This window comes from Chrysemys picta, chromosome 2 (assembly GCF_011386835.1).
Source record: "Chrysemys picta bellii isolate R12L10 chromosome 2, ASM1138683v2, whole genome shotgun sequence".
In the NCBI taxonomy this organism is placed as follows: domain Eukaryota; kingdom Metazoa; phylum Chordata; order Testudines; family Emydidae; genus Chrysemys; species Chrysemys picta.
The window spans coordinates 252973687-253025535 of record NC_088792.1 but is presented as its reverse complement, the minus strand read 5'-3'; the positions used below and the strand labels follow the sequence as shown (position 1 = coordinate 253025535).

General features: G+C 45.6%; 1 long non-coding RNA gene across 1 annotated transcript; it reads left to right on the top strand.

The window, feature by feature from the left end:
* The first annotated feature begins 8230 nt into the window (after window positions 1–8230).
* On the top strand, window positions 8231–40358 carry LOC135981775 (uncharacterized). The gene is made up of 3 exons (XR_010598940.1): window positions 8231–8674; window positions 10982–11160; window positions 37740–40358. It is a non-coding gene; the product is annotated as an uncharacterized LOC135981775 (long non-coding RNA).
* Window positions 40359–51849: the final 11491 nt, after the last annotated feature.

The window sequence follows — 51849 nt, the reverse complement described above, 5'->3', positions numbered from 1 at the left end:
ATTATAACAACTGACATTCTCCTCACTGCCAACCCTCCCGCCCCACCACCGAAGTGCTACTCTTATTTCTATAGCCAGCTCCCACCTCCGTAGGAATTTAGGAGTTAATATTTACCTAAATTATCTCTTGATCCATATTTTGATCAGCTGACTAAGAAAGCCTTTTATGACTAGTGAATTATTATACTATGGAAAGCTCTGTGCTCCTTTATGATTTTACCTCGTTATAAACAATTAATTCGTATAGACTGGTCATCGAGAATATACCTTGTGAAAACTCCTAAGTGATCGATAATGCTACACAGAGGTTAAACATTGGTACAAATTATCACACTTCTGTCACCATACTGGCTTCCTAGAAAAAACGTGACCATCTTGCACTGTGTTGTATCCTGCACTCCCCTGTGAACTGATTAACAGAGTTTAAATACAGATTTGAGACTGATGGTGCAAGAGCCTTTGCTGGTTGAACCCTAATGTTATGAAACTCCTTGCCTAATGACATTAGAGCTAATTCAGTATCCCTGCTTACAGTTAAATCCCAGAGATTTTTGTCTTCAGCCTTTCCAGTGCTTGAACTGAATTTGTGTTTTGTGTCTGTCTTTGTACAGTGCCTAGAGATACTCATATAAAAATATACTTAGAAATGTATGACGAAAGGGAACAAATGCAATTAATTGTAAGATCAGTATTATCTATAGCTAGGAAATGGGGCACTCCCAGGTTTTTTAAATCAAAGTGTAGCAAAAATCTGAGATTAAACTGAGATGTCCCATAGTCTTGATAGTGATTTTCTGTGGTATCAGTGGTACTGAACCACTGCTGATGTCTTATCAAAATAATTTTGTGTATCTGTAGTAGCCATTTAAAAATGTGTGTCTAGCTGAGATATTAATAGAGCGTCCATCACCATAGTAACTAAGAATTCAGCAACTAAGGAATTTTAGGAAGACAGTTGGGATTTGGTTCCTCTCAGAAAGAAACAGGAGGCTAAAAGACACTTCTGCCTTCAAAGACAGCAAATCCCCTAATAAGTATGGTGAAATGGCAGTATTACAGTCCATTAGCTTGGAAGGAGGATTGGGAATCTCTGAGATACCATAATTAAGGGGCAACAAGCTATAATTCCTGGAGAAATGAAAATGAAGTGGCCAATGTGTTTTAGAGAGGAATTTCTTGAAGATCTGAAATTTAAAAATACCCTGTACAAGAAAAGGGAAAATAATGTGGACTGTAAAAAATAATCCACAGTTCTACTCTGAAGGTCAGGGTGGCCTCACCATGGGTAGTAGCAGTTAGGGTTGGAGGGACCACAGTTAAGGGTCTTGTAGACTCAGGTTGTGGGTGCACCTTGGTCTGGGAAAACCAGGTGAGGTTAAATAGCCTGGACCAACACCTCCCAGTATGTATCTCCTATATATACATGGCGAGACCCGTGTCTACGCCACTGCAGAAATTGAGCTGGAAGTGCAGGGCTGGGGAGCTTGACTGTGTGCTGGGGTGATCATGGGCCTGCCTTGGACCATAGTTCTAGGCAGGGGTGCGGGAACAAATTTTGTAGAGAGGGTGCTGCGAGCCATTGAACCAAACTGTAAACCCTGTATATAATGGAAACCATTTCAAGCCAAGGAGGTGCAGAAGCACCCCTAGTTCCAGCACCTATGGTTTTGGGGAGAGACTGGGTGGGTTTCTCAGCCCTCATGCAGGAGGGACTAGGTCAGTAGCCCAGGACCAGAGGGGTTCGGGACCAACTGGAAAAGGAAGTAAAGGGGCTGGGAGCCAGAGTAAAGATGGCAAAGGGGACTGAGAACATGGTTTTCCCCAGGGTTTGAGGGACCAGCTTAGGAAGTGCCAACAGGAGTTGGACGAAGTAAGCACCTCATGGGGGAAAATCAGCGAACTTGTCAGGATAGAACAAGAGTTAACCCGGGTTCAGATAGAAGCAAAGGGGCAGAGGAAACAATGCTGGGCCCTGCAGGAAGAATAGGCCCAGAGAGGTCAGCGGGGTACAGCAGAGACCCAGGCAGAACCTGGGGTGCAGCAGGATACTGTGGGAACCCAGGCTGAACTAGCCATTGAACAACCTAGCGTGGGGACTCAGCCAAGATTTCTCCAACAAAGACAGGCTCAAGAAGAGGGCTGGGTAGGCAACAGAACCCTAGGGCGGGGAAAGAGGTAGTGTGGGCCTGTTTTATTGCCCCCCTCCTAAAGGCCAATGAGCTGATAGAGCTACTGGAGTCAACAAAAACGCTGTCCAGGCAGAGAGGCCAGAGAGAGAAGATCCTGAGCAAAGCAGGGCAGAAACTGGAAAAACTCTCCAGACAGGTCTGGGAGAGAGAATCCGGACTCAAGGGGGCAAAGATTGTGAAAGCTTTCCAGGTACAGGTAGAAAGACCTTGACTAACCAGGGCAGAGACTGCAAACAGAGAGAAGACCCGGACAACCCAGGTGAAGTTAAAAAATCTTTCCAGGTAAAGAGGCCTGGGAAAGTAGACCCCGTGAAATCAGGGCAAGATTGAATAGGAGGGGACGTTATCCTCCATAGTACCTCCACCCCAATCCTTTCTGTTGGGAGAGGTATGTGATGGGGGTGTATCAGTCCCTTTGAGGCCCCCCACTGAAGGCCTCGTGGTTCTACCACACCCCACCTCAGAAAAGGAGCAGTGAAGGTGGATCCTCTAAGCCTGCCTAGAAAGGCTACAGGAAAGCAGCCAATCAGAGCACAGCAGGCTCAGATAAAAGGTGTCGCAGGGCGAGAGGGGTAAGCACTGGAGGTGCTTCTTGTTGCTGGAGCTCAAAGGAGAACCCAGAAGGCAGGTTCTGGTGGCACTGGCATTCTGTGAGGAAGAACTTCAGCCCTGAGGTCAGGGTGAAGAGTAGGGTTGCCAACTTTCTAATCTCACAAAACCGAACACCCTCGCCCTGCCCCTTCCCTGAGGCCCCGCCCCTGTCCTGCCCTGCCCCTTCTCTGAGGTCCCAGCCCCACTCACTACATCCCCCCCTCCCTCTGTCACTCTCCGCCACCCTCACTTTCAGGAGACTGGGGCAGGGGGTGCAGGCTCCAGGGTGGGGCCAAGGATGAGGGGTTTGGGGACAGGAATGGGCTCAGGGCTTGGGCAGGAGGTTGGGGTGTGGGAAGGGGTGTGGGCTCCGACTGAGAGTGTGGGCTCGGGTGGGGCTGAGGATGAGGGGTTTGGAGGCATCAGGGGGTCAGGGCTGGGGCAGGAGGTTGAGGTGTGGGAGGGGGTGCGGGTTCTGGGAGGGAGTTTGGGTGCAGAAAGGGCTTAGGGTTGGGGTGCAGGAGGAAACATGTTAGCAACAAGAGTAAAGTCAGGGAAAGTGTGGGCCCCTTACTGAATGAGGGAGGCAACCTAGTGACAGAGGATGTGGAAAAAGCTAATGTACTTGATGCTTTTTTTGCTTGTGTCTTCATGAACAAGGTCAGCTTCCAGACTGCTGCACTGGGCAGCACAGTATGGGGAGGAGGTGACCAGCCCTCTGTGGAGAAAGAAGTGATTCGGGACTAGTTAGAAAAACTGGATGAGCACAAATCCATGGGACCGGATGCACTGCATCCGAGGGTGCTAAAGGAGTTGGCGGATGTGATTGCAGAGCCATTGGCCATTATCTTTGAAAACTCATGGTGATCGGGGGAGGTCCCAGATGACTGGAAAAAGGCTAATGTAGTGCCCATCTTTAAAAAAGGGAAGGAGGAGGATCCGGGGAACTACAGGCCAGTCAGCCTCACCTCAGTCCCTGGGAAAATCAGGGATCAGGTCCTCAAGGAATCAATTATGAAGCACTTAGAGGAGAGGAAAGTGATCAGGAACAGTCAGCATGGATTCACCAAGGGCAAGTCATGCCTGACTAACCTAATTGCCTTCTATGAAGAGATAACTGGGTCTGTGGATGAGTGGAAAGCAGTGGATGTGTTATTCCTTGACTTTCGCAAAGTTTTTGATACAATCTCCCACAGTATTCTTGCCGGCAAGTTAAAGAAGTATGGGCTGGATGAATGGACTATAAGGTGGATAGAAAGCTGGCTAGATTGTTGGGCTCAACAGGTAGCGATCAGTGGCTCCATATCTAGTTGGCAGCCGGTATCAAGCAGAGTGCCCCAAGGATCAGTCCTGGGGCCGGTTTTGTTTAATATCTTCATTAATGATCTGGAGGATGGCATGGACTGCACCCTCAGCAAGTTTGCAGATGACATTAAACTGGGAGGAGTGATAGATACGCTGGAGGGTAGGGATAGGATACAGAGGGACCTAGACAAATTAGAGGATTGGGCCAAAAGAAACCTGATGAGGTTCAACAAGGAAAAGTGCAGAGTCCTGCACTTAGGATGGAAGAATCCCATGCACTGCTACAGACTAGGGACCGAATGCCTAGGCAGCAGTGCTGCAGAGAAGGACCTAGGGGTTACAGTGGACGAGAAGCTGGATCTGAGTCAACAGTGTGCCCTTGTTGCCAAGAAGGCTAACGGCATTTTGGGCTGTATAAGTAGGGGCATTGCCAGCAGATCGAGGAACGTGATCATTCCCCTCTATTCGACATTGGTGAGGCCTCATCTGGAGTACTGTGTCCAGTTTTGGGCCCCACATTATAAGAAGGATGTGGAAAAATTGGAAAGAGTCCAGCGGAGGGCAACAAAAATTATTAGGAGGCTGGAACACATGACTTATTAGGAGAGGCTAAGGGAACTGGGATTGTTTAGTCTGCAGAAGAGAAGAACGAGAGGGGATTTGATAGCTGCTTTCAACTACCTGGGGGTTCCAAAGAGGATGGATCTAGACTGTTCTCAGTGGTACCAGATGACAGAACAAGGAGTAATGGTCTCAAGTTGCAGTGTGGGAGGTTTAGGCTGGATATTAGGAAATATTTTTTCACTAGGAGAGTGGTGAAGCTCTGGAATGGGTTACCTAGGGAGGTGGTGGAATCTCCTTCCTTAGAGGTTTTTAAGGTCAAGCTTGACAAAGCCCTGGCTGGGATGATTTAGTTGGGAATTAGTCCTGCTTTGAGCAGGGGGTTGGACTCGATGATCTCCTGGGTCCCGTCCAACCCTGATATTCTATAATTCTGAGGGGGTGTGTGGTGCGGGCTGTGGGAGGGGGCTCAGGGCTGGAGCTGAGGCGTTCGGAGTGTGGGAGGGGGTTCAGGACTGGGGCAGGGGGTTGGGGTGTGGGCTGTGGGAGAGAGCATGCGGGAGGGGGTTCCAACCTGGGGCAGTGGGTTGGGGTGTGGGAAGGGGTTCAGGGTGCAGGCTCTGGCTGGGCGGTGCTTACCTCAGGTGACTCCTGGGGCCTGAGCTCCCGCCACTCGGGCCGAAGCTTGCAGCCCCGCTCTAGCCTTACCATGCGGCTCTGAGCGGGGGAAGCGGCATGGTAAGAGGCCAGGGCCAGGGGGATTGGATAAGGGGCAGGGAGTCCCGGGGACGGGGAGGGGGGGTTGGATGGGGCAGAGGTTCTGGAGGGCGGTCAGGGGGCTGGGTAGAGGGGAAGGTGGAGGGGGGTTGGGGGGGAGCCTCAGATTCTCGTGGGGGCTCCTGTGGGGCCTGGGGCAAATTGCCCCCCCCCCCCACCTTGCTGGCGGCGGCTCGGCACGCTGCGGCTCTGCGGGAGAGGGGGGAAGCGAGAGAGGGGCCGGGGGAGGTCCTAGCCGGGACTCCTGAGAGCTCAGTTGGGGGACAGGACTGTCCCGCAGGCCAGATGTGGCCCTCGGGCCAGAGTTGTTTGCCCACCCGCCTGGCCCTTTAACAGCCGGTTGTCCACCGGCGTCTAATTTTAGCAACCGGTTCTTGCAAACCGGTGCAAACCGGCTCCAGCTCACCACTGGTGGCCCCCATTGCAGGGATGCATGTGGCATAGAGCCATTCCAGCAGCTCTATTTCACCTGAGAAATCCCCCTCCTCTGCAGTGATTCCTGGTGGATGATTCAGCAGCCTTTACAGCCATTTTTCTGCTAGCAGAGATAGTAGGGTTGGCAACTTTCAAATCACAGAAACTGAACACCCCTGCTCCACCCTGTGCCCTGTCCCTTCTCTGAGGCCCCACCCATGCCCCGCCCCTTCTCTGAGGCCCTACCGCCCTGCTCGCTCCATCCCCACCTCCCTCCGTCGCTCACTCTTCCCCACCCTCACTCACTTTCACCAGGCTGGGTCAGGGGGTTGGAGTATGGGAGGGGCTTTGAGGTGGGGCTGGGGATGAGGGGTTTGGGGTGCAGGAAGGGGCTGGGGCAGGGGTTGGGGTGAGGGAGGGGCTCTGGGCTGGGGGTGTGGCTCTGGGGTGAGGGCTCCAGCTGCGGGGGGATGAGGGGTTCAGAGTACAGGAGGGGGCTCCAGGCTGGGCCAGGGGCTTGGAGTGCGGGGTGTGTGTGTTTGAGGGCTCTGGCTGGAGGTGGTGCCAGGATGAAAGATTTGGGGTGTGTGAGGGGACTTTTGGCTGGGCCAGGGGGTTAGAGTGCTGGGGGATGGGGTGGGTCCCAGTGGCGCTTACCGCGGTTCCAAGGAAGCGGCTGCCTGGTCCCTATGGCGGCTCTGCACAGTGCGTGCTGCCTTCGCACCCGCAGGAGCCACCCCCTGCAGCTCCCGTTGGTCGCAGTTCTCGGCCAATGGGAGCTGCGGAGCCGTTACTCGGAGTGGGAGCAGCACGCAGAGCCTCCCAGTCCTTGGCCACCACCTATGGGCCGCAGGGACCTGGAGGCCACTTCCAGGAGCAGCGCGGAGCCAGAGCAGGTAGGTAGCCTGCCTTAGTCCTAGGCCCCCGCTGTGCTGGTGACTGACTTTTAATGGCCTGGTTCCGACCAGAGCCGCCAGGGTTCCTTTTCGACCAGACATTTGGGTCCAAAACTGAACACCTGGCAACCCTAAGACACAGCATAAAGGAACCACAGCAGAAGCCAGATTTGGAGCCAGTACGTTTACTAGTGTATTGTCCAGTGTAGTTTTAAATGCCCCGAGCAATGGATTAGTAAAACCTGTCTGCCCTTATTTTAGTTTCTGAACATACGTCTGTACCATTTGCTGAAATGTTGCTTTAGAACTTTTTACAGCAATGCTCTGTGAATCACAGCAGAGGATCTCATGCCTTGTGTAGCAGCAGCACACAGTATATATAGTAAAAACAACAAGGAGTCCGGTGGCACTTTAAAGACTAACAGATTTATCTGAAGAAGTGAGGTTTTTTACCCATGAAAGCTTATGCCCAAATAAATCTGTTAGTCCTTAAGGTGCCACTGGACTCCTTGTTGGTTTTGTGGATACAGACTAACACGGCTACCTTCTGATACTTGAGTATATATAGTGTCCTCTAGCAGTGAAATAACAATATTGATACAGAAAGCTGAAGCACTGATCCCTTCTACATAATTTTGAAAGGCCCTTTAAATGGCTTTGCTATGTAACTTTCCCCCCATCAACGTGGAGGTTTGCTGATGGAGGCCCTACCCTTCTATTCTCACTGCTATGGGCCACTTCCTCTCTCAGTCACATTCATACAACATTCCTGTGGCTGCTTCTACAGGCAGCCAGGTTCTTCCTCGTAACGATGAGTGTTGACACATGTAGAAAAAGCTGGAAAGAAAGGAGGTGCAGTCCGCATCATATAGCCTGCCATCTCTGTGTGGACCCTCAGCAAGTGGTCCGTGGACCACTGGCCACTGTTTAGTATCACTTATGCACAAAATAGAGCATGTTTTTTGCCTGAAAAATGTTATATATAAATTAATTTACTCTGGTTTCCAGTGATAAAAACAGTAATAGAATCTGAGCTCCAGTGTGTCTCTTTGGCACATGAAAGAAGAATGCTAAAGAGTAAGATCAAAAAGTGGTGAGCATAAAGCTGAAGAAAGATTAGCCAATGTCCTTAAAAAACTACAGACATTCCAAAGAAGCAAGCTGGACAGACTCAGACCTGTTGCTGGCAGAAAAGAATATATTTCTTGGGAAATCTTTCCATTTTCATTCTTCCAGATGCAGGCCTTTAAGTGTCACTTTACTGGAGCTATTACTGCTGCAATGAGCAAAACATGCTCAGTTTTCTAACAGGAAACCTAAACAGAATCAGATTTTTTTTTGCCAAGATTTATAAGATTTTATTGTGCACTCTTTTTGTAACAGTATTCCAGCTGTTTAAACAGAATGGACTGAAACCTTGAACGTAACACTACTGAGATGGAAAGTCGGGGTGGAAAGTCTTCTGGGTCTGAACTGCTATGTACAGAATGAGTTTAAGATGTCAGGTTCTATAAATAAGTATTCCAATACATAATTTCCACTTCCTTTTTTTAACATTAATATATTGGATCAGAAGCTCTCTTTCAGCTGTTTAACTTGAACCTAAGCCAAGTTCAAATGGGACCACTCAGCTCTTCATTCTCCACTTGTGTTTTGTTTTCCTCCTTATTCAGTTCTTGAACTTTGTCCCCTCAGTGTTTGTATTCTAGCTGGCAGGGCAGATGAGAGGATGCCTTAAAGGCAAGCATCTATGTTGCTCCTCAAATCCAGCAGCAGGGGTGGATTAACCCCAAGGCACAGCGGGGCTGTGCCAAGGATGCCCAGCTCTGGGGTTACCTGGTCACATCATGACATGCAGCTGGAGGAGAGAGCATGTGGAGCAGATTGCCAGCAGCACGAGGCTCTGCTCCACAAAAGGTCCCTACAGATCCAGGGGCTCAAGTAAGTACCTGCAGCCAGGGACCCTACTGCTGCTGATCTTTGGGCAGGGAGGAAGGTAGCCCTGGCTACTGCTGATCCCAATCTTCAAGGCAGCCAAGGGAGGATAGCCTGCCACTGTTGCTTCTGCTCGTGAGGCCCTTCATTCCCCAGCCGTTGCTAGTGGCATGGCCTTTAGGGCACATGCACATGCTGGAGCAGTAGGCCCTGTGAGGGAGGCTCCTGTCACCCCTGAGTCTCATGGAGCAGAGGAAAGGAGTGCTCTATGATGGATGTGAGTAGACAGGGCTCCCCCCATCTCACAACACCATACGTGTGTATGAACCTTTGCAGACAGAAGCCTACTGATCATGCATTAGAACCCCCTATATTAGACCCCCATGCACCCATGTGGAGTCCCATTGACTTCAGTGGGACTTGACACAGGTGCCAGATCCACACTAATGGACCCCGATACAGGATTGGGGCCAAAAGCAGACAGGCAAACTCCCTGTCCAGGAGACCTTATGTTGAAATGAGACACTGTGAACAGGAATTGGGAACAAAATTAAGTGAATGTGCATTGTGGAGGCTGCGTATGTGTCTTGTAATTCCAGATTTATTTATTGAGAGGGCAGCCCTTCATGGGGTCAGTGCTCCTGGCTTTGCCTGAGCCTAGGAAGTGAGAGGTGTGCACTCTCCTGGTTCTTTGTGGTGGGGTGCTGTGCAGAGCCAGAAGAGAGCTTTCATGCTGGAGATAAATACTGCACCCCCAGAATGTACACAGCATGGAATACAGCTTTGAAACATCTCACTGGGCATTTCTCCATTCGTAGGCCTGGTGGACACCTCAAAATCAGATTGACCTCTGAAAAATTTCAAGCCCTGTTAGATATTAGGTTAGCCTAATCCCTGCTATAGTTTGAGGTAGGTTGATAGAAGAATTCTGAGAGAGGTGGATTAACTACATCAACAGAAAAATGCCTTCCGTTGTTGTAGGAAGCATCTACGCTACTTCCTGCAGCCCCCTAACTGTGCCACTATAGCCCCTGTAATGTAGACATACCCTTAGCAAGTCACTGTCTTCTTAATGACAATGCTTGAAGGGCCAAATTGTAAGCCCAGCACCCATCCTGAGTAATTAGGGTAAGTGCTGAGTATGCATGTGACAGAAGCCAAGAGCCAGAGCAGCTGAGAGCTACTCTACACAGGTTATTCCAATCCAATAAATGGAGTAACCTCCAAGGGCCTTTATGCCCATCCCCCAGGGTGAGGATTAGCTTAGTTATGGACCTTATTGCCTCCACTAATTCTTTTCCCCATCCCACCCATATCTCACCCCCTTTGCCAGCCTGGGAGTTTACACAGAGTAGGGCTCTGTTGTGCAGAACCTGTTCTTCCATTATGCAGTCCCTGTGCAGCAGAAGTATACCAGTTCCATTGCCAAGGCCCCATCACAGCTGTGGAGGAGGGACCTACATTCTCTCTAAAAAGGCAGGAGCAAGTGGCTCTCAGCATCTATTGAAGCACTTCTCCAGGTATTAGAAAAGGAAGGTAAAGAAAAGCTTTATGTAAGCAAAATGCAACAGAAATCAGAAAAAATTAGAACTATCGAAGGAAATAAGAAATGAAAGAGAGAGAGAGAAGAAATAAAGTGAACTAGAGGTGCTGGTGGCAGTAATGGGTCAATTGCGCTCACTGGTATTTTACTATGTGCTATGGCTCCAGGAGGCTTCTTTGCCCTAATGTTTTCTATCACTGCCACCACCAGTGCAGCTCTACCCAGTGACCACAGTGGTGGAAGCTCTAGGGTAGACAGGGTGCCAGCATTTTGACGACTATGTCTTGTCTACATTAGAGCTCCCACTTTCACTAGCCCCAGTGGAGCTGCCAATCTGGAAACGGCTGGGTTCAGATGCACTCTGAGGCATTCCTTGGGGAATTCTAGTTTTTTCTTGCTTTGTTAAGTGGAAAACCCCTACCCAAACCATGTCCCAGTGGGGCTTAGAGGAGGTGAAGGGTGAGCATGGCTTGAATTAAGGCTTTCTCTTGAGATGTGTGTTTACATCTTAATTGTCAGCTGGGCAAATATGAACATTACAGACTGTTTGCAGTGTTGCCGTAGCTGTGTTGGGCATAGGATATGAGAGAGACCAGGTGTGTGAGGTAATATCTTTTATTGGACCAACTCCTGTTGGGATCAAAAGCTTGTCCCTTCGACTGCCAGAAGTTGGTCCATAATAAATATTACCTCACCCACCTTATCTCTATTTTGTAGATTGTTATATTTTTAAAAAATTCTTACTCCAGAAAATATTTTTGCTCTTTCAGCTAAGTTAACTGTTTAAAGGAGTGACTCCCTGATGTTTGTAGCAGATGAGCCTGTCAGAATTCTCTCGCTTGTGGCTGTGCACACGCTTTTCATGAAGACGGACGTGGTGTTGGTGCAAGGGGATTTCCAAGCTGGAAATTCCCTGTTCTTGTGAAGAACAGGGTGCGCGGTGTTAACTGTGAGTAAGAATCCACTCAGTTTTGCTTTGGTTTTGAGACTTTCGTTACTCAAATAATTTTCTTTCACAAAATGAAAAATAAGCGATCATCAATATGCCAGGTTCTAACCTCAGTGTAAATATAGATTAACTCCACCAAGGTCAATGGTGTTAACTCCAGCTTTACACTGATGTGACTGAGATCAGAACCCACAATGCTCCCACGCTATTGAATATACTGCTATCCGGTAAATATATAGCAAAATTGTATGCTAAAGGCACTTGCACTCTTGTCTCTTGCCAGATGTAAGATGTGCAGGGTACTGCTTCACAGACTAAGGCAATATTTTTGGAGCAGTCACCAAGATGAGCTCCTTGTCAATTTACCGCAAACATTTGTGTGCATTAGCGGAGCAAATAACTTATGAGTAATTTTTTTGTCTTGGCCTTGAATATAAATATATAGTTACAATATATGAAAAAAGGTCTGAAAGGCCAGAGGTCTCAATTAGAGCATCCTGTGAATTCTTGGGTGGGAGGGGGGCGTTGTTTGTTTGTTTGTTTTTAATGTGGATAATACAGTTCAAACCCTGTAACGGTTAAAGAGCATTTTGAAAATCTTATGAATTCTTGGGATCCCCATTTAAAGGCAAGGTTTTCTGTTCTTAATCACCATAAACTATTCCTAGTCTTGTAACAATTTATAAATTGGCAAACTTTTTACTGGTTGCAAATCATCAGCCCAGCAGCTTTTCATTCAGGGACAGGGTAGTTTCTCGTCACCTGCCTGCAAAGCCCAATTTGGAGACGCACTTTTTATTTTCTCAGAACTGTATTTTATAACCGGCCTTTTAAGATCAGATGCTGGGCCTGTTTTTGCTGCTCTGTGATGTTGAACAATGCTGATTTCCCAAAATGAAACATCCTAATAGCTCCTTTAGGTTAGATCTGTTTTGTTTATTTTGATGTCACTGAGAATTGCACTAACTGGTATTTTTTGAAAGGGATTTAACAGTTGAGTGATTTTGATTATTTCTCAAGCAATTTTTAGAAAAACTTCTATGGTAGATGGAAATTGTAGGTCCAGAGCCTGCTCTTGCAGCCCTTATTCTGCATATAATCCTTATCCAAGTGACTAGTCCAGACTGAATTCAGCAGTATTGCTTGTGTAATGAATAAAATCCCCAGTTACACATTTATTTCCTTCTAGACAATAAACAGCTCTGCTTATATGTTAGGAATGATTTACACAAAACTGAATGCATGACTGACTAGCCATAGGTTTCGGGCAAGGAAACATTGACTTAGTGGGAATAGAGAAGTCAAATTCATTTTAAAAACGAAATTATAATACTGACATTTTTAACGGCTTCTTAACCCTATTTTAATGTCATCCTGGTAAACATTTGCAGTGGCTTCATTTTTATTTTCTATATTTAATGGCAATTTATACGGCAAACAGTAAACTGAAGGCCCTTTTTTGGGACAGAAATATTACCCTGCACTGATAACTTCATGGATGCTAAAACAGGAAATACATTACATCAGGTGCCTTCCCGCCTATGGTAACAATGAAAGACCAAGTCCATCACAAACTCCTCAAAGTAATCAGCCATCTCTGGTGCCATTAACAAATGTCCAGAGAATAGTTGTAGTTAGGAATTATCATCACATGGGTCTTCCAGATGCAGGACAAGTACTTTGCCACTGAGAGGTTTCAGAGTGGTAGCAGTGTTAGTCTGTATCAACAAAAAGAAAGAGGAGTACTTGTGGCACCTTAGAGACTAACAAATTTATTTGAGTATAAGCTTTCGTGGGCTAAAACCCACTTCATCAGATGCATGCAGTGGAAAATACAGTAGAAAGATATATATACACAGAGAACATGAAAAAATGGGTGTTGCCATACCAACTCTAACGAGACTAATCAATTAAGATGGGCTATTATCAACAGGAGAAAAAAAACTTTTGTAGTGATAATCAGGATGGCCCATTTCCAACAGTTGACAAGAAGGTGTGAGTAACAGTAGGGATAAAATTAGAATGGGGAAATAGTTTTACTTTGTGTAATGACCCATCCACTCCCAGGAGGTAGTGACTTCTTTAGCGGGAGGCAACAGAGCTTTTTGTGTGTTTACCCAAAATTCCATAAAGTCATCAGTCACTGATTTATGCAGCACAGCTAGATACTGTATCACCAGAAAAGATGTGGTCAACATATTTATATTTGAAATTCATGACTATGAATATTCTAGTGGAAATTCCAGTAAACTCTTAGAATCCTTCAGCTGGTCTCTGCTGGTTTCTACGGGCCTCTGCTAGTTTCAGTGGGTTGGTCAGTAACACTAGGGACCAGTGGGTCTGCTGCCTGGTTCCAAAACTTAATTAGATCCATAAGGGACCAGCTGAAAATTTTCATTTGAAGTTTCTCTAGCCAAGTGAGTGCAGAGATGCAATTCAAAGTTACCACCATGTGGCTAGCATGATCACATTACTCTTAAGGACCCTGATCCAATGTCCATTAAAGTTAACAGAAAAATCCCCATTGGCTTCAGTGGACATTGGATCGTGCCCAAAAGTTTTTCCTGAGTAAGTGCTGAGCACTTTCTAGCTCCTCTAACACCAGCTCATAGTTTGTTTATGCTACTTCTTTGAGGTTTGACCTTTTTTTTAATCTCCCTCTGGTTTTTCCTTTTTGAAGTATAGTAGTTACTATGGAAACAATGTTGTGATTGGTGTGTGGGGAGCTTTAGTAGTGATATTCATAAGTGCATTAGGAAGCCAGTTTAAAATGCATACTATGGTGTGTGAAATACAGGAGTTTGTGAGAGTTATCATGACCATTTATGTAAACATGTTTATTTTGCATAACTGTACTAGTTACAAGAGAAGTATAAGGCCAAATACAGAGAGGATGTAAATAGACAGCTAAATTACACAATGGTAAATCAGTGTAAACTGGGGTAACTTACATTCAGAGAGGGTGGAAGGAGAGGGTCTGGTAGGAAGAGCTAAGCAGTCAGTTCTACTCAGAGCTAAATCCAGGTAAATCTGGAGTAACTCAGATTTACTAAACATATGTAACTGGAAGCAGAATTTGGCCTTAGGGCAATTAACTTACACTTTTTATATCCTCCTGTCAGTTGTTTTCCTGCTACAACATACCCTTCTATCCCTATAGCATTTGATGCACCAATTTACGCTGAATTATAGTTGTTGTTCTTTCACATGTGTATTGCAGTAGTTCCCAGTTGAGATCAGAGCTCCATTGTGGTAGGAACCCCACAAGCAGGTAAAGTAGGCATACTACTCCACATGAGATCTCTGAAATATAAATTTCTTGCTAATGCTTTTGGCAAATTCATTAGAAAATTGAAATTACTGCAAGCATTAGTCACTACAGTAGCCTAGAATTTGGACTTGCTGATAGCAAGAATCAGTAATAATACAGATCATTTTATATCTGCAAAGTGAAGTACAACACAGGAAACAGATGCACTTTTACTAAAGACGTGCTGAATGACATCTGAATGACGTGCTGAAAGCGGTGCCTGATCCATAGCCCAGTGGTCTCAATGGGAATCTTCCTCCTGCTTTAGAGGGTTTGGATCAGGCCCTAATAGACCATGGAGCTTTTTTAGAGACTATGCAAGGAGGAAAAAGCATATTGTGTTTCAGCTGGCTTTGGTATTCTTCACTTCCTGTCTCAAACTGCTGCGAAGTGCTGCTGTGCACAGTTGGACAGCTGTCACTTTCCATTCCAAAGGTGGCTGTGTTTCATTGACAAGGAGAGTGATTCCTGTCCACGGAACTCATTTGTAAAGCACCTTTGGAATTCTTCTCAATCAGGCTGTTTATTAATACTATTATTTTTCATTTTTTTAACACCCTACATGAGCAATTACATGCGTGTTAAATAACTACCACCCCCCATATTTTATGGCTTTTAAATACAGTTTGTCACGATCATGCCATTAATTGAAAGGTAAAACCCCTCCATGACATGTCTTACCTACATGCCTCAGCTGAAGCATGTAGTAAAACCTAAGTCAAATCTGAACCAGAGTAAGAAATTGTTTCCCGTCCTGAAATGCACCAGTCGGAATGTAAACTTTTGCTGAATTTTTAAAGGCATTCTGTCCTGCGTAGGTTATTAAACTGGCCTCATCCCCACAGCATCTGAGCACCCTCCTGTCTTGCATTAAGCAACATGGCTAACATCTGTCATCGTCTCTCTGTCTGTTCTCTCTGTCATCGTCTCCTCACTGCAATATAGTGTGCCTGCTAGCTGAGTTGTCCCATAGAAAACTGTGCCAGCCAGTCAGGATTGTATTGTCTCTATTTTAGACTAGAATTTATTTGTGTGTAACACCCTTCCTTCTCCAGGTATCCAAAGCTGCTTTGCAGTGTACTGAGTGATGCTGATAGTGCAGTTACTCTGTGGGCAAATGCGATGGTCATTGTTGGCTCAAAATAGTTCTCAAACAGCTCCATTGACATCTCTTCTTCCAACAACAGCCTCTGCTAAGTTAATCAGTAATTCCCTCCATTTGCTGAAAAATTGTCACATGATGTATAATCTTTGCCTACTGGATCCATATGTCTGTGAGGAAGATTAAGGGATAGAAATGGATCAGTTCACCCACAACTGAAACGGTTCCACCTCTGGCATGGAACTCAGCAGCTGTTTAATGTTGCTCAGCAGAACCACACAGCAGTCGAGACAGAAAGTAAAGAACACAGCTGAAAATGCATTCCACTGAAACTGCAGGAGGAAGTTGAAAAAGCAACATCCAATTACTGGACCTGTAATTTGGCAGCACGTTGGGATTAACACCCCCACCACTGCATAGTGTGCCCTAAAGCATTTAATGACCATAAATGGTCAGACCCTTGGTTTTGTGTCTCATGTAGTAGTGACATATTTGATCTCGCCAGAGTTTTGCTGAATTCAAGAGCGAGACTAAGGCTTCTGGCCCTCAGAGCATAAATGACCATGTGTCTTGTGAAGGTGACACTATAGCTCTTGTGGGAAGGGGCATTTTAACCACACAGTTTTGCAGTGGCCTTTACCAGCTGATTATTAGATTAAAATGAATACAGTGGGCTGGATCCTGGCTCATGCTAAGTCACCTTTACTCCATTCCAGCAGAGCCAGGGACCTAAAGCTACCAGGAATGTTGAGCTGAAGAATCATTGACTGCTCTAGAGCTGGTTCTACACCATTTGATGTCTGTTCAGCATGCAGGGGGATGGGGAGGAGATGTGAGGGGGTGGCGCATGGGTGGGTCAGGAAGGTGGTTATGGCTCCCTGAGCTTGAAGGCTGGTCTGCTCTTGTCCTAATGAGAGTTGGAGGAGCTGCGGAGCTGCAGTCATTTACACCAGTGGTATTGAGTCTCCTAGAGGATGGATGTAGCAAAGCACCACTCCAGCATGCTCCCTCCCTTCTTCTAAAACATTCCTTTGCTGGTGATGGGCTTGGAGAGTAGCTGGCATAGGGTTCCCACCAGCTTTATGCTAGTGCGGAGTTCTTCTATGCCAGGAGAATTTCCTGCTGGCAATTTAGAGCCAGATTCAATCTCCTTTGTTCTGCCTGAGCCTTGCAAAGGGGCCTATTTCAGTAGAGAATCTGGCCCATTGTATCATGGTGAGGGGAACAGAATGTCAAAGAAGACTGACCTTGGACTCGCAAGACACTTGCTTGAAACACAAAGCAATTTACAAGTGTCTTGATGCACAGGACTTTACATGCATAAATCCCTGGATAGCAAGATGAGAACAGATCCCTTAGGTCCTTAGTAGAACTGTATTACATGATCTAATTTACTTCCACTAATTAATATTTACACTTTGTTGGGAAGATTCCATGATGCCAGTCGTGAGTGTCCATTTTTTAATGTGTCCTTCATGTACCTTGGTGCCTTCTCCCATGCTACCCCCTTATGCCTGGGAGGAGCTCCCTGTAGATAGCTGCAAAACCACCCCCATGCCTTCCTTCAGAGTACTCCTTAAAACCCTTCTTTGCTGTGAGGACCACAAAAAAATCAACAATGGCAAGGCAGGTGGTTTGCTGTGACTACTCTTTTTCATTCTGATCAGTATCATCTCATTGTTTCCCTGGTCTCTCCCATCTGTCTATTTGATCCATCTATTGTCTATAGTCTTACACGGAGGTGGTAAGCTCTTCAGGGCAGGCATTGTCTCTGTTATATGTTTGTACAGCATGTATGTTAGCACAGTGGGCTTCTGGTCTCTAGGCACTACTGAAGTACAATTATTTTCAATAAACATCCAGACATGTGTCCGTTTGTGTTATGGTGAATGATGGCTAATACAGAATGGATGCCAATGGAAATAGTAATTTTGGGGAAAGGATCTTTGTGCTGAAGGCAGGTTCATGGCACCAAGGGCTGTGAAAATGGCAAGAACCACATTACATTGCTGTGTGTAAATGTTTTTATTGGAACGTTATCAAGACTTTTTGCCCAGTTCCCAGACTGTTTGGTAAATATGGAGACTTCATGCTAGAGAGTGTTTTAATGGTCAACACCATTTATTTCTAAGGACAAAATCCAAAGACATCTTTTTCTAAAAGACATGCTTTACTCCAGCTTCTGTGGACAATTCAATGGCTTGTGTATATAGGAGGGCAAAGCAGATGATCATAGTGGTCCCTTCTGATCTTGAATCTATAAAAAAATATCTGCTTTTAGGTGAGAGGAGGCTTAAAGGATTTCCTTAACTCTTTAAAATGCATTCTGAGCTGCAGATTAAAACAGTGGCAGCCACTCCAACTTTTGTATGAGTCTTTAGTAAAGTTAAGATTTTGTCACGGTTATTTTTAGTAAAAGTCATGGACAGGTCGTGGGCAATAAACAAAAATTCACGGAAGCCCGCGACCTATCTGTTAATGTGCGGGTGGGGCCTGACTGCTGGGTGGGATGGGCTGACAGCCTAGAGCCCTGCCACGGCGGCTGAAACTGAAGAAGTCAGGGAGGTCCATTAAAATCATGGAATCTGTGACGAAATCATATCCTTAGTCATTAGGGTTAAAGCAATCAATAAACTCTTTGGCAAAGCAGCTAAAATCTGGTGTAGCCAACTATAGGAGGATCTCTCCACTATACTGGGGTCCTCCAGTGGCACAGAGCTAGCATAGCAGCTCTTGTGACACCCCTCCTTCCCATAGCAGTATGGGGCCACGACTGGAGTAAAAGGGGCATTGACTGGATAATTGGATGGGCACATAGTTGGCCCAGGTTTGTGGGAGCACAAAAGTGGTGTAAAGCCTCTTACCTAGTCACAAGGACTTAGAGACATTTTCAAGGAGCCCATGGGAGCTTGGCCTTCCACATTTCTGCTGGGCAGAGCCGGCTCCAGGCACCAGCAAACCAAGCAGGTGCGTGGGGCGGCCAATGGAAAGGGGAGTGGCACGTCCGGGTCTTCGGTGGCAATTCGGCGGTGGGTCCCTCAGTCCCTCTCCTCCTCTTTGAGCTGCCGCCGAACTGCCGCCGAAGAGGAAGAGAGGGATCGAAGGACCTGCCACCGAATTGCCGCAAAAGAATGAAGCGGCGTGATCGAGCTGCCACCGAAGTACCACCGATCGGCGCTTTTTTTTTTCTCCGCTTGGGGGTGGCAAAAAAGCTGGAGCCGGCCCTGCTGCTGGGTTCCCAGAAAGCCTTTTGAAATCTCCCACAAGCCACTGCATCACACCCTGTAGTTGTGCTGGAAACTGTGGAATAGATACCCAGTGCAACCGCAGCAGTGTAGTGTAGAGCAGTACAGCACAAATGAGGATATATGGCAAAACTACAACCTAAGCAGCATGGTTACTGTAGATACACTGTCCTATTGAGACTGTCCCACCGTTTCAGTTCTCTAGTTTATTAGGGTGCTCTGACACTAATCAAGATTACAAACTGTTCAGTATCCAGACTAGAAGCAGAGGAATCAGTTTGACTTTACTTGCCTTGATACTTGCTTGGAGCTGTGGGCTCTGTCTGGGGTTCCTTCCTGGATGTCCCCTTCTGGATCCCTTGTTTTGACCCTTTAACCCCGTTCCGGGGTCTATTTTCTCAATATTTGTCCCGTCAGTTAGTTGAGCCCCCTGTTTTTGTGCTCCTTTCCCCACGTTGTGAGGGAGTTGCTTTTGGAGCTCCACTGCTTTCATGAGCTTCACATAGGCCAGCACCTTTTACCAGAGCTAAGTTCACACACCAAAAATATGGAAAAAAGTTCCCAGAATGTCATCATTCAATCCAGACTATGGAGAAGCAGATTGTGGTGTACTAAAAACTGTGCTAAAATTGTAATCTGTCACTTTAAATTTCAGTGGGGGTTTCCTGGTCCTACTTGCAGGCTAGGTGCTCTGTAAGAGTATGTCTATGCTACGCCCTGGATCAGCGGGCAGTGATCGATCCAGCGGGGGTTGATTTATCGCGTCTAGTCTAGATGTGATAAATTGACCCCCGAGTGCTCTCCCGTTGACTCCTGTACTCCACCGCCGTGGGAGGCGCAGGCAGAGTCGACAGGGGAGCGGCAGCAGTCGACTCACCGCAGTGAAGACACCGTGGTGAATAGATCTAAGTACGTTGACTTCAGCTACATTATTCACGTAGCTGAAGTTGCGTAACTTAGATTGATTTCCCCCTCCCCGCCCCCAGTGTAGACCAGGCCTAAGGAAACATGCAATTTGGGCCTAGCAGCAGTCAGTTTGCAGAGACAGAGTCTAGAGTAAAGTGGGCTGAGTTGTGCCTCTCTGTTTTAGGGAGCAGCCTGCTTTGTGTATCTCTGCTTTGGGGTTTTTGTGCATTATTGTTCTGAATTCTAAGAAATAAAGTAGTGTTACATTACAGCCTTCTGGCAAGAGTATTTATGGTTTTAGCTAACTTCTGTGTGTGTGCTGTGAACAGAACACAGATTTTCATCTTATTTTGATTAATACCTTCATCCAAGCCTGTTTGTGAAGTCTTTGAGCTCTAGGGCTTATTATAGGTCTTATTTAAAAGGAAGTTTTGCAATCATGACAAGCTCATCGTGGGGCCAGAGTCATGACTGTATAGTTATGGTTGCAAGCAGGCTTCCATTGTATGCCATCTGAATTTGCTCTTTACGTGTGTATGTTTAGCCAAAAAGATTCTGGCGGAACAAAGGCGAAATAATCATCCTGCAATGGAGTAGAGCTTATCTAATGTTTATATTCAAATGGTAGAGTGAATAGTCTCAAAAGAAAACGATTCCAGTTCTGCTTGCCTTTAGCACTGACAGAGACTCAAGTGCCTGACGTATTCAAATAAAACCCTTTGACTCAGTCACTTATTTGTTTAGTAATCATTTTTCCTTTCCTGCTGTATTGCTGCTGCTTCTTTCACTTTTAATACATCTTTATATTGAGAAAGTAATCATTTGTGACAGGTCATGGCAAAGTATGTGAAACAGGGTGATTGCTCATTAGGATCTCAATCTTAATAAATAGTTTTTATTCCACTGTAAACAAGTCCAGCTGGCCTGTGGCTATAGAAAAGCCCGTATGCTCTCACGATTCAGCTACGCATACCAACTTGTTTAAACCATGGTAGACCCAATTTAAGATGTCTGCAGCTACAGGACAAGGGCTTCTCACTCTCCATGGCCAATGTGAAAAGGTGTGTCTCCAAATTTTCATGGTATATTATTGTTAGCTAGTGGTTGCTGTGCTGAGCTATTTATACATTAGCATCTACCTTACACAGAGCATTTTGCTCTCATCTGCATGAGCTTTATGACTGTGTAACTCTACTGACTTCATTGGACTGCCTCCTGAATTGCATTGGGGTTACTGAGAGAAGAATTGGTCTTAGGACATAGTGAGGAAGGGGCAGACATAAGGCTACGTTCACTTGTATTTCCATATTACCAAATGTTTAGCTTTTAGGTGAAGAGGGTTTAAGAGTATCTTTAACTTTGAATTTCCTGGCTTTCTGATTTCTTAACGATACTCTTTTAAGTTTTCCTCCGAAGTTGTTGATACATATTTACAAATTTAATTCCAGTTTCTCAGATTTTTTTGATCTGGAAATCTCTTTGGGCTCTTTAAACCCCATTTTATGAATGGTTCTATAACTGTTTTGTGTGTTAGCATTTCTGGAAGCTGGGATTGGAATGTATTTCTCTTTACATTTGTGAACTATTATTGTAGTGCACACCCCCTCATGGGTCCTTGCAGGTTTATAATCTCGTCAGGAGTCCATCTAGGGTTTATAACTACCACAGGGATTCCAAGTAGCAAGTTCCACAACAGTAGCAGGATCCCCACATCAGTTTTGTGGTGCTTTCATCTACAAACATGTCAAATTCCAAAATACCTGGCCAGCTCTGTTAGAGCTCTGACATAGGCAATCTGTGGCTGCAATTTTTCTGAAGCACATCCAATACTATTTGCAGACTTTTACAAACTGCCTGGACTTCTCATTGGATTGGATCAAATGTAGCAAATAAATCCAAAATTTATCCCAGCAAACTTGCACAAAATACTATTGTTGTACTAATCTTATTCCTCAGGCAGGACAATACAAAACCCACATCTGGAGATTTTGGTGAAACTGGTAGAAAAGTGGTAGGAAAAAATTCCAAAATATATAATTTTTATGAACTTTCATATCTGATAAACACGTTGTCTAACTACCCTCAAACCTTTAAAAAAAATCTCCTCTGGTAAAGAAAAACAGATTAGAAATTTCAGGCCGGTTAGTTTATCTTTGGCAAAAGTGTGTGTGTGTGTGTGTGTGTGTGTGTGTGTGTGTGTGTGTGTGTGTGTGTGTGTGTGTGTGTGTGTGAAATCAAACTATAACAGAAAACTAGTTAAACCTTAACTCTTGCTGCCATCTCTCCACAATAGCTGTTGAAGAAAAATTTTCGAGTGCATATTTCCAGCACTAGAAGTGAAATCAGATCCTGATTCTGCACTTGCTGTGTTGGGAATGTTGCCAAAAACTCCTTTTAAAAAAAGACATTCCAGTTGGAATATGTCACAGATTATTCTTGCTCACAGCTTTGAAACTAAAGAACAAAATGCAGCCGTCCCTCCCACACAAAGGAATGGATGGATTAACTGGACTCATGTTACAAACTGGAGAAAATAAACGCATGTGTGAGGACCGCATCACATAAATATGAGAAACAGAAGTGAATGAAACAGTTCATGCAAGTAGGGAGCTCTACAAATTCTCACTTAACTTGGGTTGAAGTCACTGCAGTGCAAATATTAGTTTATTAATTGTATTTACTTTTATTGAAAAGTTCATGTTGTTGCTGGGAAACAGTGGAGAATTTCAGGAACAGAGTTGAGAGTGAGGAAGATGGGCAAAGAGAGACATGAATGATAGAGCAAGGTCAGAGTCCAACCAGACAATTCAAGGAAGAGCATTAATAATAAATAATGAAGGGCCCATTCTCTCCTCTCCTAATTAACGCATCTTCTCTCAAAGGGGATTTCCAGAAAACAACAGAATAAATATAGTCTGAAGCTGTGTTAACTTGTGCAGATTCTCTGTAGGTTTGGATGGGAGAATCCAGAGGAACTCAGTACTTTCCCTCCTGAAGTCCCAATCCTGCCATAAAGGGGTTTCCATGGGGACTGGAGAAAGGAGGTGAATGCCACATAGGTAGAACTCATCCATTTTGCAAGCTTAGGCTCTTTCCACTTGTGGATTCAGAGAGGAGCATGGGTTCTTGAGAGAAAGTTGTGATGTATGAAGTAAGAGGTGAGTGGGCAGCACACTTACTGGTAGTTTTGCATTGATAACAGCTGTCCCATGGAACATCCCTGCTCATACTTCCATTGTCCTCTCTAGACTACATAAGAATGGCCATATGGAGTCAGACCAATGGTCCATCTAGCCCAGTATCCTGTCTTCCACCAGTGGCCAATGCCAGGTACTCCAGAGGGAATTAACCGTAAAAGACAAAACTAACAGCAACAAAATGTTTAAGCAGGAAGCCTTCCAATCAATCAGATTGAGGTGCCAGTAGAGGAGGTTTTGTAATAAATTGATAAACAGTAATAAGTCCCCAAGACCAGATGGCATTCACCCAACAGCTCTGAAGGAACTCAAATATGAAATTGAAGAACTAACTGGTATGTAACTCTCACTTAAATCAGCCTCTGTACCAAATGACTGGAGGGTAGCTAATGTAATGTCGATTTTTAAAAAAAGGCTCCAGAGGCAACCCTGGCAATTACAGGCCGGTAAGCCTAACTTCAGTACCAAGCAAATTGTTTGAAACTATAGTAAAGAACAGAATTATCAGACATGGAGATAAACACGATTTGTTGGGGAAGAGTCAGCACGGCTTTTGTAAAGGGAAATCATGCCTCACTAATCTATTAGAATTCTTTGAGAGGATCAACAAACATGTGGACAAGGGCAATCTGGTGGATATAGTGTACTTGAACTTTCAGAAAGCCTTTGACAAGGTCCCTCACCAAAGGTTCTTAAGCAAAGTAAGCAGTCATGGGATAAGAGAGAAGGTCCTGTCATGGATCAGTAACTGGTTAAAAGACAGGAAACAAAGGGTAGGAATAAATGGTCAGTTTTCAGAAAGAAGAGAGGTAAATAGTGGAGTTCCCCAGGAATCCGTATGGGGATAAGTGCTGTTCAACATATTCATAAATGATCTGGAAAAAGGGATAAACAGGTGGCAAAATTTGCAGATAGTATAAAATTACTCAAGATAGTTAAGTCCAAAGCAGACTGTGAAGAGTTTCAAAGGGATGTCATAAAACTGGGTGACTGGGCAAAAAATGGCAGATGAAACTCAATGTTGATAAATGCAAAGTAATGCACATTGTAACACATAATCCCAACTATACATACAAACTAATGGGGTCTAAATTTGCTTTTAACTTTTCAAGGAAGGTCTTGTGGTTATCATGGATAGTTCTCTGAAAACATCTGTTCAATGTGCAATGGCAGTCAAAAAAGCTAACAGAATGTTAGGAACCATTAGGAAAGGGATAGATAAGCACACAGAAAATATCGCTATATAAATCCATGCTACACTCACACTTTGAATATTGTATGCAATTCTGGTCACCTCATTTAAAAAAAGTTATTTTAGAATTAGAAAAGGTACAGAGAAGGGCAACAGAAAACATTAGGGCAGCGATTCTCAAACTGTGGGTCAGGACCCAGAAATGGGTCATGACTCAGTTTTAATTGGGCTCCAGCCCTGGCGACCCTATCCTACTGCCTGGGGCCAAAGCCCGAGCCCAAGGGCTTCAACCCTGGGTGACAGGGCTCAGGTTACAGGCCCCCCCTGCCTGGGGCTGAAGTCCTCTGGCTTTGGATTTGGCCCCCCTGCCCGGGGCAGCGGGGCTTGGGCGGGCTCAGGCTTTGGTGCCCCCTCCTGGGGTCCTGTAGTAATTTTTGCTGTCAGAAGGGGGTTACAGTGCAGTGAAGTTTGAGAACCCCATGTCTATAAAGTAACTCCTTGCTTAATGTTGTGGTTATATTCCTGAAAAATGCTACTTTAAGCAAAATGATGTTAAACAAATCCAATTTCACCATAAGAATTAATATAAATGTGGGGGGTTAGGTTCCAGGGAATTTTTTTTCGCCAGACAAAAGACATATATATATATATATATATATATATATATATATATATATACACACACACATATACACAGTATAAATTTTAAACAAACAATTTAATACTGTACACAGTGATGATGACTGTGAAGCTTGGTTGAGGTGGTGGAGTCAGAGGGTGGGATATTTCCCAGGGAATGCCTTACTGCTAAATGATGAACTAGCACTTGGCTGAACCCTCAAGGGTTAACACATTGTTATTAATGTAGCCTCACATTGTACAAGGCAGCATGAATGGAGGGAGGAGACACATGGCAGAGAGACAGAGACACACATCCTGTGTATGAGAAAGACAGAGACACACACCGTCTGTGTGTGTGTGTGGGGAGGGGAGAGACAGAGACAGACACATGGTGTGTGAGAGAGAGAGACGCGCATTGCCCCTTTAAGTACGCTAACCCCATTCTAAGTACACTGCCTTTTTAGTAGATCAGCAAGTTGAGACAGCAGCTGCTGCCAGCAAGCTCCCTCCATCCTGAGCCCTGTCGACTCTCCGCCCCCCCCCCCGCTCTGTAGATATGAGGTGCAGGAGCGGGGGGCGGGGGACACCCTGACATGACCACCCCTCTTCTCCCCTGCACAGCAATCAGGAGGCTCCCGGGAGCAGCTCCAAGACAGAGGGCAGGAGCAGCAAATGGCAGTGTGGGGAGGGACAGCTGAACTGCCTGGCAATTGATAGTCTGCTAGGCAGCTGCTGCACAGTGAACTTAGGGGAACTGATAGGGGGGCTGCAGGTCCACCCTGGTTCCAAGGCCCCACCAGCTAGCTCCAACAGGCTGCTCTTCCTGCAAGCAGTGGACAAAGCAGGCGGTTGCCAAACAATGTTATAAGGGAGCATTGTGCAACTTTAAACGAGCATGTTCCCTAATTGATCAGCAATGTAACAACGAAACAACATTAACTGGGATGACATTAAGTGAGGAGTTACTGTACTATCCTTTATGTCGGTATAACTTGGTCACTCAGAGCTGTGAATTAGCCTCCCCCGAGTGACATAAGTGACACAAACCTACATGCTGGTGTGGACAGTACTGTGTCAGTGAGCGAGCTCTCTCCCGGCTAAGAGTGGTTCCACTAGAGAGCTTGTAGCAGCCCAGCCTGTAAGCTCTCTAATGTAGCCATAGCCTCAGTTTCAGTGTCTGTACAATGAGGATGATGCTTTCCAACCTCATAGGTAAGAACTGCAAGGCTTAACTCAAGGGTGTCCGTAAAGCATACTGAGATCCTTGGATGGAAGTACAAAGTGATGGATGAGTTGTGGGTTTCCTGGTGACCTTGGCAAACAGTACAGCAGTGGTTTCTCTACAGCTAATCACAGCCATATTTGACACTTGATAGACAGGTCTCAGAATTACACATGGGAAATATTTCTCCTAAATATGTGCTTTAAAAAATATTTTTTTTAACAATTGTCATTGTTAAAACAAAGAATGAGCCATCCCCTGTCGTCCAGTCCCAACTTCTGGCAGTCAGAGGCTTAGGGACACCCAGACCATAGGTTTGCATCCCTGACCATAGTGGCTAATAGCCATTGATGTACCTATGCTCCATGAAATTATCTAGTTCTTTTTTGAACCCACTTATATTTTTGGCTTTCACAACATCCCCTGGCAATGAGTTCCACAGGTTGACTGTGCATTGTGTAAAGAAGTACTTCCTTTGGTTTGTTTTAAACCTGCTGCATATTACTTTCATTGGGTGACCTCTGGTTCTTGTGTTATATGAAGGGGTAAATAACACTTCCTTATTCATTTTCTCCACACTAGTCATGATTTTATAGACTTCTATCATATCCCCCCTTAGTTCTCTTTTCCAATCTGAACAGTCCCAGTCTTTTTAATCTCTCCTCCTATGGAAGCTGTTCCATACCCCTAATCCAGGAGTTCTCAAACTTCATTGCACTGCAATCCCCTTCTGACAACAAAAATTACTACACAACCCCAGGATGGGGGAATCGAAGCCTGAGTCTGCCCAAGCCCAGCTGCCCCAAGGGGCGGAAAGAGGCCAAAGCTGAAGCCTTAGGTGGGAGGCCTGTAACCCTGGGCCCTGTCACCCAGGTCTGAAGCTCTCAGGCTTCGGCTTTGGGCCTGGGCCTCAGCAAGTCTAACACCAGCCCTGGCAATCCCATTAAAATGGGGTTGCAATCCATTTAGGGGTCCTGACCCATAGTTTGAGAACCGCTGCTCTATACTATAGAGATTTCCTGGGGGAGCCCAGCGTTTCTCAAACTGGTGGCCCCGACCCAAAATGCAGTATTGCCATCCTTACTTCTGCACTGCCTTCAGAGCTGGGTGGGTGAAGAGCGGCAGCTGCTGGCCAAGGGCCCAGCTCTGAAAGCAGCAGCACAGTATTAAGAGTGGCAATACCATACCATGCCATTCCTACTTCTGCGCTGCTGCTGGTGGCAGTGCTGCCTTCAGAGCTGGGCTCCCAGCCAGCAGCTGCCACTCTCTGGCCACCCAGCTATGAAGGCAGCACTGTCACCAGCAGCGGCGCAGCAGTAAAGGTGGCAATACCGTGACCCCCCTACAATAACCTTGTAATACCCCCCCACACTCCCTTTTGGGTCAGGACCCCTACAGTTACAACACTAAAATTTCAGATTTAAATATCTGAAATTATGAAATTTATTATTTTTAAAATCCTATGACTGTGAAATTAACCAAAATGGACCATGAATTTGGTAGGGCCCTATTTATTTGTATCCAAAGTACTGAAACATATTTAATAGCCGACTCTCACCATCCTTAATAGCCAACTGTCACCATCCTCCTCCTGACTCTAAATTCATTAAACCCATCCTATATGGTTGGGGATGACCTTCTGCTGTAGTTACTGTTTTTCATTACTTCAATGTACTGTAAGGATAACTGACTTTCCTGATTGACTCCTAGCTGGGTTAAATTTTAACATGAGTTAGAGAGAAGCATACTGAAGACATTTGGATTTTGCCATATCCCCCTTGTTTTGCCATTAACCAGCATAGTTATGAATACTTTAGTCTAGTGATACCCTCGTTATACCCATGCAACCTAAGCTAAGCCAATGGGGTTTCATAAGTGTAACTGAGGGTCTTTTGTCTATAATTTTCCTAACATTAAAATAAATAGGGTAATTGATCTCACCTTTCTATTCCTAGAGCACCCCCAACAGCAACTAGAGCATTATTCCTATGCTTGAACAGCTGCACAAAACATTTTCCCCATGACCCAGCAGGAGCAACAGAATGAAACTGGCCAGTATTTGTCAGTTTCACTCTGCTTCTCTTACTCTTGACAGCACTGCTAAACAGGTAGTGAAAGCAAAAGCAACAATGTGTTGGCTTTTGACCTAGAGGAAAAAGGCTTTTCATCCCTACCACCACTAAGGTCATATGCCACTCAACCATCCCACACACATTATCTTAATATTAATCATTGTGTCCTTTTTTTCCCCATTCTGGGTCATAGTTAATGACAAACACTGATACTAGATGACCTGTTTATGTCATGTGGCCCTCTCTGTTTATGTATCTAGGGTTTGATTTTGACTAATGGATATGTTTATGTTCTTTTTTTTCCTACTTACTTCAACGTCATAGTAAGTTAAACCTTGAATATGTTTTAAAGCTCATGTTAAAATGATTCTATTGTTGCTCGGTAACTGTAGTGAGTATTAACGTGTTAAGTAGAACAGAATGTGATCATAATATTGTTGACCTATGCGCTTGCTCTCTGAGAGCTATACTAAATTAATCTCACCAATACTTAATTGGCAGACTAAAATGTTCAGAACTTAAAAAAAATCTGGTTAAGCTGAAATCAATGAGAAATTCTACATTAAAAACAAAACCCTTGGCAATAATTTAAAACACACAATTCTGAGGGGTTAGGTTCAGCATTTTCTCACTAACCCATAACCAGTATCAGGTGTAGGGAATAAGAAATTATACACAAAACAGCCATTCCCTATGTTGCACCCATCTTGTCAGTTACACATGCCACCCCTGCTTAGCCACCTTGTGTGGTGGGAGGGTTTACATGGGATGAAAGGATCTAAAATTCAGGGCTATTTAGCTTACAGAGAAGAAGAGCAAGATGAGCATGACTGAGCTCTGTGAAATAATGATTAAATCCTTATGTGGATCTCCTACTGTGGGGAGACCAGGGTGTGGTGATCTTGTGATCTGGGGCCGAATCCAATTCCAAATTATTTCAAAGAGAGCCAGAGTGGGCATCTTAGGAGGTGCTGATGTACGCAGTTGGGGAAATGTACTCAAATTTACATTTCAAAACAAAAAGCTGAGTCACTATGTGATGCCAGCCCTGTTCTACAGCCCAGCAGGGAGATGCACAATTAACATGTTCTGTGTACTGACAAAGTGATGATCAATAGATCACCTTAAACTCAGACATCACGGGATCTTGAAGGCACATAGCTGAGAGAGGACACTGTTATGTTGCCACTTGTTGTACGTGGATCTGTGAGATATTTCGTAAGTAAACAGGGTGAAGAGAAGAAATGCACAGATCACCCTATCTTGTCAGCACATAGCTGTGAATTTAAAAAGCTGACCTGCCTGTGCATGGCAGTTTGAAGAGTCCATCAGTGCTATTAGCATGTTAACTGCACTCCAGATCCTGCCTCTTGCCTGTCTGCTTTCTAATTATGCTCAGGAGGGAGGATGATTGCTGTAATGTTCGTTTTCAGCCTTTAAGGACTAGAGAGATCGAAATGTTACAGCATTGCTTTTACTTTTTATGTTTCTAAGTGTTCTCCTTATGCATTTTTCTACCAATTATATATTTGTATATAGCTGTACATACTAAATAGTAATTCTCTAGCTGCTGAGCCAAATTTCAAACCTGGCTGTAATTCACCTGAAAAGAAATACTGACCCAGATCCTTAGCAATGGTGAAGTACACAGCACAGCTCCAGATAGGAGTTGATAGGTAACCTTTACATCCCCCTGATCCTGTGCTAACTGTGTGCCAGATTGGGCTCCTTGTGTAGCTTAGAGCAGCCTAAAAGGACCAGTGCAGTAGTCAGAGCCCCTGCCATGCCTCCTTTCTCTTAGCCACACCCCTTAGGCTGGCAACAAGAGGGATGATGTAGGATCTGCTAGTGCAGCTCTCTCTACACTGTGGTGATCCTTCTGTGGCCAGTTATGCTGACTCTAGGGCCAAAATCTGCTAGTGGTGCGGCATAAGGGGCCTGAGCCATTTCATATATTGCAGGTACCAGATCTAGGAGCCAGCGTGCCACTTCTGCCTGAACAGAAGAGAGTGTTTGCAAATCCAAAGTGTGCACATTGAGCATCTGAAAGTACTAACTACCTCCAACCAATGTATTTGGGGTGGGTAAACTGGTAGCCTGGTGCCGCGGGGCAGCTTGATGGAAGTGAAAGCAGTCATTAACAGCAACCAAAAAATCTTATTTACATCCTGTATAGTCAACCTGAGGAATTTGCTGCCTCAGGCATCCAGATTGCTGCTGTGATCCTGTCACAGCTCACAAGGCAAAGAGGATCAGTGCCAGGGTGAGTGACCTCCAAAGGACACCTGCATTTTGCAGGAAAATGTGTTTTCCCTCTGCAACGTTACTGGGCCAAAGTCTAGTGGGGTTCTGCACAGTACTGTGCTGCTGGAGGCTTTCAGATGAGATATAAAGGAAGGTCCTGATCGCATATGGCCAGGAAAGATACCCAGGCACTTTCCATAACAGGAAGGTGTTAGTTCCAGTTTCCTGGCCAAATGTCACTTGAGGTATATTAAAGAACTGCCTTTGTAGTGATGTGGTGTTAAGAGATCAGCTGGCAAGGGAAAAGAAATTACATTTGTGCCCTTTTTTGCGCTTCATGATGTATAAAGAAGGCAGATTCATTTCTGGTTGCTTTCATGGCCTATTTTCTCTGATTTTGCTGTAGGAGATTTTGGATGACTCTCAGATGTGCATAGGAAACTTTCTGAGCTCTTACCTAAGAGGTAGGCTATAGAATGTTTACCTAAAAAAACCTAACTTTTTTCATAGACTCATAGAAAAGTAGAGTGTGAAGGAACTACAAGAAGTCATTGAGTCCAGAGCCCTGTGCTGGGGCAGGACCAAGTAAACCTAGACCATCCCCGACGTGTGTTTGCTCAGCCTGTTTTTAAAAATCTCCAATGACAGGGATTCCACAACCTCCCTTGGAAGCATGTTCCAGAGCTAAACTATCCTTATAGTTAGAAAGTTTTTCCCAATATCTAACCTAAATCTCCCTTGCTGCAGATTAAGCTCATTACTTGTTGTCCTACCTTCAGCAGCCATGGAGAACAATTGATCTCAGTCCTTTATGTAACAGCCCTTAATGTATTTGAAGACTGCTAACAGGTCGTCTCTCCGTTTTCATTTCTCAAGACTAAATAGGTAGAGCCCTGCGTGGATACAAAAATGTGGATGTGCATCTGATCCGCATCAGACAGAATTAACATGCATCAAACCCACGATCCGCTAACTGTCTTTTATGTGTATCCGCATCTCCACCAGCAGCAGCAAGCCGTCTCACAAGGGCTAGCAATGGGGGGCAGGGCAGGGAACAGAGATGAGCGAGTGGCGGGGGGGTCTTGCAGGGAAAATGCAGTGTGAGGGCGGAGACTGGGGGATAAGGGGTGGTGTGGGGGTGGGGTCTTGAGGACAAGGGGCAGGGGAAGAGTCGGTGCATCGTGTGCTGCTCCCGGGGGCTTGTGAGCAACCAGAGCAGCAGTGCGTGATACATCACAGAGGGGTGGGGAGCCGGGGCCCCACCCGCTCCAATCCTCACAGCCGGAGGAGGGCCCCGCTGCCCAGGAGCTGTGTAGAGTGGGACTATTACCTCCCATGTCTTACATACAACACTTGTGTTAATACACCTCAGAATGAGATTAGCCTTTTTTGCAACTGCATCATATTGTTGACTCATATTCAATTTGTGATCCATTATAACCCCCAGATCCTTTTCAGCAGTACTACCACCTAGCCAGTTATTCCCCACTTTGTAGGTGCGCATTTGATTTTTTACTCCCTAAGTGAAGTACGTTGCACTGGACTTTATTTAATTTCATCTTGTTGAATTCAGACCAATTCTCCAACTTGTCATGGTCCTTTTGAATTCTAATCCTATCCTCTGAAGTGCTTCCAACCCCTCCCCATTTGGTGCCAGTCACAAATTTTATAAGCATACTCTCCACTCCATTATCCAAGTCATTAATAAAAATATTGAATAATGCCAGACCCAGGACTGGATCCCTTCAGGACCCATTGGATATGCCCTCCCAGTTTGTAGCAAACCATTGATAACTACTCTTTGAGTATGAGCTTTCAACCAGTTATGTAGCTACCTTATAGTAATTTCACCTAGATCACATTTCTCTAGTTTGCTTATGAGAATGTCATGTGGGAATGTGTCAAAAGTCTTACTAAAATCAAGATATATCACATCTATTGCTTCTCCCCTATCCACTAGGCTAGGAACCCTGTCAAAGAAGGAAATTAGGTTGGTTTGGCATGATTTGTTCTTGACAAATCCATGTTCTATATTCCTTATAACCCTATTGTCCTCTAGGTGCTTACAAATTGATTCTTAAATAATTTGTTCCAGTATCTTTCCAGGTATCCAAATTAGGCTGCCTGGTCTATAAGGCCCCAGTCATCTTTGTTCCCCCTTTTAAAGATAGGTACTGTACTACAGTTGCCCTTCTCTGGGCCTCTGGGACCAGACCTATCCTCCAGGAGTTCTCAAAGATAATTGCTAATGGTTCTGTGATTGCTCCAGCTAGTTCCTTAAGTACCCTAGGATAGATTTCATCAGGCCCTGAATTTATCTAAATATTCCTTAACCTTTTCTTTCCCTGTGTCATGTATCTGGTCACCACTAATCTTTTTAGTGAAGACAAAGCAAAATTGGCATTAAACACCTCAGACTTCTTGATGTCATCTGTTATTAGCTCTCCTTCACCACTACGTAGATGACCCATGCTTTCTATTATCATTATCTTGCTCCTAATGTATTTAAAGAACCTCTTCTTATTGCCTTTTATGTTCCTGCTTAGGTGTAACTCATTTTGTGCCTTACCCTTGATGATTTTGTCCCTACGTGGTTGTGCTCTTCTTTTGTACTCGCCCTTAGCAATTTGACCATGTTTCTACTTTTTGTAGGATTCTTGTTTGGTTTTCAGATCTTTAAAGAGTTCCTGATAGAGTCATACTGGCCTCTTCCTATCCTTTGCATTGGGATAGTTTTCAGTTGTGCCTTTAATATTGTCTCCTTGAGAAACTGGCAGCTCTCCTGGATGCTTATTTCCTTTTAGATTTTGTTCTCGTACCTACCAGTTCTCTGAGTTTGTTATAGTCGGCTTTTTTTAAATTCATTGTTCTTATTCTGCTGCTGTCGCTCCTTCCTTTCCTAGAATCATGACATCTATCATTTCACCCAAATTGCCTTCCACTTTCAGATTCGCAACCAACTTCTCCCTGTTGGTCAGAATCGAGTCTTTGTTAAATAGGTTTTAACAAAAGCAAAATGTAACAGGGTCTTACCAGATCTGGCATTGGACCTTGCTGCTGCCTCAGTTTCCCCTTTTTTGAGTTCTCAAAAACTGCCCCCAACACTTGGGCATGTAAAATAGCACCTCTTCTTGGGGTCTGGTTTATTAGAACAACATCGCAGTTAAATATCGACTTAAACCATAACACATCTTTCCCCCACTCCATACTTTCTTGAGCCCTTTGCAGGGCTCAACGCTTCTTTCCAAACCTTGGATCCTGTTGCCTGGTGTTTCTCAAGCTTCTTCCCTCTTCAGGTTGTTGCTCCTCTTAAGGCTTCCACTCTTGCCCCTCAGTGCAGGCTACTCCAACCAGGCCTTTGCATCTGGCTGGTGTGAAGAGCTGCTTCCCTGGTCCTCTCTGACCCTGGAAGGGAAGCTTCCCTGCAGCTCTTTCCTCCATTACCCTCATATCAGGGCTGCTGGCTACAGCTCTCGCTCAGCTTGCGGAGCAGAGGCGTTCTGCCACACCCATTCCAGACTCTGGGCTTCTCTGGAGAAACATCCCCTAAGTGTTTCCTGGCCCTTGTTCTGCCTCTTGTTGACAGAGCTGCATCCCTCTGTTAGGAAGTCAGCCCTCTTGGCCACAGGACACTATGTGGGCCAATATCCCTAGTGGGTGTTCCCGTCTGTTACCTCTTATGGATAATATATGTAAGCAGGGTCTGAATGAGCTCTCCCCTGACAGCTAGCTGGGGAGGGGAAAGGCTTCAGGACCAGACTGCATTTACATGAATACACCCACTCTGCCTGGGTATCCAGCAGACAGAGCTGTGTTGCCAAAAGATCAACTTTGGCTGGTGTTGGGTTACAAATCACTTTAGTACTTAATACAAGGGTAGTGAAAGGCTGTTATCTTTATTGTATGAGTAAAGGGCGGCCAGCTGAGCGGAGTGGCGAGCAGAGCAGTGAGTGGCTGGCGGGGCGGCCAGCAGAGCAGCAAGCGGCTGGCAGAGCTGCCAGTGGAGTGGAACAGTAGCTGTCTGGCAGGGCGGTGATGCCAGAGCAAGTACTCAGATGGCAGAGCAAGCTCCCTCCTCCCCCCGCAGGTGGAAGGTGAACTCACACTGACGCAGCTCTGAACCCTGGGTCCTCACTGACCAAGGACAACCACTGTGAGTAGGGTGGGTGGTGAGGGAGCAGAGAGGGACACTATAAAATACCTTTTGTCTGTAGAACTCAAGAACCTGAGGCAGAAGACCCTGCCCAATGGGGTGGGTGGGTGTTTAACATTTGTAAAGGGGTCTGAGCAGTTTTATGTTCATGAATCCTGATTGTGGCATTTTCCCTAATGTCAGGTGACTTCCCTCCTTTCATTAAAAGTTTCTTTTCTACACTCCGACCCTGTGCTTGTGAGTGGGGAAGTATTGCCTCTTAGAGGTGCCTAGGGGTGGTGTGTAATTGTCCCAGATCACTGGGTGGGGGCTCAAGCCTGTTCTGTGTTGTATTGTTAGATATTGAACCCGGCCCTGGTTGCTGCCGACTCCACCTGGCAGAAGGATTACATTTGGGGGGCTTGTCTGGGATCCTGGATCAGTACCCCTCGCAAGCACAACTTGAGTGATCCACTAAGTTGGGAAAACTATTTTGTTTATATTTTGGGGTAATCACAGTTTGTATAATGTATAATATGCTGGGTTTTTTGGGCCTTGACTCAGCACCTCCAAACCTGGGTGCTGCAGCCTCAGTCAATAAGTGGGGAAAGGCACTGGGGCAAGTATTGGAAAAAGTGGTGCTGTTCCATTTGTCAAGCTCCTATCGTAGGTTAAGGTTATTTGCTGGGGGTCCCATCCCAATACCTGGGGAAGAGCAGTTTGAACCCTGGTTGGAACACACCACTGAAATGCTGCAGGAGTGGGCTGTACCAGATGCAGAAAATCGAAGCTGTCTAGTAGAGAGCCCCAGCATTAGACGTGCTTCACACCCTGAAGCTCACTAACCCTGGGGTCAGTGTGAAGGACTGCCTAGAGGCCCTCGAGCACACCTTTGGGAGCTCTGAGGACATTTATTGTAAGTTCCTTAATTCCTGTCCGCAAAGGGGCAAGAAGGTTTCCGCTTCTATACAGAGGCTAGATAGACTGCTTCAGAGAGCTGTCAAGAGGGGAGCAGTGACTGCTGAGCAGATGGATCAGACCAGACTGGCTCAAATTTTAAGAGAAACTCAATATCAGAACCCGATTCTACTTCATCTCTGGTTAAGAGAACGACAGGAAAATCCCCCAAGTTACTCCCAACTGATAAAAGAGGTCAGAGAGGAGGAAGAAAGGCAGTCTGCCAGTGAGTTTTGGGAAGTCCAACCCTCTGAGTCAGCCAGCACAGCACCCCTACAAACAGCCAGTGTACTGATAGTAAGCACCAGAGAGGAACTTGTCCAACAAGTGCAGGTCTTGACAGAATAGATAGCTGAGCTGCAAAGCACCATTGACCAAGCTAAGACTTCCAGGAATAAGGAGCCTCTGGCTGTGGCGAGGGAGAAGTCAGCATTTAGAGCTACCATCCCACCTGAGTGAAAAGGTAAAGGACCATTCTTCTGCTACTGGTGTGGTCAGGATGGACACTGTGCTGCCAAGAGTCGTAATGAAGAATATTCCTCCTTAGTGTATGGAAAGCTGAAGGCCAGTTGGGAGGGGTCAAAGAACTGCCAAAGGGGTGTGCAAAGGGGACCATCCAGGCCCACAGTACTTGAAGGCTCCCTGGAAAAGACTGTCCAGCCGGGATCCCCTCAGGACTGATAAGGCCTCGAGCAGAAGTCACAGTGAGGATCGAAGGGGCAGAATGTAAAGCAGTGCTTGACACTGGATCTCAAGTGACTATTATATTTCAGTCATTCTACCAACAGATGCTTAGCCACCTGTCTATACAGCCACTGACTGACCTTGGCCTGTGTGGCCTCAGCATGGGATGAATACCCCTACCAAGGTTATGTCATAGTGCACCTGGAATTTCCAGAGGAGGTTGCTGGGGTAAGAGAAGAGGAAGACACCACTGCCTTAACATGCCCCAGCCCTAAAGGAATCTCTGATGTGTCTGTGCTGACAGGGACCAACTCCGGTCTCTTCAAGGTACTCGCGGATTACTGCAGACAATGAGCTGGGGACCAATACCTTAACACCCTGATGATCCATACACTTTGTGCTGAAGCCTAAAGAAAAATCAAGAGCACTAACAAGGAGATGCCTGAGCTACCAATGGGAGCACTGAGGTATGCTGGCACGACCCCCTTAGTAGTGCCTGCAAGGATGGAGCGAGAAGTGCTTGTCATGAGTACCTGGCTGAAAGGCAGTAAAGGGGCATTAGCAATGGTAGAGCAGCCGGCTGACAGAGGGCTCCCTGAAGGAGTGCTGGTCCCCAGTGTACGGATTCCTGGCTCAGATACACTCTAACAAGGGCCAGATTCAATATCTAGGGGTTCCTTTTCAACAATACAACACAGAACTGGTTTGAAACCCCAGTCAATACCCTGGGAAAATTACACTCCACTCCAGAGTGTCTCTAAGAGACTACCACTCTCGCAAGCACTGAGTCTGAGTGTAGAAAAGAAACTTTTAATGAAAGGAAGGAAGTCACCTGACATTAATTAAGGAAAATGCCAGAAGCAGGATTCATAAACATAAACTGTGAGCAGGACACCCACCCCAGAGTGCATGGGGCAGAGTCTTCTGCCTCAGGTTCTTGAGTTCTACAACCAAAAGTTCCTTTGCTGTGCCCCACTCCCAGCAGTTGAACTTGGTCAGTGAGAACCCAGGGTTCAGAGGTGCATCAGTGTGAGTTCACCTCCCACCCAGGAGTGGGGGGTGGGGGCGGGAGAAGGCACCTTGCTTGCTCCACCATCTGAGCACTTGCTCTGGCGTCACCACCCTGCCAGCCAACAACTGCCCTGCTCTGCTGGCCGCCCTGCCAGCCACTCGCTGCTCTGCTGGCCGCTCTCGCTGGCCACTCGCTGCTCCACTCCGATGGCTCATACAATAAAGATAAGAGCATTGATAACAACATTTCACTACCCCTGCATTCAGTACTAAAGTGATTTGTAACCCAACACAAGTTAATCCATTGGCAACACAGCTCTGTCTGTCTGATACCCAGGCAGAGTGGGTGTGTTCACGTAAATGCAGTCTGGTTCTGAAGCCTTTCCACTCCCCAGCTAGCTGTCAGGGGAGAGCTCATTCAGACCCTGTTTACATCTATGTCAAGATTTCTTCATCATTTGTGTGTTAAAGTACATGTGAACAGAACGTGAATCCATAGGAAACTGTGGAAGTAACCCCTCCTATATGTTCTGGTATGATTGCAGAGAGCTAACAATATTCCCGTGGAGAATGTGCTTTTGAATGCCAGCATAGAGGTTCTGCAGATCAGGATGAATTAATATCAGGCATCTCTGGCAATCACATCATGGTAATTTCATTTGTTTCTGATTTTCATAATTCTAGATTCACTGGCTATGCTGAGGGAGTTCAAAACAAGAACACGTGACTCACAGCAAACTTGCTTCAGAAACCAAAGGCAACTGCAAGCAGGAATTTGTGTAACTGAGTTAATTTAAAAGAAAGAGGCCAAAGAAGAGGGTGGATGCAGTTTGTATTAAAATACACAGCTCTTCTGGGAGTCATATTTTCTCATCAAGAGGCCAGACTTTGCTGTATTACCACTGGTATAAAACTTCAGTGAAGTTGCTCTGGATTAAAATCAATTTAACTGAGAACTAGGTTGGACCCAAGCTCTTATATTTCTGCTGCTATTGAGCCAGACTGTCCCTAGCTCTAGTGCAGATGCACAGATGTGGGGAGTGGTCAAGGAAAGTCCCTTTGCACTTACCCTACATGGAAGGACTAGGTGGCTCAAGGACTGTTCCCACCATGTACCTCGGGGTCCAAAATTGCCACGAAAGAGTCATCAAGGGACCGACACCGTCCACAGTGCCCCCCAGAGATTGTCGGTGTTGGAGAAGAGAAAATGCTCCTCCCACCAACCAGGGGTGATCAGGGAAGTATTTTGCCTCCTGTGGCACAGTCCTTTTGTGAGAACACCCTAGGCAGTGGGTGGCTTTGTGCTACCCCCATTGTTTACTCCTTTAGACTTCTGTAATATGCTTCCTTTAGTACAAGGGCTTCCTGCTGCTTTCCCCCAGAGTACTGAGACTACTGTTCTTAGCAGCCCTTGTGCAGGTTCCCTGTGCCCGGGTGCAGCCGTGCAGGGGCTGCTCGTCATCCAGCCTTAATACTTCTGAGCATGCTCTCACTTTTTTCCTGCTGCTGAGTACTGGGCTCATGGTTTCTATGACTCTTCTTCAGTGACCCCAGACCCTTTCTCTTATCAGTCCGCTAGATGGTGGTTCTGGTTAGCACATTAATAATAAGATGTCCCACTTCTACAGCACCCCCCCATGAGGACATCAATGCTCTTTACAAACATAGATGAATTAAGTCTCATAATAGCTCTGTAGACTAGATAAGTAATATTAGCCTCATCTTATAGACAGGAGAATCGGCATCGATCTCCCGGTGACTATTGAAAGCAATCCGGGAGATTTTAGTAGGCTATTTTAAGCAAATGACATTACGTCATGTTGGGGGGAGGAAATCTCCCGGAATAGCTTCAGTCAGAGTTAGCAACCCTAAGGGGAATGGAGACCCAGATGTTGTGCGCCCAAAGCTGCAGGCTGCTGAGTACCTCCTGCTAAGTGATTGCCCCTCAATTGACACCCTCAATTGCTGCTGAATTCAGTCAAAGCTGACGGCGCTTACGGCCATGCAGGACTGAGTTCAGTATCACACAGGAAGTCTCTAACACAGCCAAGAATAGACCCCGCGTCCTCTGACTCTCACGCCTGTGCTTTACCCACCAGACCATCCTTCCTATCCATTGTGCTGGATTCTACCCTTATTCAGGGCCGGTGCAAGGATATTTTGCGCCCTAGGCGAAACTTCCACCTTGTGCCCCACTCCCCTCCCCCCGGAGCATCGCTTATTATAAACTTTCAAAAATGAATATCGCATAATGTGGCATTGTTCATTAGAATTAATACACGTTCGGCTTGAAAATTTATTAATTTCATTATTTAGTCTACATATTTAATAAAAATAAATGAATAACCTGACAGTGTTGACATTGTTATTGTTTTCACTTTGCACAACATAGCATGGATCTTAAAATAAATCACATACATTATACACAATACACTGTCACTTCCTTCCTTCATTCTTTCATATCAAAGTCTACTACATTTTATTCTACCTTTATAATATCCAATTATTGTTATTAATAAAATTTATAAAATTAGAGCCTTGCATGGTGTCAGGTATCAGGGGGTAGCCATGTTAGTCTGTATCCACAAAAACAACAAGCAGACCGCCAGCAACTACACACCGCACCACAGAAACACTAACCCAGGAACCAATCTCTGTAGCAAACCTCGTTGCCTTCTCTCTGTCCCCATATCTACTCTGACGACACCATCAGAGGACCCAACCACATCAGCCATACCATCAAGGGCTCATTCACCTGCACGTCTACTAATGTTATATATGCCATCATGTGCCAGCAATGCCTCTCTGCCATGTACATTGGCCAAACCGGACAGTCCCTACGTAAAAGAATAAATAGACACAAATCGGACATCAGGAATGGTAACATACAAAAGCCAGTAGGTGAACACTTCAATCTCCCTGGACATTCTATAACAGCTTTAAAAGTCACTGTTCTTGAACAAAAAAGCTTCAGAAACAGACTTCCAAGAGAAACAGCAGAACTAAAATTCATTTGCAAATTTAACACCATTAATTTGGGCTTGAATAGGGACTGGGAGTGGCTGGCTCGTTGCAGAAACAGCTTTGCCTCTCTTGGAATTGACACCTACTCATTTATTATTGGGAGTGGACTACATCCACCCTGATCGAATTGGCCCTGCCAACACTGATTCTCCACTTGTGAGGTAACTCTCTTCTCTTCATGTATGATTATATAATACTTGCATCTGTAACTTTGACTCCATGCTTCGGAAGAAGTGGGGTTTTTACCACAAAAGCTTATGCCCAAATAAATCTGTTAGTCTTTAAGGTGCCACCGGACTCCTTGTTGTTTTTATAAAATTAGAATGGCGGATACTCTGTCATACTGGGGGATTGGGTTTAGTGGGGAAGGGAAGCAGACTGGGTTCAATCAGAGAGGGAATCAGGTTGATAGGGAAGGGAAGGGAAGCAGACTGGGTTTGGTCAGTGGGGGTTCAGGTTTGGCTGGGGAGTGCAAGGGGAGCAGACAGTGTTCAGTCACTGGGAGGATCAGGTTTGGCTGAGGAGGGGAAGGGAAGCAGACCGGATTCGGTCAGTGACAGTGACGGTTTGAGTTTGGCCGGGAGGAGAAGGAAGCAGACTGGGTTCAGGTCAGTGGGGGATTGGGTTTGGCTGGGGAGTGCAAGGGGAGCAGACCGGGTTTGGTCACTGGGAGGATCAGGTTTGGCTGGGGACCCAGATTCAATTCCCTGCTCTGCTTCCTGTGTGACCTTAGGCAAGTCTCTTAGCCTCTCTGTGGCTCAGTTTCCCCCCTGTAAGATAGAGAAAGTGGTACTGACCTCCTTTGTAAAGCACTTTGGCAGCTACAGGTGAAAAGTGCTGTATAAGAGCTAAGGACATTATTATATCTTACATTTGTTGTTTTGCTAGTTTTTTGTACTTTTTTACATTTATAGAAACAGGAGCAATTTCCCCATAAACGCTAAATTCAATCCAGGCAAGATTCCATTGATTTGTATGGGATGAATTTGACCTGGAAGGTCTAAAAATTAGATGTTCCAATTTCAGTGACTGAAGCCATCATGTTGGCACCTTCTTTGCATGGTTAAGCACTAATGATGTTGATTTGAGCTGGAGCTGAGTCTTGTTTTGAGGCAGAAAACCACAGTCACACAGATACTGTATCCTAGCAACAATTCTACCTTCTACTGCAGCGTGTTAACTAGACAAAACTGGATGGACCTGCTGAGGTGATGCAGAGGCATATTCCTATTCACACCTCATCCCAGTGTTTCTGAAATCTGATGTGCAATAAGAGGTGACGTCTGGATGGCTGAGCACTTAATGGAATGTTAATACCATGGAAAAGGAGTAAGTGCGGGAGGTGGGGGGGTCAGAATGTTGGGGATCTGATGGGATGTTGCCTGTAGAAAGCTCTCTCCATGAAAATACACGAACTAAAATAAATCCAGCTAAAATAAAAATAAATAAATGGAGATATCCTATCTCCTAGAACTGGAAGGGACCTTGAAAGGTCATTAAGTCCAGCCCCCTGCCTTCACTAGCAAGACCAAGTACTGATTTTGCCCTAGATCCCTAAGTGGCCCCCTCAAGGATTGAACTCACAGCCCTGAGTTTAGCAGGCCAATGCTCAAACCACTGAACTATCCCTCCCTGCACAGGTACTGCCCACATCTGACCACTGGTCTAACTGGATGTTTCCATCAATCTTCAATAATGGCAAAATGTTTTCTGGAAACATACCTTATCTCTCACCTCTCCAGAGTCTGGTGTGAAATTTTAGTTTCTGAGAGAGAGGCAGGGGAAAGCACACTTTTTTTCCTTTTAATTCTTCTTCATCAGTTTTTTTGTTAGATAGCGCTAGTTAAGTCCATGATGTCTCTGATCTTAGGGTACGTAATGACACAGGACTGACGTAGGAGGTTATGATCCACATTGTCACATATGGGCATCTTTGTGCAGTGGCATTTGAACTTGCAAAAAGGGTATTCGAGCACATAAACACTTGTTTGGTGCAGTGGTCCAGTATGTATGTGCAAATATGAGGTTTTCACATGCAAATATGGTGACTGCAAGTGCAAAGGGTAGCTAGGAAGGGGTTTCAGCAAGGGATCAAGCAGCATATATAAATTAACTCTAAACCACTAACTGCTTTCCTGATAGCTTAGTGGTTTGCACATTGGCCTGCTAAACCCAGCGTTATGAGTTCAGTCCCTTGCAGGGGCCATTTAAGGATTGGGGCAAAAATCTGTCTGGGGATTGGTCCTGCCTTGAGCAGGGGGGGGTTGGACTAGATGATCTCCTGAGGTCCCTTCCAACGCTGTGATTCTATCCACGGTTTAGTGTTGCTCACCCTGAGTCAGGCCCCCAAAATCATGAGACTGGCTTAAAAATGATGTGATTTTTAAAATATAATGAATTTTGAGTTGTTTTTCTGTACCTTATGGATTTTAAACCTTCGGGGTACATACAGGCCATGTTTGAAAGCATTTCTCTACAGCCAGAAGGGCCGGAGGCGCACTTAAAAATAGATAAAGCTTCTCATAATCATTTGACTCCACGATCTGGAGCTTGAACAATGTATCAAATATTGCTAGTCATGATAAAATTGAGATAACTGGCAGCAGTGATAGTGTTACAATTAAGAATCATATTTTCCATGTAGGATGAAACACATTTGTCACCTCATGAGCATTTAATACTTGACAGCAGAAACAGAATTATTTCCTCTTTTCTCTCATAGAAGTATATGAGTTTGCCTTATTTTCTGAGGGTGAGGTTATTAATAGATTGTAAAGGGGCATCAAATTAACTATCAGTTTTGAATAACCAGCACAACATTTTTTCCTGAACTCTGCCAAGTCACCCTGGTATCGAGCAGCTCAATTGCTCAGGCCCAAAGTGTAATACAATGCAGAATGAAGATTCAAAAAGAGAGACCTATCACAGATGAAGCTATAAGAGGATGGTGAGGTAGTGCTTTACTTAACAAAGTTTTCCATAACCTCATTTGAATGATTTCACATTTGTTATAGCAATAATTTCATAATAGGTCTGGGATCTGCAGGACAAAAAAATGAATTTGCATCTGAGTTTTATGAATGAAAATACACAAGGTTATGATGCTTGCTATTTATAGAGAAACAGCAATAAAGCTATTGGTTCAATATGATTATAAATGAGATAGTTGAGTTATAGATTTCCCCACAACCTGTTAACAGCTGAAATGATTGTTTCACTTGAAACTGGCCTACAAACAGCTAAATCAATAGTTTGCAATGTTTGTTTATTCTGAGTGTGTCTTTCTCTATGGATGTTTTAATCCCAACCTCTCAAATCACTCTGCAAACATTCCATAATCAAACCTCACAACCCTGCTGTGCGGTAGGTCATGAATGAGGGGATAGTGTCACTCACCAGTGAAACATGGTCATCTCTGTGGATACACACACAAACTCTAACAGAGCCCAGCATTCCTACACTGCTCAGATTACAGCGCCAGCTGGCATGGTTTAAATTTTATCTGCCCATGTGAATTCCAGGTGACTGCCCAGCGTTTCTGTATGCTCCCTCCCAATGTGTACACCCTGCCCTTTCTAGTTTATAATCTGTCGGGTTGGTTTGTTTTTTTTTAAGATGAATTTCTTCTCTCAAGCAGCTCATTGCAAAAAGGGTCTGATAAGCAGCTTGGGTCTGGTGGATGCTGTGAGTTGAGTACTCTCACTCTGGCAAAGATTAAGTAGAAGGTGTACTGCCTTGTGAGGTGTATCCTCTGCATCCATTGAGAATCCTTGAGGATCCACTCCTTGTCCTTCTCTCCACTTTCAGGAATGCACATCTCAGCTGCAAAGGACTGGGAAACTCAGTAGTACTTAACTGGCTGTACGAGTCACTGGTGAGCTGCTTCCTTCCTGCCCCCAACCAGGCCTGGGTTATACTGCCTGCACTCTGGATATGTTGACACTTCGAGCTGGAGGTGTGGATTGTAGCTTGAGGAGACATACCCATGCTAGCTTTGATCGAGCTAGCATGCTAGAAACAGGGGTGAGGGACTAGCCACCCTGATATGTATCCATCCAAGACCTAGGCACATACTAGGGGTGGCTAGCCCGTCCCACTGCTTGTGGCTACACTCAATGTGTAATATGCCAGCTTGATTAGAACTAGCACATGGCTGTCTCCTTGAGCTGGAAACTATACCTCCAGCTTGCAGCATAGATGTACACTCTGTCTCTAGTCACTACCAATGTGGGAGGGAGAGACCTGCACTTGAACCCAAGTCACCTACATGGCAATGCAGAGCACTAGCGCAAGGTTACCAGGTCAGCCTTAAATGAAAACTCCAGTGATTAGTACCTTTGAGAGCTGAGCTAACTAATTGTTTACTTAAGGAGAGAGAAAATATTCCACATTAAAAAAAAGAAAAAAAAAGAAAAGAAAAAATGTTTAAGGTTGCAAAGTGAAGCACTAAGAATTCAGGAAATGTGGAAGTGAACACTGAACCATGCAACTTAACTCTACCCCTGGTGCATTACAAGAGTCTTCAATTACATCATCACATACTACTCTTTCCTTCAGTGCACAGTGAGTGAGATGTGAATGAAGCAGTTGTTCAAAACTTTTTTGTCTGCCTTGTTCAATGTCTGGTGCTCTGCCTTGTTCACTGTTTGCCATCCAGCCCCTGCATCTACTGGGGTCTAGAGGACCTCGGCTTCATTCACAACATACCTTCCAAAGTCTGAGGAGAATGAGCAATGAACCAAAAGAAGGGCAGGCCTTTCAGGGCTGGTGGCCTTTTCCTGTTCCTAAAATATCTTGTGGTTCTACTTATAGTCATAGAACCGTTCTGGGAACTTGACAAATTCACTTTGATCATCTGCCAGGTCTCGGACACTTTTACTCTTTGATTGCTTTAGTTACTATGAAGGATAAAAATTTCACACCAGTGCACTCACTCCTAAACTCCTGTTATATATGCTTGCATTCAGGCTGAGTCCTCCCTGGTTAGTCAATTTGAAAGGCAAGTCAGTTTCAATGTGAGCTTATTGTCTTTCAATAATAATGCTGGGCCATGTTGTCTGTGCCCTGTGGACTGTGAATAGAGCACTTGAACTCATAATTTTATTCAAGCTCATAACCAACAAGAGCTTTTCAGACATGGGTGTCAAGTGCACTAGAAAGGGGTCAACATAGTGCTGACAGATGGGAGGTGTGGTGTAGGTACTGAAGTGTCTTTATCTGAGGCGAGCGAGCGAGCACTGAAAGCCATTTGATTCATCCTCAGTGAAGGAGCTGTGACAGTAGCACAGGAGGCAAGGGAAAGAAAGAGGCCTGGCATAGTTTAATGCAGAAGGGCCCGAACTTCGTAACCCCAGGGCCCTGCTGACAATTAGTTAGGAGCTTGAGTGTTGCACCTAACTTGCATATAAATTAACATCATTTGAAAAATCGCAGATAAATGCACACAGTCAAGATCTGTGCTTTTGCTTGCACATTCCTTCATAGACAAATGGCTGCTTGAGTTGAGCAGCAGTAAAAACCTGCAGCTGATGAGCTCTCTCCTCAACTTGCAGTAAAAAGCACGAGGATGCTTGTAGGCCTCATGCCAGGAGCTTGTGGGGCACCCCTGGGCCAATGGAAAGACAAAGGGAATGAAAAAATCCTGCCCATACCGTTGAAAACTCTTAGTTTGTTCTTCTGGCCACCTTTGGTGAGAAATCTCCTTAGCCATTCTCACCAGTGTTCTGGGGCTCACACGGTAAGCCTACCTCAAGAAGTCTGGGAGGGCTTCAGTTGTTTAAGCAACAAAATCTGGTAAAGCAGAGATTGAAAAGTAAAACTGTGTCTAATTACAATGCTGTCTTGTGAGTAAATTCAGATAAATGTAGTGCTGCGAATATGCTACAAAACTCCTAAGTGGTTGTAAAGTGGCTCTTTTCACAAAACTCCAGATACAGTACCATATAATAGCACCTCTATGTGCACATTGTAGCTTTGTCCTGCATGGACTCATGTTATTTACATTCTTATTGCCAGCTGTGGCAAGGGGCAGAAATGACAGTTTTCTCTTATCTGCTATCTGAAAGGAAACTAAGGCCTTGTCTACACTGCCACTTTCAGCGTTGCAATTTTCTCACTAAGGGGTGTGAAAAAACACCCCCTTGAGCGCTGCAAGTTTCAGCGCTGTAAAGTGTCAGTGTAGACAGTGCTACGAGCTGCACTCCCAGCGCTGGGAGCTACTCCCCTCGTGGGGGTGGTTTTTCTATAGCTCTGGGAGAGCTCTCTCCCACCACTGGCGCGGCAACTACACAGCCACGTTAAAGTGCTGCTACACTACACTACAGCTTATGTCAGCGTAACTTATGTCGCTCAGGGAGGTGATTTATTCATGTAACACCCACATAAGCGCCGGCGTGGACAGCTCTATGTCAGAGGGAGAAACTCTCCCACCAACATAGCTACTAGCGGGGGCTGGAGTAGTTAAGCCGATGGGAGAGCTCTCTCCCCACGGCTCAGAGCGGCTACATTACAGAGCACCAGTGCAGTTGCACCACTGTAAACTCTCTAGTGTAGCCGTGCCCTAAGTAATTTGCACAAACCCTCCCTTGCACTTGATGCCTGTTACAGCCCTGTACTGTGGAGCAAAGACTGCAGAGCTCTGAGAAACTGGCATCCCAAGGAACCAAGGTGTAAAAGTAGGGTCTGTCTTTTTTGATGGAGGAGTGGAAGGGATACTCAGCAGATGAGAAACATGGGACTACAGGGAGCCTGCACTGTTTGTCACTGTGCAGTCCAGCAAGGAAACAGAAAGTAAAGAAGCAGGTGGAAGGATGGGGAAAAAAGAGGTGAAAAGGCCAGCAGGATTAGCAGCACATAAAGCAACAGCCTCTTCTCTGAGTGTTACTCATGGAACTTGTGAGCGGTAGCCTTTAATTAACACATTAAAGCTTGGGATAAAAGTAAAGGGCCCCAGGATGATTGGCTGCCTAGCCTAAGCTGCTTCCACCCATAGCTAAGACAGCTAATGTATTCTGTGTGTACCGGGACGACTCTAGCTTTTTTGTCGCCCCAAGCACGGCAGGCAGGCTGCCTTCGGCGGCATGCCTGCAGGAGGTCCCCGGTCCCGCGGCTTCGGCGTACCCGCCGCCAAATTGCCGCCGAATCCGCGGGACCGGTGGACCTCCCGCAGGCATGCCGCCGAAGGCTCCCTGCCTGCCGTCCTCACAGGGACCGTCAGGACGCCCCCCGCTGCTTGCCGCCCCAAGCACGCGCTTGGAGCACTGGTGCCTGGAGCCGCCGCTGGTGTGTACTGGGTCTTAGTGAAAGGAACCAGACTGAGAGCTACAGAGGCTAGAGTCCTCTGCCTAGCCAAAGAATAGGTCTAACACAGGCAGGAGGGCATCCCACACTGCTCGGACCCTGATATCCAGAGAGACAATCTACTGAGTGTGAGGGTGAGTCAGTTCCCATGAACGCCCTTGCTGTGACTGCCAAATGTTGAGGCAGTAGTGGTGGTTTTTTTGTGACGTGGATGCCTGCCTATTGGGAATTGGCCTGAGACCAGCAAAGATATCTTGCATACTCTACCAGACAGCTGAGAGAGGGTGACAACTTTCTTTCATTACCAACATGATCTAGATTTGATCCATTCACGAAGCCGTGACAAGCTCTGTTTTTCCATTACAGTCTCTGCATGCACTGTTCTCTGTACAGACTGGAATGGATTCTTTGTTCCAAAGCCTTGCTATAAACACAGAGGGAATATTTCCAGCACATGACAGGCACATGAGGTGGCAAAGACTCAGAGGCAAGTGAAAGTTATATGAATGAAGGTCACAGAAAGAAAAGGGAACCAAAAAGTGAAGAGAGAGAGAGAAAGAGGCCAAGAGAGAGCACCTCCGAGCCGTGCTAGTGGCAAGGGGGCGGCATAGATGCCAACACATGCACCAGTGCCAAGTGACTTCAAAAGAAAGCCCACATCACAGGAGGACACTTTTCTTTCTAGATCAAAAGAACTGTAGCTTTGCAATATGCTGCTGGTTTAGAAAATGTGTCATCCATGTGGCAAATGTGTTCACATGCACATTCCATCAATCCAATTGCCCACGATTGCTTAATGAGACATGAGAATGCAGCAGTGATGCTGGCCATAATCACTTCGGCTATTCCTGTGCAGCCCATTGTAACCACAGGAGAGCTGTGGATGCCAAACGGACTGTCCCGACACTACCTCAAACCAGAGGGGGGTACCTTCATAGGCGTAGTTTGGGAGGGAGCAGGGGGGCATTACCCCCCTAAACAGGGGTGAGGCGTGGGGGGTCACATACCACTCCCCCCCTATTTTTGTGAGCGCTGAGCTGCCCTGTAGGGCTTGCTCTGCTCACCCTGGGGGAGGTGGAAAAGGGGGCTTTGTCATTCCCATGCTGTGCCCCCTCTCCCCCAGCATGTTTGGGCTCGTGGGGAGCAGCTGGATGCTGCCTCCTGGGTCTTAGGGCCCACCTCTTTTCTCTACAAGCGTGAGTGCTCGCAGGGGGAGGGGAGCGACGGCAGAGCAAGGGCAAGCGGGGTGGGGTGAGGAGAAGAGACAGTGGGAAAGAGAAGAGGAGAGGAAGGGGATAGGGAAGAGAAGGGGATACGGGAATGAGTGGGGGGAAGGAGGAGCCCAGCATGTGGTGTTCCCTGGGCAGCAGCAGCTCCAGCAGGGAGGCAACCACAGCAGCATCAAAGCAGCGACATCATGCCAGAGTGGCCGCCAGCGGCAGCTGGGGCTCCCCCGTTACACTGTCCTGGCAGCCCAGGTACCACTGTAGGTGGGGGAGAGAGCCAGTGAACCAAAGGGACTGGCTTCAGTGTGCACATGTGCATGTGAATGGGCACGCTTCCCCCCCGCAAATATAGCAGTCAAACTAGACCTATGGTTAACTTACTGACCAGGGAGTCTGGGTGCTTTAATCAATCTCTGACCTATTACATTTTACGAAGATTACTACTAATGCGCTAAATCCTGAAGGCCTTACCCAGTCCTTATTCTGAACTGGACACAGTGCATATGGAATCCAGTGGGAGTTTTGCCTGAGTAAACACTTTAGGACCTGATCCATTCACGCTAACCATTCATATAGCACTGCAGATGTATGGGCATTGCTTTTTACCAGACAAGACATATTCCCTTTCCCAAAGCGTTTACAGTCTAAGAGATGTGGAGAGTGATGGTCTGGCCCTGTGTATCTCACTGACATCTCTTGCTCGACTATCCTCCATTTTCCTTCAGCTCTTACATGAAGCCACATGTATGGTGCTCTGCAGGGGTCTTCCTATGGGCCACATCATTTCTCTCATTTGCTTGCTGTACGCAATAAAATGTGGAAGTGATGTTATGCACATATGAGTATGGAAGGATGGCATTTTAACCACCGTGAAAGAGATCAGTGCTCCATAGAGTACATTAAGCGATCAGAGCATAGGCACTCACTTTTAGTTTCCCCTGGGTATGCTCCACCTATGCTCCAAGACCCCACCCCCAAGGCCCCACCCTTGCTCTGCCTCTTCCTGCCCCACTCCAACCTCTCCCCTGAGGCTCCCACCCACCCCCAGCTCGCTGCTCTGCGCCTTCCCCCAAGCACCTCCCCCAGACGCCAAACAGCTGATTGGCAGCCCTACTGAACAGCTGTGACAGGTGGGTGCTGAGCACCTACTATTTTTTTTTCCATGGGTGCTTGAGCTCTGGAGCACCCAGAGGGTCAGCGCCTATGGATCAAAGAAGTTGATTATTGATAGTTTTTTAGATTCCTTGATCCAGAGTGTTGATTAAACAGGAAATGAGAAATGTAATTTTTCATATTAAAATATTGAAGTAAATATTATTAGCTATTTGTATTATGATACCACCTAGAGAACCCACTGTTCTACAGACATAGAGTAAGAGACAGTCCCTTAGTTTCTTAATGACTCTAGGGAGAGATCAAAAAGGAAGATGTCTCTTTTATTAAACGTTTCTCATTAGAGCCCAGCCTGATTCAAGGACTCCTTGATCTCCTTTTCTCCCACAGGCTGAGGCCAAACAAGAATACTACAGAGCCCGAATCTCACTGATAAGATTGCCAAAATATGTCAACTGCATGTCAGAGATGATTAACGAGGAAGATAACACTGACATTATAGGTCAAGACGAGGAGACTGCAAACCCAGCCGTAAAAATGTAGAATAAGTGTATGTGTGTGACTGAGCCTAGCACCAGTGAGAAGGCTCTCACCACGCAGAGAAAGGAGGGGCTCCTGCAGAGGCAGGTGAGCATGGAAATAGATTTGTTAGCTGCATATTGTGCTCTATAGGATGGTTTAAAATTCCCTGTAGAAAAGCCATCACTCTATTACATTCAATAGGTTTCTAGAGTAATTTGTATAGAAACCAGTGGTTTCACACTGCCTGCAGTGGCTCATGACCATGAACGCCTACCTCAGGGCAGACTGTCAAAGACAGGACAGACACTCCAAACTGATGGTAAGAAGAACAGGAGTACTTGTGGCACCTTAGAGACTAACAAATTTATTAGAGCATAAGCTTTCGTGGGCTACTGCCCACTTCTTCGGATGCATATGCACGAAAGCTTATGCTTTAATAAATTTGTTAGTCTCTAAGGTGCCACAAGTACTCCTGTTCTTTTTTGCGGATACAGACTAACACGGCTGCTACTCTGCAAACTGATGGTGTGTTCTATAATTAGATTTCACAACACCAGTAACAAATGTAAACTTCTGCATTGCTATACTAGTCTTACCATGGAGTCACAAATGCCTGTAGCCAATCCTGTAATAAACTATCTAAAGGTTTATTAACTAGGAAAAAGAAATAAGAAAGTTATCTACAGGTTAAAGCAAGAAAACTTACAGACACAAATGAGTTACCTAAATCCTAAGAGTGACAGAGTTGTAGTGATCTGTCAATTCAAAGTGTCTTTCACAGTGGACCTGGGGAAATCCCTAGGGATCTCTGCCTCAGAGTTCAAACAGCGAAGAGAGAGATGGAAAATTTTCCTGTGAGTTTGTTATTTCCTTCTTTCAGCTTCCAAACCCACAGGACGAGTTTCCTTGCACATAGCATTTCCCAGGTGCAATAGGGCCATTAACCAGTTCTTTGTATTGTGATATTCATTGATGGCCCATCTGATTTTGATAGTCCTTTTGGATGGGTGAGGGCGGGGAAGATTCTTGTGCCTGGGTTCACAAGTTCAGAGCAAACATTTTTCAAAGTTATAAAGCAAAACTTACATATTTTCTGATAGCCTGGAATACAGACGTTACTAGTGAGATTAATGCAGCAATTTACAAGCATTTCATAGAGTCTAAACACTAAATACATTCTTATAAGACTCATATCTATTTTGAGCAAAACTAACATACAGGTGAACTGGTCTGGTCTCCAGAGGTTCTTAGCTAAATCCTGCAGTCTTGGCAAGACCTGGCATCTGGCCTGCTAGCGTCACCCATCCCTGTTGCATTCTACAAGAGTTCTCCTATGTATTTGTTTGCAACTTTGACATCTACCTGCATTTCCCATTCATGATGTGGGATCTTAAACAGTGTTTTTCTATTTATTTAGTACCAGATCATGTCCTGGGCTGTGCAGCAATGTAGGGGCATAAAGGGAAGTAAGACTTACCACGTTCCATGACCCTGTGTGGCCTCTCAGTATCTCTGAAGCAGACACAAGTGGGCGAGGGAGCAAGGACTGTGCATCCAGTACTTCCTCCATCCCTGCATAGGTGAATGGGTGAAGAGGAGCAGAAAATGGG